This window comes from Helicoverpa zea, chromosome 2, assembly GCF_022581195.2.
Source record: "Helicoverpa zea isolate HzStark_Cry1AcR chromosome 2, ilHelZeax1.1, whole genome shotgun sequence".
In the NCBI taxonomy this organism is placed as follows: Eukaryota; Metazoa; Arthropoda; class Insecta; order Lepidoptera; family Noctuidae; genus Helicoverpa; species Helicoverpa zea.
In genome coordinates, this window is record NC_061453.1 from 12,828,339 (window position 1) to 12,900,427 (window position 72,089).

The 72,089-nt window shown below is 35.6% G+C and overlaps 1 protein-coding gene across 1 annotated transcript; it reads right to left on the reverse strand.

Annotated features, from left to right (window-relative positions):
* Window positions 1-30,836: 30,836 nt before the first annotated feature.
* Window positions 30,837-44,186, reverse strand: LOC124645183. Its single transcript, XM_047184956.1, has 5 exons — window positions 42,819-44,186; window positions 40,192-40,350; window positions 38,815-38,895; window positions 33,445-34,791; window positions 30,837-31,157 (listed from the first exon to the last, which is right to left on the reverse strand). The coding sequence occupies exons 1-5, from the start codon at window positions 44,134-44,136 to the stop codon at window positions 30,997-30,999; spliced, it is 3,066 nt and encodes a 1,021-aa protein (XP_047040912.1). The 5' UTR covers window positions 44,137-44,186; the 3' UTR covers window positions 30,837-30,996.
* Between the last annotated feature and the right edge of the window lie 27,903 nt (window positions 44,187-72,089).

The window sequence follows — 72,089 nt, forward strand, 5'->3', positions numbered from 1 at the left end:
CAGGATTGATTCTGTTATTGATAATAATATAATTATACATGTAGGCGAAGATGATGATGAAGACACCACCTCCTCAAGCAAATCGGAGTCTGATTAATATTCTGTTCGCACATTCAATTCAATGTACTTGTAACAAAGAATAAATAAAACAATTTTATTATATGAATATTACCTTTTTTTGGTTTCCACTTAAATAACTAAAATATAAAACAAATGATTCCGCCAATTTAAAACGAAAATAATCTTAAAATAATGCGGCGGTTCATTTTGAAGGAACGGTAACGAACTCAGTGTTATGTTGTGCCCATCACTAGTCGTGACTAACTGATAGGTGTCAGGAACGCATTCTCTGAACGGCCGAAGTATAATATACATATCTAGTTATAAGACTTCAGGGCACTATCAATATTAATGATAAAATTAAGAACCTTTCAATTTCCAGAATTCAATCAAATATATTCCGTTACTTATACGAACAGTTGAGCAATCTTCGATACGACTGAGGCGTAATAATGCTTCATTTAAAAATACATTTGCTTGAGTTAATAACGCCTGAGCAATATGTTGTAGCACAAAGGAGCATCATATTGCTAGAGTCACATTATTGAGAGCGCCTACCCGAAACCATGAATTTGAAACGAGCGAAAAAAGTGGACTACACTCGTTGCAAACATAATATTGTTAATTGCATTCGGTTAGACTAGAAGTTCACCCCAAGTTGGGGTCCCCAACATAGTTTGGGTAAAGGCTAGGCACATGGTTATAGTAATTTGCCAGCTTTACATATAAATTCAAATATGTTTAACTTTCTCATCACATCACTGTTATCTCCTCTCACCATTCGCTCGTCTGTACTCAATCGCTCAATTTGACGTTACCTAGGCAAAACTATTCAGGCAGATCAAATATTTACGCTGTCCAAACTCCGAGGTGACGAGTTGACGTAAAATAAAGAAACAAGGCGACAAATGGATGCTTCACGTGAAATAGTTTTCATGCATGAAGATTGAAGAGGTGACAGAATTGGTAGGTGGGTTGTAGCTCGTTGAAAGTACGTTTGGTAAATTGAATTCATATAATTGAGATAGATAGTGTGAAAGAATAAACAGTATTTTGTTGTATATGCTGTCTATTAGGCTATTCCTTTTTGATTGCTTTTGATTGATTTCTTTGATTATTTTAGGTAATGAGAAATCCGATGACCCCTCATATGGGTGTAGAGGGAGTATCAGGCTTTTACTGAATAAATCTCACCTGTGTTCCTTCTGGAGCCCGTTTTTTACCGAGGCCATGGTAGCTCTAGTTATAACAAACCCACGAGCTTTATTCTAACCTTTGCAACCTAAGATTACCCTCATAAGTTACATTTACAATTAGTTTTAATCTCCATAAAAATAGACGAGAACAATATCTCAAAGGATTAAACACGTTATAAGATTATCGCGTTGCCCGTTAATATATCTTTAACTAGACAGAATGGAAGCAAAGAAACAATATATATGCTCTGTGAGGTGAATAAAACATCAGTTACTGAGAAATATTACACATATAGCCAGATTAATGGTGGCGAGGTGACGGTCATATTGGGCCGGGAGCTAGGATCAAATATAATTGGATAATGTACTGTACCCCTAATAAGATAATGGGGCTTAATAATATGTCTTTTGTATACGCATGAATAGAAGTTGGTATTTTGGACAATATAAGCCTTCATTGTTTTGGGGAAGGTCGTTTGTAAGGGACCTACTTTTGGAAGTTATGGCCTCAAAATTGTCATGAGTAATGTGAGCCACGTGGAAACGCAAGATTGTTTTCGCTATTTGAACTAATTTGTTATATATTACAAATATAATAAAGCTGATTTTGTATATTTATATGTGTATATCTCTGGAAATGCTTTTACAATTTGAAAAAAAAAAACATTGTTTGGTAGTCCAATTATCAAGTGAGGTTATAGGCAAAAAAGTTCCAAACAGCCCACAGAAAATTCTTATCTCTAAATCGAACATTCTAGACCCACACTCCCAGTCTAAAACTTATGCAGTCTCAACACGTGGTGTGTAGCAACCTATTAAGAACAAGGCAAGCGATAGGAATTATTATCAAGTAAGTATTATTTTTTATCCACCTTGACAGACTGCGTGTGGGACGCCTTTGAGCTGTAAATAGAAAAATACTGAAGTGTCGTGAATTTCAATAGTATAGATATGGAAAGAAGGAAACACATTTTGTTTAGTAGATAATGTTAATGAATATATTATAAATCATATTACCATTGTTTTTTTTTTTAATTAAGGTTAATGTATTAGTTAGTATAATCAATAATGTTTGATAATTCCTTCTTCTTATGTTATTTACGTAGTCTAAATATCAAATGACTTAAGTATGATGATGATGATATGATGATGATGTCTTCCTAACCGATTATCGGCTACGGCGGCTGTTCTCATGTAAGGAGATTAGCCAACTGCGCAGGACATATTATAGTGCACGAGCATTTGCGCAGACACAAGTGCACTCCCTGTTCCTTCACTCTCATAGCCCGATGGGACGGCAATCTGACACGACCGGAGAGAGATCAGGCGCAGGACCGACATTTACGTGCTCTCAGATGCACGGGTGTAGTAATCACCAACTTCCAGGCTCCGGGCTGCTTTGTGAAAGTCTTCTGAAACCCACAAAGCGATGTCGGCCCGACTCGGGAATCGAACCCGAGACCTCGTGCTCAGCAGCCGCACTTGCGACAACTAGACCAACGAGGCAGTTAAAATGACTTAAGTAATGAATATGTAGTAAGCATCGTGTCACCCGCTGTATCAGCGGAAAATATTCAGTTGCAGACTGCACAAGATTTTCATCAATGTACACGGGTGAAGATGATAGCAATAGCTATCAAATGGTTAACTTTAGTTAATTTATATTGAAAATAATTCCAAAAAAACCTACAGAACCATAACAAAAATTATTGTCAACTATTATTTTGTATCCTCTCGGACCTCTATTATGGCGACATGGCATGGCAATATAGACCAACAGTCGCTAGTGATTTTTTACTTTCATTGCATCAGTATGTTCCTGCCATGTTGCAAGCATGGGATTTTTAAAGCACCCTCAATTTGTTATCTTACCATGGGGTATAGTAGTCATGGTGGAATAGTGGGTAAAGCACCAACGTGTTTCAGATTGCACGACAAACTGTAGGTCTCGGCTGTCATTGAACATCTTTGGCAGTCGTTACGGATAGTCAGAAGCCAGTAAGTGTGACAACCAGTCTTACCTAAGGGTATCGGGTTGCCCGGGTAACTGAGTTGAGGAGATCAGACAGGCAGTCTAGAAACCGACTGTGACATAGTTAAAAAAAAAAAAACTAGGGAGTTACCTATATTATTTTTGCTGTAGCCTATGTGAACGATTTAATGGTGCGTTATATTTTGCTCTATTGAAGCAGAATTTGTGAATGCTGTGTATGAATGATACATGGTATGCGGAAGTTTGTAAAATTTTTGGCTGGAAATGGATGAAAAAATGTTGAATGTTATAGTTTATAGAATGTGTTTTGAATGGTTTTAGAATGGATGCATGTGTTGGATTTGTCTATTTTCAATACGTACAAGATTGATACAGCCTGAAAAACTATTAAAATTTTTAAATCTGATCACAGATCCAAATATATATTATAAATCACATTACCATTGTTTTTTTTTATAAAAAATATATTCTGGAGTACTTTCCTCATTCAAAAGCATACAGATACTACGATGCCCAAAAACCCTTACAAAGTAAACATCCTTTAACAAATTAATCACAAACGTAGGTAAACTCTCGAATTAATAAAGAGCAAACCCACTCAGAGCTTGCAAGCAAAAACTTCGTCGAAACCGCACCCTATATCTGAAGTCAAACTGAAAACTCATCATAATCTCGACGTATTTAAGTCTGATATAAAAATTTCCTACAAAAGCGAAGTCGGTAAACTTTCACAATTAAGTCGTCGCGGTATCGTATCGTCGGAGTCTTGTAAGCGAATTTATTAAAACCCTGTTCGCGATATTCCGTTACAGCTTTCCAAACCTTTGCGAAGGGAATATTTGACTTTCAAAGACCTTCGTATCAGTAGGTATAGGAAGTTTAAAAGGGATGCTGAGATGAATTAAATGGGCGCCAAAGTAATTTTAACGTTTTTTGGTATTTCAAAAGTAAATAATAACCCCTAATGAGTTATTCTATATCTGGGTGAATATTTGTTTTGGAATGGTCTGATTTTGTTCTTTCGTTGGTCTAGCCTAAGATCGTGAGGTCAACGATGAAATACTCTTTATGAGACTGTTATGATATACCTAAACATTGCTTGGTCGATAATAATTGAAGTAAAAATAACGTCGAAATGTGTGCGGAAATGTATATCAAACTCCTTTTGATGGTACCTATGCTTCTAGAAAGTTCTATAGAATATCAGCAAGTTTAAAATAAACTGGTAAAATAAGTCTATTCATTCAAAACACACCGGTCTAAATATACCCCGTAGCAACAAGCTTGAAGTTTGTCATGTTATTTAGACATTTTACTCTAACTTTTGTTGATAATATAAAATGATAAAGGTACCTGTATGTAGGCTACAGGGTCCCTCAAGGCTCCATCTTTGTTCCTACCAAACTTCGGAGCCCAACAAAGCCTGTAATTAATTTCGCCTTTGAAAGTGTGCGTGCGACTCACAAACTTACCAAATAATATATTAATTTCTCGAATTTTACTTTACCTACGTAAGGAAATTTAATTTGGGAAAACACGTCGGTATTATCAGTCGCTAAGAATGTATGTTGCGTACGTGGGAGTTTGTATGGAATTTGCGATGTGTATCAAACAATTGTGCCTATATTTCTAAAACTCGTTTACTTCCTGTTTACGAATACTTATTAATTTCAAGTAATTTTCAGTTCATTATAAAATATATTTTTTTTGTATTTACCAAAGATCTTCTAGGGTTGACTTTAATTGATAAAACTGATAAGAAAAAATAAATAGGGAGAAGTACAAAACTACAAAAAAAAAATTTCAACAAAGAACACAAAACACCTATTAAAATCTTGCCGATATTTTTCCCTGGTCCTTAAGAAGAATCTAGTATTTTCAAAGAAAACCGAACTAATCTGAACACTTACAAAAATTAAGGATCAGTTATCCAAAAAAAATATTTCAGACTATTAACTAAAAGACCTCGATTCGTAGAAACGACAAGTCACAGTAGTCATTAGAATATTAATTTATGAAAAAAATAATCTTTTTTTTCAATTTCGGATGGTTTCGGAGGATAATACGCAATCAGCAAAACAATTAAAGCCGAAAAGGGTGGTACTTTTTTTTACCAACCCTTTTACCTGATCCCAGCTAATAAATCCGTTGAGGAAATACGTGGTACAAGTCATAAGAGTTTGGAGGTAAAATTCGTAAATTAGGTGTTAGGTTATACTATTTTAATTTAGATTTATTTCTATGTTTTCTTATTAAGCGTTTTTCAACGCTTAAAGTAATAACAACGGCTTTAAAAGTAACACTAGCTGACTTAAGAAAAAAAAAAAAACACTAATGGCAGTGTTTTGTTAATATTATTGTGATGATGAGCCCCCTGAACTCGATAAGAAAAAAATGTTTATAAGAATTTTAAAATAAGCTTCTGCATGTTTTTAAACGGTTTTATTTAGCTCACCCCTTTGTTTTTTTTTATTTATTTATTATTTATTCTTGGGTCTTTAGTAATTCTTTCACCCTCTTCCTGTCAACCGATTGATCTGAAATTTTGTATACACCTTTAATTCCGATGACAATACAATATAGTAATATCAATATCATTGTAAATCCAATATGGCCGCCGGCACAAAATGGCGGATTACATATTTTTCCACAACCCCCTCAATATTGGTATCAAATGAAAGGGCTACACAAGTAGAATACTGTCAGCAACCCCAGCGGGGCCCAACAGGGCCAAGGCCCGCCTGGGCTGCGGGATTGTTCGAAAGAGTTACCGTGGCCCTGGTACATAAAAGGCCTACGACGAAACATAACTGTTTTTAGTCAGTAGTCTGGCACTCCCTAACCGCTGCTGACCCAGGACGTTAAAAAAAATTGACTTTTTTTTTAATTAGATTGTAATAAATTATCAGGTAAGAGACCGTGTAATAATGATGCACTAAATGAATTAGATAGAATGAGGAATATTCGGTAGGCATTTTCATTAAATTCTAAAAACTAGAAAATAAAAAAATAGTTACTTATTTGTCAACCTACGTAGGTGGTCCCGGTCATATTAGACTAAAATAAAAACGTGGGGCCCCTCTGAAATCCTACCTATGGCAAAGCATATCTTTATACTTTGGTAGATCATGAGCTCGGCGTTCGCTGGTGAAGCCGCTACGGCTGATTATTGATTGTCAAAATCTCCAGTTACGATTATAGTAAGTCGATGCAATCCACACCTATTATACCTCTAGAAGAAAGTACTACAGCAATAGTTAATGGGCCCCACGTTTTTATTTTAGTCTAATATGACCGGGACCACCTACGTAGGTTGACAGGTAAGTAACTATTTTTTACTGTTTACCCTTACAAAATTTGAATCTAAAGCATTCAAATACACCCCACAAATAATTTTACATATTAATAATTTACAAACTCTAATCTATGCCACGACCATATCAGATACAAAGTTCAGAAGATCTTATCAACATTACATTGAATTTCTCTCCTTCCTAATATCATATTGTCACTACGATGTGTTAATAATATTATTACATGAGAACTTACAAATTACCTTTGACGGTTGTTTAATGAACTTTCCAAATTATGCAGATATTGAAATTGTTATCGAAACTTGTCGGAAGGAAACTGTTTGCTATGGTACAATAACATAGTTATAAGTTTGTTTAATTAAACTGTTTTATGTATAGTGGTTGTTATTTTGGCATATGTAATGTGCTGTCTTTAAACATAGAATTCATGATTACACTAAATAGTACCTATAAATCTAAAATTACTAAGGCACTAGCTAGACTTATGAGTGTCTAGATTTTCTAAGAGCTTAGATATTCTAGAGAGAAATGAAAATGTACTCTAAAAGTTAATTTTTTCAACCCGTACTCCCGGGTAAAAGAGCAATATAAATAAATCGGATGCCTTAGTATGCTTGAGTAATTATGCTCCTTGATGCAAAATGAATCAAGAATGCTTATTATGAGAAAAACGCATATTTTGATTTTGCATATCCATTCAGGTGAGAGTAAGAAATGTCCAAAACAACTAGTCACGAAGACAGTCCCGCTACAAAAATAAACTTGCACCACAAAAAAATGGAAGGAAACGCCGACAAAGCGATATAAATGTTTTATTGTACTTTTGTAACTGAATTGCATATCAGCCTCCGCGTTTTATTAATAACGAGCCCAGAATTGGGCATGTGGGCTTATTCGCCGCGGATTTTGTGTATATTGGTATTAATATCTGTGGAATAATTAAACGTGAGGTCTGTTTTTCAGTATTATTGTTTTCGATTTGGACGGCTAATTGAAGGCTATTGTGGAATGTAAATGTCAGTGTCAAACTAGTAGGTTGTCATGGTAACGGGTTTGTTTGTTTTGTGGTGTAAATAATGATGGCCTTACTACAAAAACTTTAACCCCTGTTTTACACTTGTCTAATAAAATTTTGGCTGCAAAATGAACCGTATGTCAACGTCATAATTTGACATTTTTTTAGACAAGGCATAAACTGACGTTTAAAAGTTTTTATGGTAACACGGCGAATGTTTAGGTGTATGTACCTGCCATATTTTTTGTGTAAAAGTTTAGTGAACATTATACAATCGTATTGGATTTATGTATCTCTTTTTTATTCATAGTAATTTTAATGGTTATTCTAATTTTCAATTCTGGCTGTAACTAATGACAAATCGTACTTTCTAAACCCATTAAACCATAGTTTCGTATTATTTTTGCACAGCTTACTCAGTAGCTATACAACCCACTTCTACTTTATCCCAACTTTACGAACGAACACGTCACTAAAATCTCAGGGTAGATCCTCACATCGTGGCTTTCCGCGGCTTTATCATGCAGCCGGCCTTAAGTGTAAGACGGCGTATATATAAATTTTGTTTATCGCTAATAGGAGTCTGTGGAGCGTCCGCAGAATATAAATATGTCCTCTCTATTGTCGGGTAAGCCCGTAAGAAGTGGGGGAAAGGCTTTGTGAATTTATGTTCGAGTTTTTTTTTTATTGTGAATTATGAGTGTGTTTTGATGTAGCTGAGTGGTTATGCAATGCTGGTCACTTGTGATGCCAATTAAAAGTGTCAGCGTACTGAAGAAGCTCGTGGCTAAGTTGGCCTCACGAGTCAGTCGACCATGGATAAGATTAAACGATACTTGGCGCAGTTAGTTCGTGGAAGTTTCGGAAGGCACGTGACATTCACGGGTCTCGCTGTTATTTGAGCATCTTTGGCAGTTGTCACGGGGAGCCAAAAGCCATAGGGCCTGACAACTAGTACTACCCAGAGGTTTTCTCTGGTAATTTGGAAGAGCAGTTCAGAAAGGCAGTCACCATGCTCAGCCGTGTCCAGTAAAACTGGAAACCGATGCCAACATAGCTGGCAAAAGGCTAGACAGATGACGACGTGGGTATCATTTCAGCGAGTCATCATGCCCCAATAGAGAAAAATGCACACTACTTTCACAACTTTCCTGTCCGTACGTCACACGACGAAAATGAGCAAATAATTTTGTGTCGTCTATTTGCAATCGTCACAATTGGTTTACATGACGCGTTCCCTCATTGATAATAATTTTATCGCCATTTCTGGTCCACATTTTAATGACGTCACAATTAAATTTCGACACAAATGTTATGTTCGACTGCATTGCGGTTGGGTTTCAAATACAATTCATGCTTTGTGAGTGTAATTGTACCGTTTTTGAATTAAATTTGCGAAATTGTTGCTGAATTTAATTTTACATGCTTATTTGTATTTCTGCCCGTAAGAAATTAAGAAGGCTAATTCTTTCTTATTTTGGGGAAATAAATCTATCTGTCTGTCACTTTCATGCCAAACCTACTGAACAGAAAATCATGGAACATTTAGTTTAGGGACTGAGATATTCTATATGCTACTTTTTAACCCGTTATGGGGAGTGGTTCTCTCGGGTTTTGGGTACGGGGTAAACCGTGGGGAATACAGCTGCGTCAATCATAAATATACTGTTGCATATACTTTTTTTTTAATTCATCATCAGCTTACAATATCCCAATGCTGGGTAAAGGCCCGTTACTATAGAAAATCTCCTTTAAAATCTTGTATCAAAGAACCAAAAATCAGACACCAAAAGTCTGCAGAACAATCAAACTATTTCCTGTCGACACAAAACACCAGGTAACACCATTAAAAGGGTTCATAACTAAACCTCACTTCAAAATTACTTTACAAAACTTAGTTTAAACTTAACGTGGTAAACGGATTCGTTCGGAGACGTTATTTAATTCTCTCGAAAAACTTTTAATGAGACCTTCATAGAAAGTTTTGGTCCTTTTTAGGGTTTCGTACCCAAAGGGGAAAACGGGATACTAAATAGATTTTACAGATGATGTATTTTTGGTGTCGCTATAACCAGACATACTGAAAATTAACATAACCTAAATTGAAATTAAATAAATGTTTTTGAGAGCTAACAAGAGTTTTTGGCCCTTCTATAGATAATAAAATAGATAGTTAGTATTTTTGTGCATGTGCAGGATGTGGTCTCCTATAAGTAGAGGAGTACACCAATAATATTACCGTTATTGTAATTAAAGCTGTACGTATGTCATGTTATGTGTACATCTTATGTTGTAGATCCTACATCACCTGCCTAGCTTTTTCCCGTATATGTTGGCGTCGGCTTCCAGTTCAACCCCATGCATCTGAGAACGAGTGTTTTACATAGAGCCACAGCTTAGTTGCCCGGGCAACCCAAAACGGGTTGGAGATAAATAAATAATGGTGCGGAATCCTTCGAGCGGTGCTCCGACTCACGCTTGGCCGGTTTTCTTGTAAGGCACACCTTTGGTCCGCGTTAGCATAAAGATGAAAGAGGTTTGATATAATCTGAGGGTATAGTCCATCGGAGAGATTGTCCATGAAATTATTTTAAATATTAATAAAAGTTAAGTGGTGAAAGAAAATGTCTTACAAGGCAAGGAAAATTGACTGAGTAATATTCTTGAATGGATTTTTCTAAGGCATTTTTCTTGCACATACACTAGGATGTTTTTTGTTACTTGAATTTACTCTTCATTGTTTAAAACACCTGCCTAAGTAAGTACATACGTAAAAAGACAAACTGGACAAACTTGAGTACAGTTCGCGCAGTCAACATGCAGCTAACTTTAGAAATGCAAAGTTATTTGATGTGATTGTAGCACCGGGAATAGGACCCGCGATTCACCAGCAATATACCTGCTTAATTAACTTACTGATCTTCTTCTTTCTCCTGCCCTGTTCCCAAATATTACTTGGGGTCGGCGCAATATGTCATTTTCTTCCATTTTCCCCTGTCACTCGTCATACTGACACTCACTCCCTTCCTATTCATATCATCTTTCAGGCAATCCATCCATCTTTTCTTAGGTCTTCCTCTTCCTCTCCATCCATCTACATTCATACTTAGCACACACTTTGTTGCATGCGTATCATCCCTCCTCATTACATGTCCATACCACGACAATCTTCTACTTCTCATCTTTTCTGTAACTGGCGCTACTTTCAGACTTCCTCTAATGTAATCATTCCTCACTTTATCCATTCTTGTAACACCACACATCCATCTCAGCATTCTCATTTCTGTTACATGCACTCTCTTCTCGTCCGTCTTTTTCAATGCCCAACACTCCGATCCATACAGGACGACAGGTCTAATGACGGATTTGTAAATTTTGCCCTTCAGTTTGAGGGGCATCCGCGGGTCACAAATAGCGCTAGTTACCTGTCGCCACTTCATCCATCCAGTATTGATCCGATGCGTAACGTCCCTGTTCACCTCACCGTCACTTTGGACGAGTGAACCAAGGTACCGGAAGTCGGAGCAAACTGGTAGGGGCATGCCGGCTAGGGTTATGGTCATGGGTCCCGAAATACCGCCAAAATCACAATGAAGGTATTCGGTTTTACTCCTGCTCACCTTTAAACCCACTGTCTCCAGTCTCAGCCGCCATGCCTCCAGTCTACTCTGGACCTCTGGCCCACTCTCCCCCACCAGAACAATGTCATCGGCGAAAAGCATACACCAGGGTGCCTCCTCCCGTATATCTGCCGTAAGCGCGTCCATTACAAGCAGGAAGAGATACGGGCTGAGGGCCGACCCCTGATGTAAGCCAACACCTACATTGAAGCTGGTGGTAGTGCCCGCTGCGGACCGGACTTCTGTACGGCATCTGCCGTACATGCTTAATTAACTTACTGATAATGATGAAAAAAAAAAAAAAAAAAAAAAAAAGATTCATTAATTTATTTTTTACCTGTAAAGGGACCTCGCCATTTTTAAAACGGCCTCGTTAAGAGATCTCATGAAAAAAATAAACATTAAAGGTATACTAAAATGTTTATAACTTAAAAGAGTACCTTAGGATTAGTTAATGACCTCTTAAATGTAACTTAAGACCTGACTTTTATGTAGAAAATACTTTTTTTTGTTGAAAAAGCATAAAGTTTTTAGGTGGACAGTTAGGATTGAATTTAAAGAAGTTGGCTGTCCTAAAACTGATAATATTCATTATAGACAACTGTAAAATCTATTGTGATTAAAGTAAGGTGCTAATAATCTTTACTTAATATTATAAATATGAACGTAACTCTGTCTGTCGCGCTTTCATGCCGTAGGTACTGAATACTGGTACGCGTATAATCGACAGCTTGAGAAAGTACATAGGTTTATTTTTACCCGGGTGCGGAAAGAAGCCCCTTAGGAGTATCGTAGAACCGTCACATTCTTGTTGTCAATTTCTCTACATTAAAATGTGTCAAACTTCCTCGTCCTTCGGCAGTGGATTAAAAAAGACATTTAGTTTTTCGAAATATCAAAAATGCTCATTAAAACTACAAATTAAAACGACAATTAAAATAAATGTTACCTTTCAAAACCAGATGATAGCAAAAATAATAACCAATGTAAAGGGACAATAATAATTAATTTTGCATTTGTCATTTGTAAGGATATTATCCATTTAATCAGTAAATAGTTGCTACCCGCGGTTTTACCCGCAACCCGGGGGAATAATTTTGCTTACCCGGACAACATCATTTAAAATGTCAATTCATCGCAATGTTGAAAGAATTTGTTAAAAAGTATATGTGCCTACATAACTATCTAGACTTTATGACCATAACAAACGAGTCTTTTTAACCAGATGATAGGCGAAAGCGTATCACCTGCTTCTCACAGGAAAAATGGCTGTAAAAATTCTTAGGGTCACAAAAATACTTAATACGAGACTAATCTACATCATAGTAGTGTTTACAAAAATAAAAAAACACCTAGAATTCCAATTTATATTTTGTTTACCGGTACCAGTTTACCAGTGTCTCTAAGGACTAAAAGAAACGGGTAACCTGATACATAATGTAACAAAATATTGGAAGGTTTTCATGATAAAATGATATACAGTCAATACTTACGCAAGGGAGAAATGAATTAAGGTTCAGTTGAAAAAACAAATTCGTAATCTAAACAGATAATAGGCATATTTGAAAACAGTTTAACATGATAACTAAGTGTAACTTGAAGAGTAGGTAATACATATTATTAGAGACTAGAGTAAAAGAAAATTGTATCTAAATAAAACGGCAGTTGATTCCTTTATATACATAGTTTTTGGATGCCTGAATGTTCCTGAAATTCTTCAGAATTCGAACAAAATCTTGGGATACAATTAATTTTGGTAATTAGTTTCGCTCTTATTTTATTTCGTTAATACACTGTTGTAACTTCTCCAAAGCGATATATTCATTGAATTAATATCCATCCATAGACACCCATTTTGCTAAACCGACGTTTAGATAAAAAGCCGACCAGAGTGCCTAGTGCGAGTTGAACAAAATTTTGCGAATGACTTCACTGTCGAGTTTAGCGAGTCAACTTCAAACGAACCGAATGCAATATTTAAGCGAGTGCGAGTTGCCATCTCGCAAATTACTCGCATCACGTTTCCTCACGGCGAATAGCGATGATCATTTTTGTTAGGTTGGTGTTCCGTTCGCTTGGTGGGATAAACCTACCAAAGGACATTGTTCAATTTTGGCCTAAGAACCGATGTGAATATAAATTATACTATAATTTTCATTTATTTTTATATTGCTTGAAACATATTTTAGTATTCCACGGACACTTCAAATAAATAAATTCCAAATAAAAAGTTGGGTCACAATTATTGATGCCTTATAAAATGTTTCCGTCAGCCAGTGCTGCCAGTTTCGGAAGTTTTCGCGATTTCGGTAAATACGGATCGAATTGAGAACCTCCTTTCCGAAGTCGGTTATTAAAATTAGTTGGTAACACTTTATTCATTTAAAAACCTAAACTGACTAGCTAGAAAAAAAACTAGTATTCTATTCTTTTTTAAGCGAAATCGCGAATTTCTAGCTTGGCATTCGAGTATTATAGTTTTCGTAATTGGCAACACTGGTGTACTTCAGTCAGTTTGATTGCTTTGCGACTATCGTTTCTTTTGTGATTTTCTATGCGTTTCATGGTTTTATTCTAACAATTTTGGCTTGATTACGGACTCCGATTAGATTGCGTACTTGGTAGACTCGGCTGTGTGTAAAGAACTGGATTTTCCTGGCATTTTCGGATATTGCTCTGTCTGTGATCGAATTTAGTTGTATTATAATTACAACAATGGATGAAGAATATAGTTTATATTGTGTAAATTGTGGATCTGCTGGAGGTTCTTTGGTATTAGAAAACGAAGATATACTTCGTTGCATACAACAATGGACTGTTCCCCGTATGGTAAGTGGTCTACGAAAGTTTTTTTCTAATTTTGATAAGAATGTTACTACCTACTTATGTTTTCATAAGCACACAATTTCTCGGTTTTCAAATCAATTGCCACAATTGCAAGTTACTTGACATTTACTAATGTTTTATTGTATTTATTTATTACAGGTTGAAGCTCATGACCTTATATGTACGACGTGTTGGTCTGAAGCAGTCGAGCATAATAAGATGCAATGCACTGTTGGACGCAATTGTGTACTTTGTAAGAAGCTCCTACCATCAGGCATTACTGTTGCAATTGTATCGTTGAGCGTAGAACAGTGGGCTGTTGTGCCCACATAATGACTATTATCTGGTACTTAAGCTGGGCGAGATACCAAAATTCAATTGAACCCCCTGCTCAGTTCTTAGATAATATATTATTGAGGAATATTGATGATTAAAAACCTTTAATTGAATATAAATATTGTTTTTATTGCACATCCTCGAAAACCTCTTTCATTGTTATTGGTAAACCTTACTTTAACTGTTAAATTATTTTGTGTGGTAATGACATTTTTAGTATGGTCTGTGCCTTCTTGGTAATAGACCGCGGGTTCGATTCCCGCCTTATGGCATGTAGATAGCTAGGTAACTGTCTAATATAAAAGTAGTAACAATCATTTAAATAAATAATTCTCTATCGTGATAATATCGATAGGTATTTTATGAATTGTGGTGAATGGAACTCTTCCATTTTGGATACTTATGCGTTTTATCACAAATCCAAAGTGGATTCACTATATATTTAGAAACGTAACGTTGAAAGCAAAAGCGTTTAGGTAGTTGTTTTTCATAAAAAATCTAAGCATTTATGAAAACTAGCCACACGCCCCGTCTTCGCACGGTGGCAATGTAAAACCTTGATGTAAACCTTCCTCTTGACCTACTCTATCTATTAAAAAAAATCGCACCCAAATCCATTGCGCAGTTTTAAAGATCTAAGCATTCATAGGGACAGACAGAAAATGCAACTTTATAAAATGATAATTGTCAAAGAATTATCTTAAACTTGATTAGGTAATATCTTTTTTCCTAGTATCTAGTAGAGTAGTCTTTTCCTAGATCTAGAAAAGAACATATAGAGCTGTACATAGTATTGTTGATATTTTGTATAGTGTAGTTTGATAATACTAGATACTCTGATATTTCACGCAAGCTTGGTTATTTTTTATTTATAACCTCAAAATATTAACTTTTTTCGTAATTATTTTAGTTTCCTGAAGTGTCCGTTCGTGAAAACTTATTTCATAGGATTCCATATAATTTTAAGAGTTTATAGAAGTCACTTTCCATTCGAACGGTTCTTAGGCAGAACATGTATGGAGCCGGAACAATGTCCTTTAGAAAGACGTCATTTTAGCATGTAATCGTATGGGACGACTGTCTTTCAAAATTTTTGGGGTTATTGTTTGGATGTTTTGTTTATGTTTGACGCGACGCCCGAAAAAAGTTTTTAGTTGTTTTAAATTAATTAATTTAAAATGAAGACAAGTTCTTGTCTAGCACCTGGAGTGCTAGGGAAGCTTATATATTTCTATGAGTCAGAACCTCAGTTACTTGTTCTAAATACACACTGCACATTTTTTGGGATACGTGCTTTGCTTCTCTAATTGGCCTTTGATAGGATCCAGTGGCAAAAAAGAATAAAGCGGTAAGCACCTGCAAATAAAAGAAGGAGAAAGTTTCTTCAATCATATACATACCTAGTTTTGTTTTGGAAATTGATATTGTAACTTACATGAATTGATAAATAGGTACCTTATGTTCCAAGGAAACACGTAGAGTGGATTTTAGATTTGTGCTTTGTCTGAGTTAACTGCACAAGAACTTAAAAATCTTCTTGGACAATCTATATCTATGTCTAAATTGCGTCTCCGTGAGGTGAACTAACGAATTAAAAAATGCGCAAGCCCTTGCCCCAATTCTGGCGCTTTTGTTGCGTTCATCTTGGGCCTTTGCGGCCGCAAACATCCTCCGAGCAAAGAAAAAGCGTCCTGCCATATTTTTGGTATTATTTTCACTAAATAAAAACTTAATTGTTGATATACGAATATCTCCTCACTTCACTTTCACCACAAAAATCTTCGTGAGAGCTTTTTGGTTAAATTCGATCGCGTTTGTATTTATTTACTATTCGATCTGTCAAAATCTGAATCTCGCACTCGCATCACGGCAGAAATAAACCAATCCCGTGCCTGTCACGTTCACTTGAGAGTCCGAGCGATTCGATTTCGAAAATTTGTAAACTGGCACTCGCTACTTTAGGTTCCAATTTTTGACACTAGGCGGAGCTGTTTTTGTTCCATACAAATCTTAGTATACGCGCTCTCATGTGAGTCCGTAAATAAATTCACGAAAACTCGCACTAAGCACTCAGTAACTAACATCATAAATATCGAATCACTCGTTCAAAATTCGAATTTCAGATACACGTTTTCAATTGCCATTCAGTACATTTATTATTCAGTTTCTAAATGCTCTGCTAATACTGGAACTGTAAAAGCGAAACACGACTTATCCGCCATTTTTGCCCACTTTAGGAGTGCCAAAAAGAATAAAATGAAACGTTGGCGTGAAGCAGGTTGGTTAAAGAAGTTTGAGTTCCACATTATTCGAGTCGCATCGACTTACATTGAAAAAAAAAAAAAAAATGATGTTCCTACGAGACACATAATTTCAGTTATTTATTAAAAACCTTTATTTTGTTTACCTACAACGACCCAATTTAAAATAGTTGAGTATCTGATCTGACAAGGAAGGTTGATGTTTAACGTTTTCTACACTTCATCATATTTTGTAGATCATTTTGTCACTCGACAGTACATTGCCTTAAAATAACAACAGGAGATTTAAAATTGTTGAGTAAATACCGCCTAAGATTTTAAAATCTGGCAATGCTGACTATGTTAAAATAGCTGTATTTTAGTACTTATTTTATAGTAATAAGCCTTCTAAATATTCTCTGTCCTACGACGTAACGGTGAAAGCATGTTCGATTCCGTGTTATCCATTCATGAATTGCTTAGCCTATCTAGTACTAATGGACTTGCAATTTTACCAGCACTGTCCTTTATGTGCTTTTGATGGCAAATCGAGTTTTTTGTATTGGCGGTAATGAGAGGAATTATGGAGAAATATTTTTATTTTCCAGCTGGGATTTTTTAAGACCCTTTTTCAAAAAAGGTTTTGTTATGTCTTAGTAGATGAATTAATTGACGCGGTACCCTATGTAAAAGTATTGGGTTGCCCAGGTAACTGGGTTGAGGAGATCAGATAGGCAGTCGCTCCTTGTAAAGTACTGGTACTCAGTTGCATCCGGTTAGATTGGAAGAAGACCCCAACATAGTTGGGAAAAGGCTCGGGAGATGATGACCCTGTGTAAAAGTATGGAGTCTCATATATTTTTTTAAGTTTTTAAACGACAGTTGTTTACGATTCTCTTATTTACACGTACTCATCACTAAATACTGTAGTACTGTAGAGTACATATTAAATTCTGCAGCCACATGTTACTGTAAAGCAGGGCATAAATATTTCACCATGCAATTTTCACGTAGCGTCCCTAAGCATATAATTTGTTAACACTGTTCCCACTTTATTTCCTCTATACCTGGTGCAAAATAAAACCTGCAAGCAAACATACCTCTTTGTTGTAAAAATACGTGATGCGGGCCCGGCCAATGAGCGGGGTTAGTCTAGAAACGTTAGGGGTCTCAAAGGCCCCCTAAAACTAAAATACTGGAGATACTAGATCCAAGCATGATGTTAGGTAAACGTATATAACCACAGAGTAAAGATATACAGTTCTGAAGCTACCTACAAACGTTCGTAAAAAATCTTTTATCGGCGTTATCGGTGCTGTCAATCTACAAAGTGTCGTGCATCGAGCCCATGCGTGTGTGAGTGACATTGTTACGAACGTTAGTACGTAGCTTCACAACTGTTTACAAGATAATATATTTAAACTGTGATATAACCATTGCTTCTAAAACTAGATGTAACTTATGTAAGAGTTAAGTTATTTTTGGAAGGTGGGATGTTCAAACGTGGGAGTCAAATCGATTCCGATTATAACTTTGCGCTTTTAAAATGCCATTAATGCGTTGGCGTTTATTAAAATTAGATAATTAGTACAGGCTTCCTATTATTAGAATTTCCGAGTATTATGTAGGTCTAATAATAAATAGAAAATTAGAGCGAAAGGCAACGTAAAATATAAATAAAATTCTAAAGGGGGATTATACTAATAGACGAAAAAATAGGTAGGTAACAAAAATACTTATATCGTTAGTTTCTCTAATATAATTAGGTGTAATAAAGATACGAAAAAATTGAGTATATTCCACGTATCAACATTTTTCACCCGACCCCATCCAGCCGGGTAACTAGTGGAAAATAAATAGTGCTCGTTCGCGCGGTAATTAGGTTAGACGGATAAATTGGCGCCCCGGGTGTTATGCCCGGCTAACGAACGGACAAGGGTATACGTATAACAGCTAATCAGTATGCCCAAGTACGGACTACTGACCTTGAATTCGATTTTGGACCGGCTTTTTGGCCGTTTTTGTACCGTTTTATTGTAACCCGGGTAATTGTCGTTTAGTGTTATTGGTTGCTTAATTATTCGGTTAGTTGTTACAGTCGGATTTTAGGCTTAATCTCGTTTTATTTCCGAGTTAATGTGCTTTTCTTAGGAATTATTTGCTCGTGATTGGTAATTGAATTTTGGTACTTTGGGTGATTGAATAAAGGAGCACAATACACAGCTATGCAAATCTGAACCTTCTACGCAACAAAATAAGACTGCCTTTTCTAACTTCATACCAATTAGTGTTTTATAGTGTCTATTCAATCCTTATACGTTATTTTGAATTATGATTCTTATACCAATGTGCATAGAATATAAATTGCATCACACTACGTTAGCTAACAGTCTGTTGAGAAAAATTAGGCGTAGTTGCAATGTTGCATCACATATTGAAATAGCTCTATGTATTAGCCATCAAGTCAGTACCTGTAGATGTGTGAACACAGCTAAAGTATACATATATGTCTGTTGTTCTTCCTTGTTTATGTTTTTCTATACTATAATAATATTATAAAGAGGAAAACTTTGTTTGTTTGTTTGTTTGTTTGTAATGAATAGGGTCAAAAACTACTGGACAGTTTTTAAAAATTCTTTCACCATTCGAAAGCTACATTGTCCACGAGTAACATAGGCTATATTTTATCCCGGTATGGGCAGTAGTTACCACGGGACACGGGTGAAACCGCGGGAAAACGGCTAGTTATTACATAAATGCAATGGTTTCCTTATGTATCGAGGTGTGATTCATCTATTTTTTTTTAATTATATGCAAACGTGACTCAGTATAATTCTTAGAAATACTTTCAATCTAGATCTAGCCTGTCTATTCAAGTTTGATGTAGTTTTAGGTATACTAAAAAACCGTACCAGGTACCAAACAAGCATTTGGAGAATGAATCATCATGATTTATATCACACTATTACCGACCAACTAAAAAAATACCAAAATACTATGAAAAACCCTAGGTTATTCTACTTTGTAACTTGTTCTTTTAAATCTTAAAGCATTGCTCATATTTTCCTTTTGTACCGGTTGAAGTCAAGGCAAGGAGCTTATTGATAACCCAAAACAAAAACACATAACATAAAAAAAAAACATCAGTATATTGTTTTTTTTAACTATGCCATACTCCTGGTTAGGTAGGTTTGCATACCATACTCGCCTTTATAAGTTAAAAGTGCATCACAGCAATAAAATCCTAGTTCAGAAACTTTGACTTCTGGTCTGCGACACATAGATAAACATACAGGCGTCTGCTATTAAATTAAATTTATTTTTAAATAGTACATAGTTTATAATAGTAGTTTTATTATTTTTTTCTATAGAGCATAAATCAGTCCATACCGATGGACATCCGCAACTCCGCATAGGTCCAGTTGAAAACCAGCGTCAGACACTAGCTGTCTGGCATAATGCTGAACTGGACCTATTTGACGCAACCTTTTGTTCTTTTATTTTGTTTTTTTTGTTGTTTCTATGTGTATGTATGGTTTGTGTCAATAAATAAGTTTTCTTTCTTTCTTTCTTTCTTTCTATTCGGTTTGTGGCCGTTCAAAGGAAAGTACGAAAGTAAGGAAAGAAAGAAAAAGTGCAAGAAAAAAAGACAGACAGAACGAACGAAGAAAGAAATAAAAAAATCTATTCTTTCAATTTATTTATAAGTTAAAAGTTAAAACTTCGACTCCCATAGCCTGCGACACAGATAAACATATAACCGTCTATCATTCGGTTTGTGGCCGCCAGCCAAAAAGTATCGTACAACGGTCGGTTGGGCTGCAGAACGCCCACTGTTTTTCTGTAAATTTACAATTTCACACACGGCGGGCCACGGTAGCTAATCTCCGTTGTATTTTGGATTAGATACCAGCTAGATTATTTTGTGGGCTGCTGTTATTTAATGCATAATGTTATGGTACATTTGTTTTGATGTATATGTTAAGTTAAGAGCTGATAATTTTGTTAGAAGATAATTCAGGAATGTGGACACACTAATTTTTGATAGTTGTTAAATAAAAAAGTAAATAAGAACGAGGCGAATGACATGTTTTTTGTAGCTCAGCTTAGCCAATGCCCTGTTTTTTTTTACATTTAAGTATGAGGAAAACGGTATAAACAGCATGAATTAACTTGGTCTTAAATTCGTTAAGAATCCTAGTGTATAGTGCACTATCAGTAGCCCAGGGTTTCACCGCAAATCTCGGAGAACCACTTACTCGATTGCGAGTAAAAAGTAACCTAGCTATTTCCTTTCTCAGGCTTACATGTACCTGTTGTAACTGTAGATATTTAAATCGATTCAATCGTTTTGGAAAGAAATCTCTACAGATAAGCGTACAGCGTTTCTTTCTATATTTTCATTCTAGTGCGGAAGTAGTTTCTTTGTGACGCAGATGAAACTTAGAGTAGCAGCTAGTAATATCATAAAGTAACCCTTCTTCGTAGTCGAGTAAAGCCGCCTTCTCGGCTACTAACCCTCACGGAAATTGAGCACAAATATTACACAACACATAATATGTACAATTAAAACCAATTTTACCATATTTTGGAAGCGTCGAACAATCGATATTGTATTGGCAGTTAGCGGTATAATAATGCGGTCGGTGATGTGAGCCGAGCGAGTTGCTCACGTGCGGTCGACGTTCACGTTGCGTTTTTATACCGGTTGTGTAATGTTTGTATGTGTTTGTGAGGGTAATGAACTTTGTAATACCTTTGATATGATATTTCACGACCTCGACGGCGCAATGGTCGCCTTGCCCGACTGCCAAACTTGAGGTCCCGGGTACGATTAACGGTTCGGTCAATATTTGTGTGATGAGCATGCTTGTTGGCCGTGGTCTGGGTGTTAAAATATGTAGGTATACAACGTTATTTTTTGTTTGTGCGAAACCTGAATATAGTTTGTTCAGAATCAGTAACTGAATCGATTCCAATAGTTTTTACACCATGTTATATTTTTTCCCAAAATTATCTAAAAAACTTTGAATGTTGGACACCACAAATAGGTATTTATTCTCGCACAACGGCGGTCACGGCGAGTTCATAGCGGGCGCGAGCGCACAGTGCTATCGCGTTGCGCGGCATGTGTGCGTTTTGTGGTGATTATGTATTTTTACGGACAGTCCCGTAACTTAACAAGCTTATAACTTTGTGATTTTTCATGATACGGTTTTGAAATTTCGTACATAGATTCTTTACATAAAAATACTAGATAGGTGTATCAGGTTTCGCATAAACAAAAAATAACGTTGTATATGTCGCTATATGTACTTTACCAGTTGTGTTAGCACCCACCCGGTCTAACCGACCGTGTGTGAAAAAGATGTCCCGACATTATGTTATAATTATGGTATATAATATGCCTATGGGTATGTTATCTAATGATATGTGAAATACACATATAAAGCGTTCTTCGAAGAGTTTGTTTGGTCGGTTGGAGTATCACATTGTCTAGTCATTGTTAGTTGCGTAAGTATTAGTTGTGATAAGGAATGGATTTTGGACTTGAAGTGGTGATTAGTTTTATCTATTGTCATATGCAATCAACGATGCATACATGACCATAACCAAGTCTGGGATAACTACATTAGAAAACGAAAAAAAACCTTATAAAGCTTAACTTCTAGTAGATATAGTCGTATTCGAAGTAAGTAGAACACCCACATCATCATCATTTCCCGAGCCTTTTTCCAACTATGTTGGCGTCGGCTTCCAGTGTCATCGGATTCAGCTGAGTACCAGTGCTTTACAAGGAGCGACTGCCTATCTGACCTCCTCAACCCAGTTATCCGGGGAACCCGATACTTCGATACGATACGATACTAAATAGAACACCCTATTCCTCAAAAACTGAAACGTGAGATATACCTTTAGCATTAAGGTTACAATTTAAAAAATCAAATATATAGACAGGTACTAACGTGTTAAATCAGTGTCAACAAATATTTGTTCACAAAAACTCTCAGACATTATAATCCAAAAGAAAAACATCATTCACGCTTAGCCCATTTCTCTGTAATCTCATCACTCCACTTGTAATCCTATCCGCTGCGTTACCCGGCTAAGCCTTTGAACCGGTGACACGGTGCATACCCGGATCACGAAGATTCAATTGATGGACTGACGGATTGATCCGGATCTGACGGTTTGTTATTATAAAAATGGATTTTGGAATAGTTTGCGCTTAGGAAATAGGTTTGACTTTTGATGGAAATAAATACATACCTATATAATTTTTCTAAATATAATAATCTTATGTTAAATTGCTGGGTTCTGGTTGTTATTTGAACATCTTTGACAGTCATTACTTGTAGTCAGAAGCGCAGAAGTCAGAAATTCTGACTGCCAATCTATCTAAAGTGTATCGGGCTACCCAGGTAACTGGATTGAGGAAGTCAGATGAGTTACTCCATATAAAAGTCTGGTACACAGTGGCATCTAGTTAGTTGGAAGCCGATCCCAACATAGTTGAGAAAGGCTAGGCATCTGCCTAGCCTTTCTCAGCTATGCTGCGGGCTGAAGGATGCTTCATCAGATGATGCAGCATCCTTCAGCCCGCAGCGTCTTATTCCCTTCAATACTTCCCTGTCTGACATCTAGCAACGATTATAAAATGCAAATTAAATTTTCTGACCAGGATAACACTCATATAGTAATGTCACGTACATGTAAGCAATTTCAAACTGAGTTAACAAAACACTAAATAATCTTGTAGCAACACGTCATATTCACAAAGTTTGGCAAAGTCAAACAAAATTAATGTTTTACAGACTTCAAGACTCAGTCCCAAGTTATTATGTCTGTTTACTAAGTAATTTAATTATTTAAGTCTTATGTAATAAGCTTAGTTTCGGGCCATGAGATTTTTTACTTATGTACCTATGTAACGATTTCACGCTAAGGCCTTGTATTACAGCGCATAGTCGCATACTGCAAACTTTTAGTGGGCCGATAGTGTGCGCACATAACAATGATCAAGAATTTCACCGCTATCTGTCCGACTGAAAACTTTGAATGATTCAAGGTTTTCTTACCAACCATTACCATAAAAAAACATATAAAAAAAAAAAATACCAACAATCCGACTAACTGTCGGCCGACTGCAGTGTGCTTTTGAGATATTCAGTAAAAAATTAATGAATAAAAAACCGGCCAAGTGCGAGTCGGACTCGTGCACGAAGGGTTCCGTAAATTACAGTTAAATCAACCTATCTCAAAAACTATAAGAGATACTTTGATCAAACCAAAAATCGTTGAAAGAGTTAATTAGCATGCATCACCTCTATTTTTTTTAGAATTTTATACCCCGTAGTTATAAAAATAGAGGGGGGGGACATACTTTTTACGACTTTGAGAGCTGATATCTCAAAAACCGTTCACTTTAAGAAAAATGTTTTTTAGAAAACTTTATATCATTTTAAAAGACCTTTCCATTGATACCCCACACGGGTATGTACATCGAAAAAAAAAATTTCATCCCTCAGTTACATGTATGGGGGGCCCCACCCCCAATTCTTTTTTTTACTATTTAGTGTCATATTTTTGTAGCGGTTCATACAACACATATTCCCATCAAATTTCATCACTGTAGTACTTATAGTTTCCGAGTAAATCGGCTGTGACAGACGGACAGACGGACAGACGGACAGACGGACAGACGGACAGACGGACATGACGAAACTATAAGGGTTCCGTTTTTGCCATTTTGGCTACGGAACCCTAAAAACTCCTTGTTTGGTAATAAAGAAGATAACCTTTATAACTGAGTTCTAAGCATGTTTTGCAAAATTTTATTTTCATTTAAGGCTACTTAAGTTTAAGTAGGTATCTAAATGGACTTTGTTCCCGAGATATAAACAAAAGATACACTATTGCACAATATTACCTAACGTGGATACTTATATATTTTTAGTACCTATTACCAGTTTATCAGTTTGTTGACCAATTACACAAGTTACAAAACCGTCTAGTCATTCAACGGTATGTTTGCACTAGTATGTAACGTGATATGACATTTATCACATTAAAAATAAGGTTTATTTTTGTTCATGTTTGAAGTATGAGTAATCAGTGAAATAAAAAAGCAGACTGTTTTGTCTCTACATTATCATCAAAGTAATGAAAGAATAATACTGGCAACACTGGTGGCCGGTTGTCAAAAATATATGTCTTAGATTTTATTTAAAATTAAATAGTTTTAGTGCTTTAATTATTGTAATTGACCTTAGATTCAGTAGATTTAGTGATAAGATATAAGGATAAATGTTTGTGAGTGATTTCGGTGCAAAATAACGATAGAAATCAATCGGAAAGATACTGGCTGTCATCCCAACGAACGGATTTTGAAAGTGTTCGAGACAAACATAAAACCCGGGGAGTATTTGTTTATTTATTATGTATTAGATACCCAGTCCCCTCACTTATCAATTTTGTATACCCTGCACATCGTTAAATGACCAAATCTTATACAAGCTGCTATCTAAATATGCCCCATAAGTTTAACTGTCTATACTAAACAAGATCAGCTGTTTTCTTGTGGTCATTGTAAGACTATATTTCATATCCAGTGAAAGTTTATTTTCAGAAATTTATTTCAAATAGAATTTATTACACACTACTACAATTAACAAACACATTCATTTTCAACAGATATTTAGAAAAAAAAAATATACCCTCAACAACTTTTTAATTTTTATTTTCTCTTTTCATAAAACATAATTAACTTGCTCACAATCCAGCAATACAGAGTACTCTTTTCCTTATAATTAGCTTCAGCATCTTTAACTCTGTATTAAGAATTAATTCATTAAACAATAATCCTCCAGTCTTTTGTTTCTAAACTTAACTTTACTTTTAACCTTTCTTCCTTCTTTCACTTAGCTATCTCTTCTCACATTCCAGGGTGCCTCAGGGTTAACTTTTCATCATGTTAACCCGTAGAGCTGCATTCTTTGAGGAAAAGTTGAGGGCTACACTGAAAGACTTGGAAACCAGCAAAGATCTGTGCAAACAGCTGTTACAAGAACGGGATGACAGCGAGGTAGAAGTTAAGGTCATTGTTGACAAGAACACTGAACTTAAGAACCAGTTAGCTGAATTACATATAGAACATATGGATATACTCGACCAAAATCAACATCTTAATCGACTAGTGTCAAACATGCAAGAGTGCAGCGACACACATGAACTGGCTTTAACCAGGATCTCTGAGCTGGAACATGAGCTAAGCAGAGCCCACAACACCATCACACAGTTGGAGTCTGCAAAGTCCAGTGAACGGTCTGCGAACACCTGCAGCCTGTACGATGAGCTTGTTGGTAGTGCATCCGGTTCTTGTAGTAATCAGCCAATGATAACAATTGACTTGACCAATGATACTTTAGCTCAGGAAAGTAAAACATTTACATCACACAATAAAATTAAAAAGTATTTAAAATTAAATAGAATAATAGGTAAAATTAGAAAATCATTAAAAAAACAAAAAGTGTATAAATCAAACAATTTCCTTAGGAAAAAGAACATTAGTTTAATAAGTGATTTAGAACTTTGTCAATCAGAATTAGACGTATGTAGGTCGTTTCATGACACTGAAATTCAGCGCTTACAGGAGGAACTTCATATTAAAGAAATTTGTCTTAGGGATATTTTCCACAAATATGAAGCTTCACAACAGGATTTGAGTAAGCGCATGCAAGAGGCCTGTGAGCTGGCAGACATAGTGAGGTGCAATGCAGAGAGGTATGAGTCATTGACAAATAACCTTTCCTGTAGTTGTACTTGCTCCCCGACACCTGAGCCCCAGTCAGTTACCCCGGCACCTCAGGTGACTCAAGTGGCTGTCACCCATGATTCTGATTCTATTACAGTTATAAATAAAAGTGTTACATACATTTTTTCTGACAAATTTGGTCAAGGATTAGGTAGTATATTTAATCAGTGTTCGCAACAATATGTAATTAATAATTGTTTACCTGGTGCCAGTTTTAGCCACTTAATAAATACTATTAAATTGACAAAGCTAATCCCCTATTCTACTATAATATTGCTTTATGGAGATAGCTTTAATGTTACAAAAAAAGATATTATAGATTGCATTAGTCTTGTTCTACATTTAAGTGAAATAAATAAATGTAAATTCATAATAGGTGCCTTACCTTACTCTTACAGTTTGACTGAGGAACAGAATAGGCACATTTTCAATCTAAATATGTTAATGTACAATAGGACTAACCGTCTTGACTCTATTTCAATTTTTGATGTTAATCAGTTTGATAATAGATTTCAATTAACTGAATATTCTATGTATTTGCCACCTAGCTGTAGACGACACATTGCTAATCTTTTAGCATATAATATACACATAGACACAGGTACTTGTCATGTACCTCCGGATATTGTTAGTAATACTACTAACATTCTTATTGATATGCCTACTAGTTTAAACTATTAGGCACGACAACAGGTGAGTCAAATGTTTTGAATCTTGTACATCAAAACATGCAGGGCTTATCTGGCAAGGAGTTAGAGTTAAGTTTGTTTTTGGAAGGTTTTAATGTTCATGTCTTATGTTTGACTGAACATTGGTTAAAAGAACCCGAAATATTGTTTTTAAATGATAGCAAATATACTGTACAAAGTGCGTTTGTAAGGAAGAATGCCATACGAGGTGGATCTTTAATATTAGTTTCTAACGAGTTAAAATGTAAACAACGACAGGATCTGGTTAATCTTTCTGTCGAGCGCACTATCGAGTTGTCTTGTGTAGAACTTGAGCGATATGTTATAATTTGCGTATACCGCCCCCCCACAGGTGATTTCAACATATTCGAGTCAGTTATAGAAGACTTGTTTAATAAATTGAAATCTAATAATAAACGTAAAATAATATGCGGAGATTTTAACGTAAATATATTAGAGGTAGATTCTCCATTAAGTATTAGACTCGTAAACCTATTTAAATCTTATAACTTAGTCAATTTGTTTTTTGAACCTACAAGAATCACGGCCACTTCTTCAACTTGCCTTGATAATATTTTTTGTGATTGTGCAGCCTCAAGTTGTATGCTTCTTAATAACCTGACGTCTGACCATTGCGGACAAAGTGCTTGTTTTCCCATGGTAATCCACAAAAAGCCATTTAAAATTGAATGCAGGCCTGTTACAGCTAGTCGATGTAGTAGATTTAAAAGTAATATAAACAAAAAACTTAAACCTTCTATTCTTGCAAATGAAGATCCTAATGTCATGTATGGATCACTCTTCGATGTTGTAGAAAAGGAATTCAATTCCACGTTTAAGACTAAAACCATGACTGTCAATGCTACCTCTGCCAACTTTAATAAATGGGCTACTGAAGGTATTTACAAAAGTCGAGCGAGGCTTTACGAGTTATACCTACGGTATGAAAATGTACAGGTTTGATACTCCGTTCTTAGATTATGTTAGAAAATATTCAAAATTATTTAAACAAATTTGTAATGTTGCTAAAGCAAAATATTTAAGTAATACAATAAAAAATTCTTCTAATAAAGTAAAGACTACTTGGAAAATTATTAATCAGGAAACTGGAAAATCGACAAATATTGAGAATAAATTAGAAATAGTCGCTGATAATAAACGTATTAGTAATGCGGCTGACGTAGCCATGGCATTTAATGAGTTCTTTGCTAGCATACCTTTAACTACGACTCGCTCCTTGAGTTCTTCTGCTACGGACGCTGAGAATCTCCTGCATAATAGTGTCCCAAAGTGTGACGCTATTTTTAGTTTTGAGCAAATAACGCCAATTGATGTTATTAACGTTTTTAATTCGCTGAACTTAAAAAACAGTGGTGACTATTGGGGCATTTCCATTAAACTATTAAAGAATATTATCGACATTGTTGCCCCCTATCTTGCTATCACATTTAATAAATGTATTGAAACCGGAGTTTTTCCCGACCTAATGAAACTAAGTAAAGTCATTCCTTTATTTAAATCAGGCGATAAGAAGGATGTAAATAATTTTAGACCCATATCCATCTTACCCGCTTTTAGTAAAATATTCGAAAAATTAGTACTCAAGCAGTTACAAAGATATTTCAATGTTAATAGCCTCCTTCATAGTGAACAATATGGCTTCACAAAAGGTCGTTCGACAACAGATGCTGGTGTAGCTCTTTTAAAACACATTTTTAATGCGTGGGAAAACTCTCAGAATGCCATTGGAGTATTCTGTGATCTCTCCAAAGCATTCGATTGTGTGCACCACGATACGCTTCTACGTAAATTACGTTATTACGGAGTCCAAAATGAAGCTCTTAGCGTAATAGAATCCTATTTAAAGAACAGAGTGCAATGCGTAGATGTCAATGGCGTCAAATCATCAGGTTTATCAGTCCAATTAGGTGTGCCACAGGGCTCAATATTAGGTCCGTTCTTATTCCTGGTATATATTAATGATCTACCATACCATCTGAAGAATATCTGTGACGTTGTACTGTTTGCAGATGACACTTCACTTATTTTTAAAGTCGACAGAAATAGGGATCAATTTGACGACGTAAACAGTGCACTTTCGTTGGTTACACACTGGTTTAGTACTAATAACTTGGTCTTAAATGCGAAGAAAACAAAATGCCTTAAATTTACTCTACCGAACGTGAAAAACCTAGGCCCGAATATTATATTAAGTAACGAGGTTCTAGAAACTGTCAAATCCACAGTATTTCTTGGTATATCAGTCGATAGCAGACTTCAGTGGGGCTCGCATATAGCTAGCCTCGCGGGAAGGCTTAGCTCAGCTGCGTACGCCGTCAGAAAAGTAAGACAATTCACTGACGTAGACACAGCTCGAGTAGTCTATTTTAGCTACTTTCACAGCGTTATGTCCTACGGTATTCTTCTGTGGGGCAAAGCTGCTGATATTCAAAACATATTTGTATTACAAAAACGAGCTGTTCGTGCGATATACCGGTTAGGTAGTAGACATTCGCTAAGAGAGCTTTTTAAAGAAATAGGCATTCTTACTGTGGCATCACAATTTATCTTTGCCAATATACTCTACATTAGGCAAAATATTCATTTGTACACCAAAAAAAGCGATGTTCACAGTATTAACACTAGAAACAAGCATAAACTGTGTGTACCCACTCACAGACTTCATAAGGTTCATGGATCATTTTTGGGGCTCGGTATCCGCTTTTACAATAAACTACCTCTAACTTTACTACAATTACCGTTTAATGCATTTAAATTACAAGTAAAGTCAATTCTTTCAAAGAAGGCTTATTATAGCATTAATGATTATTTAAATGATAGGAATAGTTGGTCGCTAAGTTGAACGCAAGGCAGCTCATTCTTGTTATCACTATAATTAAATTATTAACTTATTATAATTTTTTTACATTGTTTGACATTACTTCTGACATTAATTTGATTTTTAATTTTGCTTAGCATTGTTTCTTTATGGCTTGCTGGTACTGCAGTACTTCTTACATATTCTACTTTTCTTGAATAGCTGCAAGCACGTCATGCTCCCTTAGACGGTATGGCCAGCGGTAGCGTTGGGGGTCGGGTTGTCCCCTTCCCTCAAAAATGTGCGAAGGGGGCGATGGCTGATCCTCGCGTTATACTCGTGAACGGGTGCTGCTGGCGGTACCAGGTCGTGTTGGTGGCTATTGACACTATTCATAATAGTATGATTTTCTATTAGCTTTTTTTGGAGAAAATAATAATACTGTAGTCCTGGCAGGTACACCTTGTTTGTGTTGCTACAACATAATCATCTGCGCATGTGGGTGGGCACGCCGATTTTATGCTTATATTAAAAATACATTTCTATTTTATTATCAGGAGGCTTTAGATACACTTAACAGACTATAAGTAATGCTTGAGTACCTACTTAGTCTTTATGGGTGTAAATCTGTGTGCTAGCCTACTTGTGTTAAGTTTGTATTTTTTTTTCTTTCCTAATTTTATATAATGGTTATCATGTGATAATGATATTTTTATTTGACTTGTTTTGTATACATTCTGGTTCTTCAAACCTTACAGACAGACATGTGTTGCTGGGGAGTTTGTTGCGCCACTTCTTCTTCCCAGCAAAAACACATAGGAAGTGGTGAAGGGCGGGCGTTTTGGGGACTGTCTTTTGTTTTTGACGTTCGAAAAGTGCTGATTTATCAGCCTAATTTGAATAAACGATTTTGAGTTTGAGTTTGAAAATGATAGTCGATTCTTTTAATAACAACAACAAATATAAAAGTAAACAAAGGGGATTTTCTTGCGCGTACAAAAACTTCATGTTACGTAGCAGTTGTACGCAAAAGTGTACGCGACATTCAATTTTGTAAATTTGTAGTTATTGGGATTTATATGTCTCTTAACTTTAATTCATAACAAGCATCGGGGCTTCGTAGACCGAATGGACTTTTCTCGAATTCTGGTATGCAATTGTCCTGTTCGACTAAGGTAAAACGACGTAACAGCCAGGCGAGACCCGCTTTCACTTGGAGGCGAGCGAAGCGTACTCCTGGAACAAGATGGAAAAGTACTGTAGAACAAAAAAGTACCTCAGGTATCATTATCATCTATACTAATATTTAAAGCTGAAAAGTTTGTTTGCTTGAACCTGGGATAACTGGGGTGATTTGAGAAATTCTTGTAGTGTTAAATAGCCATATTATTATTATCGATGCCACTTTCTACGTGTGAGCGCGATATGGGTTGAGAGTTAAAACACTGGCCGAAGCTAGTTATAAAATAACCGTACAATGTTACATAAAGACATTGTATGTTATAGCGACGTAATTCAATAAGTCAGATGAAACCAGAATAATAATATTGTGTACAAACCACTGGGGTGCGATTCTCCTAATTTTACTTAAGCGACATACGATTCACGTTCGACTCGATTCGACTGAGATCCGATTCCGACTCGATTACAATTCAACCGTATGTGGCATTCCGCTATTTTTTCTTTGAAATAAACGTTTTTATCCTTTTCTGTCATTCAATAATGAATCATTTTGTCTGCAAATGATTTACGATTGCAAAATGATTAGACAGCAAACTACCGTATAGACCAAAATTACCAAAATAGCAGACCAATCGCACACCAATCAAATGTCAATCGAATACGATTGGTCTTTTATTAGTAGCAGAATGCCCGATATGATTAAACTGCTATTGCGATCATATTGCGATTAGATTTCTATTCGATTTTGACATTATTAACTTAGGAGAATCGGGCCCCAGCACTCAGGTAGGCTAGTCGTTGTTTTATCAACTACTACTTACCTACATAGTATATTATATAACTTTGTGGTAAACTATTGTCATAGATACTATTATTAAAACAACGCACCTGAGATAGGGATAAATAATAATAGGTAAAAATCATAGACATAATATTAGTAAACAGGACTGCGCATATAAACCCAAAAAACGAGCCGAGTGAAACAGTTAGTACGGAGGCTGTCTGTCCCTTTCTAATAGGGTGACTATGAGATTAAGCTATGTGAGACAAATCCGAATTTGCTAAGATTATTAAACACAGATTAGTATTGAAGTTTTAACTTACGCAGTTTGTGACCTTAAGATACTAATAAAGGCTTTTAATAATTAGCGGAAATTAGCAGTATAAAAGCAGGAAGATTCGAAGTGAAGACTGTTTTTTTTGTATTTCTACTTCATATATAGACTGCTGAGCCATTTATGTCGCCTTTCTTAATTTTTTGGGAAGCTATAACAATAGTACAACAGTTTTAAAATCCATCACCCATATTTTGACTCGTTACAAGAATTCATGGGCACCCTAGTTGTTTGGTTTACGAAAATGTTATTTTTAGCTAACCTGTGGAACGATATATTGCAACCACCATAGGATTCACTTTTGCAAGTAGAAACGCAACACTTTTTCACCATTTTAATAGTTTAAATTGATTTAATACAAAAAAATATAAACAAAATTTTAAATGCTGATTACGCGCCAAGAATGTTCAGGGTTACCGCTAGAAAATAAAAAAAAGCAAAATAAAAATTTATGTTGTTTATGTTTTAATAATAAATACGAATAAATTAATGCGATTGCTATTAATTTGTTGACTTACAATTGTTAAAATAAGATAAAAATATAAGTGATTCAATTGTTTTTGGGAAGACAAAACTTTTGATCACGACATTTTTTTATGCTGGCAAGGTGTTAGAAAGAGACAAACAGCCTCCGTTCGAACTATCCCTCTCGGCTCGGATTTGCCTCTGTGTATTATGCAACCAATTTAGTACCTTATTGCGTTAGAATAGAGTTCATTTTCGTAAATATATATTTTGAGCGTGCGCAATCTTGTTTAGTAATATTATATCTATGGTAAAAATAAACAGACAAACAATTAGTACTAGGTATAAAGTTTATCAAGAAAGGCCAAGATTAAAGAAAAATATTTGCTAACTAATGATCAAAATGATTAATGATAACCGAATTAGGCCGTCATTATCATTTACATTAAATAATGCATTATCAGATCACTCACTCATTTATCGGATGATGCAATTAGTAAGACTAAACAAAGGGAATGATAACTATTCATTTATGAATTTTTATGACTACTTACTATGAGACAATGATTGAATGAATGGGGTAGAATAAGTATTGAAGATTATGGTCGATTATTGAACAATTTTTTGGACCATAAAAACACTAGCACGCCCATTGCGTACTAGGTACCTTCTTTAGAATAACTGATCAAAGCTAAATAAGATTTATGCCTTCTCTAGAACCTTAAATGCATAAGTTACACATATATATTTACTATACTCACCAATACAAATGCGGTTTCCTTCACCAAAAGGTAAATAAGCATAATTCTTGATTTTGGATACGTTTTCTGGTAAAAATCTATCCGGATCAAATACATGTGGGTCATCGAAGTATTTTTCGTCTCTATGAAGACCGAACACTGGAATAATGATTGTGTTACCTTTTGCTATGGGTATACCAGACGGTAGAACTGTATCTTTAGTGCACAATCTTTGCATGACACCTACTGGAGGATACTTTCTCATTGCTTCATTTATAACCTGATCTAAATATTGTAACTTATCAATGTCATTATAAGTTAGTTCCCCAGCTCCACCTTCGAAAACTTTGTCAATTTCCTCATGTAGTTTTGCCAAGATTTTTGGATTGTTTGACAGCTCTAACAAAGAATAATGCATTGTGTTAGCAGAGGTGTCTGCACCAGCGACAAAAAAGAAGAATGCTTGAGCAGCCATCAATTCGTCGGTCGGCTCCAATTTATATCCAGTTGCGAAGTCCTGCATTATTCCATTCTTCTGTAGTTCCAAGCAAATCTCAATAAAATCATATCTTTTAGTAGTATCATGCCTCCTACTTTCTAAAACAGTTTTCACTGCACCCACAAAAAATTCTTCATGTTCACCAAAAAGTTTCAACTGCAAGAGTTTGTACAATCTAGGGAAAGTATTTGCAATAACAACTATTACATTTTGTATAAACGATGGTCGTAAAGCTCTAAATGCCAATTCAACGAATGGTGATTCCATGGTACTCTTTACTTGAGTATCTATACCGAATACAGCAGCACTGATCGATGCTGTGGTGTATCTGCTTATCAGATTGAATGGAACCTTTCTCAGATGAGCATTATGTTCAACCAATTCCACAAAATCTCGGGCACATCTCTCTATGATATAAAACATATTTTTGAGCTTAGCACTCGTAAAGACTGGGCTGAGTTTTTGCCTTATGAGTTTCCATCTGTGGAAATCATTCATGAATAACAAGTTATCTGCTAGTAAGTCATTTGCGTTGCTTATTATTCCTCGGCTGTGGAAACTTTGAAAGTCACCAGCTAACACTGCTTGAATATCATCGACGTTCTTTACAATTAGCGTTGGGATTGTCGCTGAAGTCGTTCCAATATGAGGAACATCATGTTCATCATACATTCTTTTGACAATTATTGGCAAAGATTCCTTACTAAATAAAAATTCTAATGACACATCACTTATCTGCAATATGTTCCATTTCTTCCAGTAGTTACTGTTCGTTACCTTAAAGTATAACACTATTGAGCACAATATTATAAATATCGTGAATAATATTGACAATAACATGATGAACGGGATGCGCACTACTAGAGTTCAATAGACTGACTGATTGATAATACGGCCGCTTCCTCTATTTAACCACACTTCACCCTAGTACATAAAGACTAAACTCGCTTGCTTTTGCGCACATTTTGAGCGGTTTCGGTTTATTTTTATTAATGACAGATAAGTGTAAGATATAGAATAGGTACTCATTAGGTATGTACTAATGATGACTCGTAATCTATAATTAATTCCAAGAAGAGTTACCTAAAAGCATTTTAAGCTTATGAGTTTGACAATAGGCCGTGAGGAATGTAGTTATAGTATTATTGTGATTACAGATATATATGACTACAGATGATTTGAATTGCAAAATGCAAAAACACGATCACACTGATCATAGTTTAGAGTTCTGTTTCCCAAAAGTTAGCTGAATGATTTGAAATCAGAACAGATTGAGTGCCGCTTCCTAAAATCCTCAACATTTTATACCTAATTAGTTAGCAATTTATTGCTTTAATTTGAATCAAATCATGTCATTAATTTCTCGTATTCGATTTTACGAAAACAGTTAACATGACAATTTTTTTAAACTAGATGAAGCCACCCTTATATACCCATAAAAGCTTATATAAAGCTTATATCTTTGAAATCGCAAAGAAATAGGCTAACATAAAAATATGTATTAGTCCAGTTTCAATTTGTAATGTATAATTAGTCCTAATTTGAAATCACGATGAGCTATTATTTTCCCAGTTTATAGTAAAAAATACGTCATAAAAAAACAAAAAAAAAAACGATTTCCAAAGTTTTTTCTTTACACTGCTGAATTAACATTAATTAAAGTAAAAAGAAAACAAACACCACTTGCCATATGTTTTATTTACACAAACACGTTTAACAAAAACGCATCGTCAGCCGCGAGCCGGCCGACTACTTTTCAAGTGTCTAGTATACGTCACAAGTGGGTTCCAGTTACTTCAAGTGCGTGTTTATGCATAGTTAATGTTCTTTCCCGTTCAATTCGTACAAGTAAGAGCAAGAAAGGTACAGCATTACGTCATAAAGCGATAAGATAAAGCGACGCACAGTGGATCCAAATTGAAAATTAGTGGACATAGGCAACAAAGTTCCAATATCGATTCGATATTTTTTTATGTGATTCTACATGATATTCCAGACAACTTTTACTCTTGTGAAATTTCTTCTAAAGTCGATCGTTTGTCTGAAAAAAAAATAAATTAGATTTTTTTGTATGGAGCGAATCACGTTTATTTTTTTTTCTTCAATTGTACGAATATGTTAGGTCTGTGGCGTGAGTATATGATACCTAGGGTCATTCTCTATCCAAGAAAAAATATATCAGCGCCGGCCATCTGCAGCCGCGCGAGTAATCATTCGGTAAAAAAATAATATTTTCTATGACATTTTTTGCCTTTTAAGATCAATTCAAAGTATATTTTTTGTCTCACTTGGCTGTTTTCACCTTATTTTTGGTTAAATATATAGTTTTAATGGCACATAGGTACTCACAAGTAGTAATTCTAGCAGAGGTTTTGTTATTATTGCATGTTATCGGTGGCACCTGCATTGTGATTGATGACTCATTTGTTTGTGCGCTCGTCTAAGCGCACAACTAATTAGTCATCGAAAAATGCTCGTCTCTGATTGGCTGTAATTTTTTTTACTACCTGCTACCTGTAAAATAAATATTATTTGTCAAATATAGGTGAAATAGTTTGATTTTTTATGGGCAAGACGTTGATAATCATTATCTACACAATCAAGCGTATGTAAAGTATAGTATAAGTTATCGTACGTATGATCGAAAGAACATTGTGAAATTATTAAAGCCCTGAAAGGGGCTGTTTATCATACCAGCCCTGATGGGCTTTTGTGGGAACAGTCCAGAGCCGGATCACTTTATTTCTTATTCCAGAAGTGGGTCCGGAAAATTTTCGGACTCTGCTATGAGGCATTCTTCTTCCTCCATAATCTCGCTATCACAGGGAGGCTCGGTAGTCTGTAACAACTGATTTGCTTCAGGCAACAACTCACCATGAACCTGTTTCGTTATTTTAGGCCTTATGTAGGATATGTGGGGATCAGAGCTTATTAGAAGTCCATGGGAGGATGTCTTCGTTTGTTGCTCTTCTGTCCGTTTTCCGAGTTTGTCTCTCTCTGACGTTTCTGAAGTCTTAAGTACTTCCATCTCGAGAGCGCAAGTGAGGTGTAAAGAGCTAAGCACTTATCTTCAGAGACGGTACTTAGGCTCTGCTTTTTGAATAGTCGCTCGTGTACTTGGGATAGCGTTTCCGGATTACTGGAAAGGTATTCGACTACTTTTGCCAGATTCGTTTTGCCGTTGTCTTTCAATTTTGTTAAGTACCAGTCCTACAACTCTTCCTCTGAATTTTCTTCTACTATGGAAGTAGAACGTCTTTTTTTTGCTTATTACATAAGTCTTCGAACGGTTTTCTGTAGAGTGTAGATGTTACCGCTTCCGTAGTACATACTGCAAGATTAGGAACATGGGAATTCACATCCACTGGCTCAGATAAGTCTACGTCCGAAAAGCCCAACTCACTTCTCAGGTCAACACTGTCAAAAACAGGCCAGTTGATATTTTTTTCCAACCAATTGCGATTATTTATACGATTCATAAAAGTTTTTTGACTTCTACTTGACTCTGTCCACTTTTTATTTAGACTTACACAAAAAAGCCGACAGAACTCCTTGATTAGGTTTTTGTCTTCTTCAGAAACTGTGGTATTCAAAACAGAAATTATACTTTCATATAGAAACATATAATTTTTCAGATCACCACCACTTGTTAATTTCACTAAAAGATCTAGGTTGGTACAAAATCCAGCCATAGTTCTAACGTAAATATTAAAACAAAAGTATTTCACCGTGTTCACAAATAAGCGACAAGAGCGAAACTAGAGGGACATAATAAATGTCTTTGTATTTATAGTCAGTGTTAATTACTCAAGTAGTGAACATATTAACATGACTAGCAGGTAGTAAAAAAATTACAGCCAATCAGAGACGAGCATTTTTCGATGACTAATTAGTTGTGCGCTTAGACGAGCGCACAAACAAATGAGTCATCAATCACAATGCAGGTGCCACCGATAACATGCAATAATAACAAAACCTCTGCTAGAATTACTAGTTGTGAGTACCTATGTGCCATTAAAACTATATATTTAACCAAAAATAAGGTGAAAACAGCCAAGTGAGACAGAAAATATACTTTGAATTGATCTTAAAAGGCAAAAAATGTCATAGAAAATATTATTTTTTTACCGAATGATTACTCGCGCGGCTGCAGATGGCCGGCGCTGATATATTTTTTCTTGGATAGAGAATGACCCTAGGTATCATATACTCACGCCACAGACCTAACATATTCGTACAATTGAAGAAAAAAAAATAAACGTGATTCGCTCCATACAAAAAAATCTAATTTATTTTTTTTCAGACAAACGATCGACTTTAGAAGAAATTTCACAAGAGTAAAAGTTGTCTGGAATATCATGTAGAATCACATAAAAAAATATCGAATCGATATTGGAACTTTGTTGCCTATGTCCACTAATTTTCAATTTGGATCCACTGTGCGACGGTTCGCAGAGGACTCCTGGAGTCCGCGCCACAGATGACCGTTTTTTGACAGAGAGCTCCTGGAGTCCGTTCAACAGACGAGGGGGTATTTTGGTAATATGTGATTATCGTTCCTATAATAATTTATTCTGTCAATAAACTAAATCAACAATATTTGGTGGCCAAAACACAGTTGAAGGTGATATGAAGTCCAATAGTATATTGACAATTGTGTAGACACTACGAATGTTTGGGTTCGGAAGTTATGAAATTAATTTTGATGAATTCTTATTAGAGTCCTTCTTCTTTGTTGTAGCTTCATATATTGTATTAGGTAAAATTAAAAGTCAAGCCATTCAGATGTTGGATGATATTTTTTTTGGTTTTGGTATGAAGTCGTCAAATGAGCCCTCCTGCTGTAGGTGCATCGTGAAGTGAGCGTCAGACTCTTACTAACTAAAACCCACCATGGTCCTCCTTAAGCTCTTTATATTCCAGGATCACGGTACCTCTTTCGAACAACCCTGCAGCTTGGTTGAGTAGCTCATCTGTTAAAACATAGTGTACCTATTTAAAACTCATCAATCTTCTAGGCGTAATATAATCAATGAAAAGTATGGCATGACAAACAATAAATCATCACGTATGCGCCTAAAATTGGTAGCGTGTGACTGAAATTAATACGCATTTTTTGTCATAGTAATAGTACCAATAATAATTATTATTATAACTGCCTTTTTCATTCCGATATTCAGCATGACTTGCGTAATCATAATCGTATGCCTATGAACTGTGTAGTATATTTCCATAGTTGACATGTCTATATGCAGAGGAGATAAAATTATTGCTCATTATTGATATGAAGCTTTTCACTGTCAGGAGTGTAGACAAAGGAAATAAAATAGAGTCATATCTGATTATAATGATATATTTTAAGCATTGTTGTTATGTCGTTATTAGTTATAAAGTATTAACTTTAACTGAAGCTAAAAATATTTGTGTGTCAATTGTACTAACATAGGTTTAAGTCTATTTGTTTTGTTACTAACACAGTGGATCTTTGATATCTTACTGAATAAATGAATTTGAATTTTGAATTGTTAAATTTTAAGTTTCTTGACTAACAGGTGGTGAACAACAGCCATACGTTTAAATCGACCAGAAGGTCAAGTAATGTTAGGAGCGGTCGGTATGTGGTTGGGTGGGTTCAGAAGGTAAATCAAAAATCAAATCAAATCGTTTAATTTGCAGAGAATATGGGTACAGTATAGGATGTTAAATTTATACATAGTTCCAACACATTCTAACTTACGGCATGCAAAAGAAAAATAAAAAGTTTTGACAGTAGGTTAGAGTGGATCCCGGCTGCCATTTGAACACCTTTGGCAGTCGTTTGGTAGATAGTCAGAAGCCAGAAAGACTGATAATCAGTCTTGTCAAGGGATATCGGATTGCTTGTATAACTGGGGAAGTCAGATACGCAGTCACTTCATGTCAAACATTGGTACCCTAGCTGCGACTTGTTAGACTGGAACTCTCCCACAATATAATTGGTAAAAGGTTAGGCAGATGAAAAAGCTTGTCAGTTGACCAATTACTAAATACATACATTACTGTCTCTCAATAAATATATAAAAATAAAATCATGTTTATCTACTATTTACTTCTTGAATAAAAAAATGGTAACAACAGGCATCGTGCTTTATATATTTTAAACTTAATAGAATCAATTTTAAGACTTTAATTACTCAGTTGTACTTGTACGCGTAGGAAGTGAACGCAACCATCCTGCGTACTTTATCATCAGAACACAAGTTTAGATACTGTTTTATTTATTTACACTTATATATCTCTTAACTTAAATTCATAATGAGCATCGGGACTTCGTAGCCCGAATGGACTTTTCTCGAAATCTGGTACGCAATTGTTTTGTTCGACTAAAGTAAAACGACGCAACAGCCAGGCGAGACCCGCTTTCACTTGGAGGCGAGCGAAGCGTGTACCTGGAACATAATAAATAATCATATTTTATTGCTTACTTAAACTCTGCATATTAACTACAAACCAAATTGCTAAAATATACCGATCAAACAAGCAATTTTAGTTGTTATGTCCAGTCTCTTAAGAGCCCTCCTAAACTGCAGACTTCACCAGCCAGTTTCACCGGCTACTGATAAAGTCTCTGACAGCTTACCAGGCACTTATCTGAGGCCGTATACAGAAAGAAAGCTGGAAACTTATAAGCGCTTACCGGCGCTTGTCAGCGCTGGTTCGTTCCACACAAAGAAAGAAGCAGGTTGAAGCGGGTTGAAGCATCGGACGATGATTTGGTATTGTTAGAAAATGTGTAGGTATTTAAAAATGCGAAAAAAAGCTTTACATCCCATCAATAGAGAAAGGAAACATTTCCGAGAGTACCATCATGTATTTGTAAATAAATTGAAAGATGACGAAAGACTTTATGAAATATACAAGAATGACTCAAGAAACATTTGATTTCATTTTGGATTTAGTGAAAAACCATTTGATGAAAAATTGGCATAAACAACCAATCCTTGCAGAAGAAAGACTTGTTGTCACCATTCGGTAAGTATAAAACAAATATCGCTCAAAGGTAAAGATATATTTAGATAGATTTATGGCACCGCCTAGCGCTGACCAGCACGTTTTGAAGCTTGTCGGTACTTGTCGGCGCCGCCGCCGGTAAGCGCTTATCGGCGCGCGTTCATATATTTTCCTGCGCGGGTAGCGCGTAGCGGATAGCGGGTTTCTAGTGCTTATAAGTTTTCAGTTTTTCCAGCTTTCTTTCTGTATACGGCTTGGCAGATAAACTACAACTTTTGGTTTCAAAAGTCTCTAATAGCAATATCTGAAATTAAAAGCAGCCTTTATCTGGCTGATAGCATTAACCGTTATAATCAAATCGTTTATTTTGCAAAGAATATGGTTGCAAAATAAGATGGTAACATTATACATAGGAGTTCTACCTTACGACATTCAATTATAAAAGAAAAATATACCGTCTTACCACAAAAACTTTTAAACGTCAGTTTATGCCTTGTCTATAAAAATGTCAAATTATGACGTTGACATATGGTTCATTTTGCAGCCAAAATTTTATTAGACAAGTGTAAAACAGGGTTTAAAGTTTTTGTAGTAAGGCCCTTAATGTTTTCGTACTATAACTAACTGACATTTTATCGGTAACCAGTGAAACCGGGCAGTCTGCCGACTTTAGTCTGCTGTATGTAGTTGGACCTACCGATCGCTGATCATTTCATCCATCCTCCGAGCCTTTTTCCCAATCATGTTGGGGTCGGCTTCCAGTCTAACCGGATTCAGCTGGGTACCAGTGCTTTACAAGAAGTCGCTATCGCTGATCGTTTAATAAATCCAATTTAACTTTTTAGTTGGTTATATACCGGTCTTATGCGATACTTGATCGTTGTTCATTGTTTTTTTATGAGCCCTATTTAAACAATCGGCCGACTAAAAGTTGCTAGTGCGCGCCTCTTGATCTCATACGGAAGTTATTTAATAAAATCGTTAACACAACAACGTCTAGAGCCACTTCGAACCTGAGAGTCAACTTTAATTACTACTGAACTATTCATACATGATAATCATAATTATCTTTGCAGTTACAAATTGCATTTACACGTTGTAATAAACGATACTAGTTTATAAGTGGTGAGGACGCTTCTGAATAACATTCGTGCATATAAGAGCAGAAATTGAGAATTTGTCTTTAGACTGATTCTGATGTTCCTCTGACAACTTGAGTACCTAAAAGAAGAGATTTAAAAACCTAAGAATACCCGCACACTGAAGACTAAACACAACAGACGGCCGACAGTTGACCCGATGGTTGCATTATTTGCTTAAAGAAAATCTGGATTCCAGTCAAAGTTTTCAGTCAGCCTGATACCGGCAAAACCCTTAATCTATGTACATGTTATGTGCGTAACTACCATTATTCTCATTTTAATTAATCAGCCCAAAAATATGTCGGTCGAAAGTTTGTAGTGTGTTTGTATTCTAAAACTTATGATGATGATATCCTCCGGCTGTTCTCATGTAAGGAGATTAGCCAACTGCGCAGACATATAATAGTGCACAATCATTTGCGCAGATACTATAAAACTTATAATAACAGTGCAAAGGTTAGTAGCTAACGATCATCAAAATCATTCAAAATTGCATTTTTCACCTCTAATCCGTTTATCCTAAAAGTAATAATGATAAATCATCAATAATATGTGATAAAATCATCAATAATGAATGATTAATCATCAATTTAATTGATAAATGTTAAATCCAAAAGAGATAAACAAATATTGATTGCTATCCATTCATGTAATTCTGCGATGTCACAGTCAAAGGTCACTTATCGTGGAGGAGAAGAAATGTAATTCTGATGTTATTGATCACTAACAATACTAATGACGTTTATGATGATTTGAATACTCACCGATACAAACGCGGTTTCCTTCACCAAAAGGTAAATAAAAATAATTCTTGATTTTGGACACGTTTTCCGCTGAAAATCTCTCCGGATCAAAAACATCTGGGTCAGGAAAGTATTGTTCGTCTTTTTGGATTCCATAAAGGGGCACAATGATAATTTCATCTTTCGATACAGGTAAACCAGATGGCAAAACTGTGTCCTTGGTACACATTCTTTGCATGAAACCTATTGGAGGGTACTTTCTCAGTGCTTCATTAACTACTTCGTCTAAATATTGTAATTTATCAATGTCATTATAACTTAATTCTTCAACTCCGCCTTCGAAAACTTTGTCAATTTCTTCATGTACTTTCCTTAGGATTTTTGGATTGTTTGATAGTTCCAGTAAAGTATAATTCATTGTATTAGCAGAGGTGTCTGTACCAGCTAGATAGAAAGCAAACGCCTGTGCAGCCATTAGTTCATCTGTTGGCTCCAACTCGTATCCAGTCGTAAAGTCTTGCATTACTCCATGTTTTTGTAACTCCAAACATATCTCAATAAAATCATGTCTCTTAGTCGTGTTATGCCTTCTACTGTCTAAAACTTTTTTAACCATACCAACAAAAAAATCTTCTTGTCCACCGAAGGTTTTGAGCTTCAAAAATTTGTGTACTTTAGGGAAAGTATTCGCAATTATAGTCACTATGATTGCGTATAGTGAGGGTTCTAATGCCTTGAATGCCATATCCACAAGGGGTGACTCCATGGAATTCTTCACTTGAGTATCTATACCAAATACTGCAGCACTAATAGACGCTGTAGTGTATCTGGTCAAAAGTTTGAACGGTTTCTTTCGCAGATGAACATTATCTTCAACCAGCTCTACAAAATCTCGGGCAGTTTTTTCTATGAGGTAAAACATGTTTTTGAGTTTCGCACTAGTGAAAATTGGAGTGAGTTTTTGTCGTATGAGTTTCCATTTTTTGAAGTCGTCCATTAATAACAAATTATCAGCTAACACGTCATTAGGGTTGGTTATTATTCCGCGGCTGTAGAAACTTTGGAAGTCACCAGCTAACACTGCTTGAATATCATCGAGGTTCTTTATAATGAGCGTTGGTATTGTCGCCGACGTCGTCCCAATATACGGTTCATCATGTTTATCGTAAATCGTTTTGATTAGTTCTGGCATTGATTGCTTGTTGAACAGAAAGGTGAATGTCAAATCTTTTATCTGGATTATGTTCTTCTTTTTCCAGTATTTGCTGTTTGTGAACTTGAAATGGAGCACTATTGAGCACAGTACTATTAATATCGTGAGTAATATTACGAACAACATTGTGAACGCGATGTGCACGGGTAAAGGTCAACTCGTCAACTGATTGATCCACATGATTGTAGTTGTATATAACGGTGATGTAATGATGCTCCGGTGTATTGTTTTGTTTTCAAGCGCACATTCTAGGTAAATTATTTAATTGAATGATTATTGTTAATGGTAACTGAAATGTTCGTAGGGGATTTAACTTAATTGTTGCCTATTAAAATGTTCAATTTTGACGATGATCTACGAACACGTTAGCTTATGGGTTTAAAATAAAAGATTAATAATAAGAACACTGGCTATAAGTGTGTATTTTGACCAAACTGTCAGTTCATGAGCACTGAGTCCAATTTCTCAATTGCCACTAGGTAAAATGAGTTTCATCCGGTCGCTGAAATAATAATCTTCAATCAAGGTGTTGTAAAAAAGCTAACAACAGCTGAGTTAGGTATTGTAAATTAGAGTTAATGACCATTTCAATAAGGTTGACAATTTTATTGTACCTAATATTTGCAAGTAACGTAATTGTTGAGGAAATTAGAACATAGGAACTAGCCTTGGTGTTTGCAGTTATATTGTGATAGAATTACACTAATTTTTTTTTTTCGAAGAAAGTAGTCCGCTAAAGTAATGCTGGAGTTATTAATATTATAATGAATGGTTTCCTGAAATCTCTTAAAGATTGTAATACAAAACAACTTGTTTTTCGTATTGTACCATACTCAAGATACGCGTTTAAGGCACTAGCTATTTTAACGCGGTTCCATTCGCGTGCCGTGGGAAGTACCGGGATAAAATAAACCCTATGTTACGTGGAAAAAGTGTAGCTTAAGAATAGTGAAATAATTTTTCAAATCGGTTCAGTAGTTTCGGAGACTTTAGGGTACAAACAACCAAACATAAATACATATTATATTAGTATAGACTAGTATAGATAATCACACTATTTTGATGAGTTCTCCTCATTTGACTTGATTTATAGATAAAAAGACAATATTTTAGTGTCCGTTATCTTTTACATATTATTGTCACATCACATCGATTTATAAATGAGAATGTTTTTTTTTTGTGCACAGAAGTGTGAATCACTGTTAAAACTTTTTCACGCAAAAACCAATGAAAGGATTTTGATGTAACTTTACAGTGATGTACCTATGCTTTATAAATCAGAATAGCACATATTTCTCGTTATGTCGTTTGTCCTGAATGCTGACAATTCTCGATAAATTACTTTCTTCTGGTGTGTCTTACGTCAACTTGTCCTATCTTGTCCTGTCTCGTGTCACGTGTGAGGGATCTATTTCAGGTATCCGAGTAACCATCTCTATGTATAGTGACTCTGTTTGTTACGTTCTCATAGTGAAACGGCTGAAGCGATTTAGATGGAATTTTGCATGGATATAGTTAGAACTTAGGAGAACCAGACCTCTGAGCAAATTAAAAAAAACAGCTTAATTTTCGTAAAATAGCTTAAGTTATTACATTTATTTTAAAGAAAGCTAATTACATAACTGGCTCGATATATCCATCTCACTAATTACTCATCATCATTAGACCATTGACGTACATAGTAATAGCATTTAATTGTATTAAAATTAACTTATTATCTTCTAGTATTTACTTATCAGTTTAACGGGGACGTTTTGTTATCGTTTGCCATCGAGATAAATATCGGTAAACAATGATTTTGCATTTTCATTGATTTCTGTTTGCATGTCAAATCATCATCCTCATCATCCTCCGAGCCTTTTCCCAATCATGTTGGGGTCGGCTTCCAGTCTAACCGGATTCAGCTGAGTACCAGTGCTTTACAAGGAGCGACTGCCTATCTGACCTCCTCAACCCAGTTGTTTGCATGTCAAATATCTAAAGTATATATTTATTTATTTAATACTTCTTGCACACAAAGTACAATGGTTGACTTAACGACTTACGGGTTTATACCAGTCAACCTTTGGACGACAAAGAAATTAAAAAAAATACATATACCTAGTTTTCCGTGTCTTCCCATCTAACGACATTTTGCAAAAAAACTTACTCCATGTTCATTTGGTCTAAAATGCTCCCTTTTACAAATATAATAGTTATTATTATCTTTCTGATCGTATCGTTTTAAAATATTATCAGTGTAACCAACAACCAATTAAGTTCTATTCCAAAAAAAACGTGAAAAGAGAAAATTCGCCAAAAAATATACGGAAACCAATTTGATTGGAGTATTAAAGTTCTTTTTGTTGAACAACTTACGTTGGCTTCGTTCCAGGCCGGCAAAGTTTCATGTTACATTTTTATCTCCATACAACTTTCATTTAATCTGTTTCAGCTTAAAACTTCAACGATCAATATAGTAACTTGTAAGTAGGTAGTATATTATGTATGATAGTACAAATATGCTTGGAGAAAATGGACTTCAGTGGAAGGTATCTTTTTCGTATACCAGACCAAATTTCGAAGACCCGATACATACATGTCTGTTAGTATGTCACCTCATCGGTTACGCTTTTGGTTTTATACCATTTCCCAAAAAGAGGATGTTCTCAATTCTTCAATTTCGTATATCTTCGGTGTTTATCAACCCTTTGAACAATTATTTTTAGTTAGTATTTTAACCGATTTAAAAAACTATGAGGTCCTAAATTCACATTAAAAAATATTTTCTGTAATGTTATTGCAATTTCTCCGAACCGTGTGGTTCAAAAGACACGTAAGTACGTACAGGACCAAAACAATACTCTAACCAGAATTAAAACCATTCACTAGTGACCACAAGATCTCTCAGATCTCAGAATGACTCGTGAAAGTAATATGTGTCGCAGTTGAAGAGGGTCGCGTATTTTTGCCGGCGGTTGATTTCATTACTGTCACTGAGTGTACACCTGTCTGGGTTACAAGATGCTTTGTCGTGCTTAGTGTGTGGCTCGAGATTTTCGGGGAAAACGGACTTAGTATGTAGTGTGTGCTAGGTAATACTTTTGTGGTCGAAAATAGCATTTGTATTGTCTTGTAAAGGTGATTCTTATAGCTTGAACATGACGGATACTGGCTTGAACTGGATTGAACAAGTCCACTCAAGTATGACGCTTTTTTCAAAAGGCCATTTCAGATACAGCTAATTTTAAAGTAATGAGTTTTTTAGGTGTTTCCTCTCAAGATACATAGAAAATAGCGGTCTCATTTAGTTTAAAATAGTTATCTTGACATGTAAAAGTGTTTTAATGAAAAATATGATATTATGAATAAGATGGAATGAATTGTTTAACCCCTTGTATGCCGGTGCGCAGATCCATGCGAGACACAATTGATTTTATACAGTTCTCTAATTTGCGGCATTCAAGAAGTTAAGTGACTACGCCACTTGAAGCAAGAACAATTAAACAAATTCGCAAAATTGTCTTTGAATTTAGTTACACGTTAAAAACGCAGATGTATGACCAACAAATAAAGATATTTCTAAGGAGTAATTCAAGTTGAAGTTTGCCAATATTCTTTGTTTGTCTAGCCGGGATGTTTGGGATCGTTTTTTGTAGCAGATACAGGTGACTGAGTAACTTAGTCTGAAATGTTCTATCTAGGTAATAAAACGTTGAGTGGTTTTGTTCCCTTTTAGTTTTTGTGGGATATAGTTTGATTGGCTTTTGTATGTGTTCAGTGTTCAGCGGTTAATAGTTTGAAGGCCGTGAAGTAAGGAGTTATTTTCATCCTCGGAGCCTTTTTCCCAACTATGTTGGCTTCCAGTCTAACCGGATTCAGATGAGTATTAACCAGTACTGAGTTCTGGATTCTGGATGGATATTATAAACATAGATTAAAATCTCGTTTGTTGTAGGTAGAATAAAAGACAATGGATAATTAATTCTCATGTGGATTCACAATGTTTTCATGATAAATGTCTTAATTAGGATAGAAATACCAGTCTTGATCAATATACTAAGTGCCTATATACCTAGTTATTAATAACCCCGTCAAAAAAAGGCCTCTAAAAATATATATTCCAATGTAATTGAATATTAAATCAAAAACAGAACATAAAATAAATATCATACAACATAAACCTTGTAATAGCATGCCCATATACAAGGTACTCACAAAAATGTCCGTATTGAATATGAAATGATAATTTCCTATTTTCTAGTCCTGTCCCGTTTCAGGTCAGGGGAATTAAATGTGTCAATATTCATACGGGGGAGATTTTTCTTTAGTAGAATTTTGCTTTGTGCTTGAGTATGAATTAGATAAGGTTATGTCAATATATTCTACCGTTCTTATTATAATATATAGGTGGTTAAATAACTCTCCATATACCTGCATAATGTCGGTTTGTGCGCGTTTTTACGCCTAAACTACTGAAGCGCTTAAAATATTATTTGCTACACAGATAGTCTAGAATTCTAGAGCTCAAGAAATGACATAGGTTGTTTTTATCTGGGTGCGGAAAGTGGAAAGGGAATCCCTTGGGAAGCAGGTGGAATCCCCGACATCAACTGGTAGACAATAAAATAAAATTACGTATGATAAGAATGAGTTTTATTTATCAGTTACATAAGAGTTCTGTAAATTATTTTATGCCATATCTTTTACTTGTCGTGGAAAATTTGTAACCAGTCATTTTCTGTGTAGCTTGTCTTATTAATACTCAATGGTACGTACAGAACCTCCGAAGCGTACATAAATATTTGTGCCCGGGCACAATGTATGTTTTTAGTTTGTTTTCTCATGTTTTGCAAGCTTTGAATAATTATTTATGAAGTCCTCTGTACGAATGGCCTTTTGTTTTATGAGTTCAAAAGAATATAAAGGGAAGATATTTTAAACTACTAGCTGGAATCTGAGATACTTGGTAGAATTTTGCAGTGTTTGAAATATGTAAACGCTTGAGTGTTTGTATATAGCAAAGTAGCTGCTAACATCATAGGGGAGTCATTCCTTTTTACTTTGAGCGAGTCTAACTACAACATTGAAGACTAATTCGGACGACAGTTAATTTGGATCGTAATCGGGATTTCAATCAAACTTTTTAGTTATACAAAGTTTGATATTGGGAGGATGCCTGATCGTTGATTTATCTTAGTACCGATTTATTACATTGCAGCCCCATAAGAAATATGTCACTTTTAGGAGCCAAATATTAAACCAATATTTATTGGATTTAGAAGTGTGGTGTAATTGTTCCCATAGGAAGCGCGTGAAACTGCTGATGGAAGCTAGTATCCACTAAATATTAATTAAAAACCAATATTGTTCATACAGTAAACATTTTATCGGCTTTTAGACGTATCGACAGACTGGTTAAATTCAATGAAATTTCGCCAACACTGTTGATGTTTAGCTTAAATTAAATTTTAGTTGCCATCCGTTTTATAGCTTTGAAGTTTTGTATAATTAGTTCGTGTATTAAATTTTCGTGGGTTATTAATTTATGCGCTGTCAATTGTTTTGTGTTAAAGTGACGGAAATTGGTTGGATTGATACATAATTGGATTTCAATATTTCAAAATAAATATGCTGACTGAATCCGTTTCTGCAATATATGTATATCGGGATTTTTATTTTCATAATTCTTATGTGGATTAGAAGATATTAGCAAGTTTTTAGTGTTCACGATATTGTTAGAGACAAACTTGTTTGTTTACTTGAAATTGAATATCTAAGTAGATTTCGTATGTTTCCAAAAAAATGCCGGTATCCAGATTGTAAAGGGTACAATTACTTTATTTACCAATAAAATATGCCATCATCAGCTTTTTATCGTCCCATAACTGGACACATGCCTTCAGACAGAGAGAAGGATTACCCAGATCCAAAAAAAATATATACACCAACAAGAAAAAACATAAATACCCAAAAACTGTCAACCTAAATAATAAACTAAAAAAACCTCTAAGTATCGCATACAAATTACAATAATTTAAACTGTACTGGCGCGGTACCAGGAAGACAGAAACTATCGGCACACTCCTGCTAAGTGTACACTTACACGGGCACAATTTATGTGTTACTTAGCAAACTGAATGGCCAAGTTTGAGGGGCTCGGAAACTGGCGGGTATGTAGGTAGTTTGTACAGGCTGTCTGGTAGGTCGTAGTAATGAGTGAAAATACTCTATTATGAGTGAACAGAACTTCATGTTATAATTTTGTTTCAATTACGATACAAGAATGGGTTACAGATAACAGTTGATAAATCCATATGAGAAACATCGAAAAGCCCTTACCAAATCAAGATTATACAAACACCAAAAGTATACTCAAGTTAAATTAATATGTTTCACACAAATTAATCCTTAGGTAATAATAAAACAGACAACTCCTAACAGACAGCTATCAAAAACGTCTTTATTTTGGTTTCACCATCGTTATAAATAGGTTTAAAAGAAGGCGTCAACCCGCTGTTCCGCAGCCCCTACCTAAGTGTTATCAGATGGAAAAATAACATGGGAACTTTTAGCGACCAGCCGTTTTAGTGCTTGCTTAGCGACCAACTTGCAACGCGCTTGAGTAGCCGAGATGTGATGGACTAGAGGTTACAGTAGGTACTTGACATACTACGGGCTGGGGGTTATAAGGCAATAGTGTTAATCAAGTTTCAGGCTTTATTTGATCGTCTGTGTTGCAGTATTTTAATTTTGAGCCGTTTAAGTGCAATGCGTGGTGACTTTCTTTTTATAAAACTGCCAAAATGAACTGATGAAAATGACTCCTTATCTAAATTAAAGTTTTAGTATCTATCTGGAATATTATTCTTTGTTGAAGTTGAAGTTTATATGAAGTAACAAGTTATTCCAGGACAGTTTTTTTTTTATTTAGCCTGTGTTGTCCCACTGCTAGGCAAAGGCCTCCCCCATAACCTTCCATCAGCTAGCTAGCTTCTAGCTTTCCAGGACAGTTAAAGAACAAAAATATGGTCATCCTCCGAGCCTTTTTCCCAATCATGTTGGGGTCGGCTTCCAGTCTAACCGGATTCAGCTGAGTACCAATGCTTTACAAGAAGCGACTGCCTATCTGACCTCCTCAACCCAGTTACCCGGGCAACCCGATACCCCTTGGTTAGACTGGTGTCAGACTTATTGGCTTCTGACTACCCGTAACGACTGCCAAGGATGTTCAATGACAGCCGGGACCTACAGTTTAACGTGCCATCCGAAACACGGTCAATGGTGTCTAAGATATACTTAGAAAGTACATACAGACTTAGAAAAGTTGCATTGGTACTTGCCTGACCTGGGATCGAACCCGCGCCCTCATACTTGAGAGATTGGTCCTTTACCCACTAGGCCACCACGACTTTTAAAGAACAAAAATATGGTATTGCTATATTATCTAATCGGCCCTTACGAATGACACAAAAACAAGTCATGAATATAGTCAAGCCACTTGAGTAAGTACTAGGCAATGATAGACTAAAAGAGCTACTAAGTAATGACAAAGTTCTTAGGACGGAGCTAGAATCACCCATTATCCTAAGAGCGCTAAAAATGATTACCTCATGTGTGAAGTACAGACTTAGATGTCCTACCTTGATGGGAAGTGCTAAGCGATGCAGTACAAGGGATGTGAGATTGAAAATCTTCAATAAGTGTGAAAAATAAGTCTAAAAAAAGGTTAGAAAAGCAAACCATGTATAGGCCAAAATGACCTATATCCATTTTGGTTAAAATGTATTATTTCCCGATGTATTTTTGTATTTTGAGAATATTCAAGAACTATCGAAGAATATTCGGATCTATCTCAAGAACTTCTCAACAAAATGGATCGTCTTCTCAATAACTGCATACGCTTTATTTTCGGCCTTCGTAAATATGATCACGTTTCCTCTTTTCGTTCTCAGCTTAAATGGTTGCCTATTCGTTATAGAAGATCCCTTAGATCTCTCTGTATGCTCTTCTCTATTCTCAACGATCCCTGTGCTCCTGATTATCTTCTAAATTATTTTAAGTTATTGGGCAGTTCTCATAGCCGTAACCTGCGTTCCTCTGAGAATTTGTTGCTCGAAATTCCATGTCACCGCACCGGATTTATGGCTAATTCTTTTGCTGTATCAGCAATTAAACTCTGGAACGCTCTTCCCCTTGACATAAAAAAGGCACCCAGTAAGTATTCCTTCAAGCGTAAAGTTCGCCATCATTATTTAAACTCTTTACCTAATTGAGTCGTCGTCACTCTTATCGATTTGATATTTTATTTTTATGTATATATATATATATATATATATATTATTATTATGTATTAAGTATTTATGTATTGTAATATGTTTTTATTCATATCTATTCATGACTTTCTCTTTTTTTTTTTTTGTACTACCTATTTATTTTCTCCCTTTAACCTGATGGTTGACTGGTAGAGAATGCCTTGCGGCATTAAGTCCGCCAATGTACCTATTTTGTACATAAAGTATAAATAAATAAATAAATAAATAAATATTGCAAATTGGACTAATGATCTCTTCGCTGAAAGTGGAACTTAAGATAGTGGCGAAGACTCCTATTACTGGAAATCGACAAGAAATGATTCGTTTTGCTCATGGATGGTAATTTTTTGACCAGACAATAATGCGAAAATTTACTATGATCAACTACCTACACAAATAAGTTCAACCACCCACCATTTTCCCCCACCTTTACCTCAACAATAATTTGGGCACATCACAGGCCTTAAGCTTCAAACAGTTAATATTTTCTCATTCACCACTGAGGTGGGACAAGACTTAGCTAAGAGACGTAGCTTTGTTTGTCTTCCCTTTGATGTGCACAGTGCGTGCGATTTGCAGCTCCGACATAATTAGATGTGTCTTTGAGAACAAACCTTTTTGTTCTACTAATGGTTATTGGGATGCTTGAAGAAATTGTTGGAAAGGCATTTTGTGTTTTGTTCTTGTGTGCCTCTTTGAGGATTTTGTGGTAAGAAGTCAAATAGGCATGTTTGGTATGTCGAATGCGGTCATTTTGTATTTGAATAACATCTAGTGCTTAGTACAGAAGTGATTAGGCTCCATAAGTATATTACGGCAATTTTGCTCCTTAAATTAAGTTATAGCCTAAAAATACTTGAGCAGAGTAGGAAGCTTTCAAGGTGTAAGTAGAAATAGAGCAATACATAGCTGTACCGAAAAATACTTTCTTCTCTCACTCTTTATTTTAATTATATTAAAGCCTATTTCATCAGTTTGATGTACATAAAATGCGCTAAAATCCAAATACTGTGTTCCTAGCTTCAGGATTCCCAATATCCTAAGTGCTATCACATCGTAAATCTCTTGAACAAACAATCTAAATTTCCAGCAGATATCTGTAGATCATACGGTTATTTCCTTTTAGCTGTACCAGTGGGGATGCTGACTTTATGCGCGAAAAACAAAGCTGTTAAATTTTTAACTTGATTGATTCCCACAAATGCTGTTGTATCACCTTTTATGGGAAATCCACCTCTGTGCTTTCTGGAGCCCTTTGAGTATCAGGGTCACGGGAATTCTTTCGAACAAACTCACAGCCTTTGGGTACAAAAACATGAATCATATCAACCAATCATAGTCTACTGTGGACTTCGTCTAAATAGTATAATTCCTCATCTTATCCACCACTTCCCTTGGACCTTGGTTCGTCATGTATAAACTTGCTCTTCATTGGAACGCGTCTGTTCTATCTTTCAATGTAGGCGTAATTTAATCTCTTATACACAATCTGTATTTTATGTGCCTCACACAAAAGGCTTATGTATCACACGGTATCATTTGACAAACTTCTTAACAACTTACTCTTCAGAAATTCTGTAGAGAACAATTTCGCAAATAAATTCCAGCCTGTGATTACCTCTTGGCAACATATGCGTACTTTCACCAATTCCGTTAATTCCGGGCCCTAACAATTGAAGAGGAGTGTTGAATATATTCCGCGTATCTCTTTGTTTTGTATTGAAAAGTGTTTCAATGAAAATTTTGGGCGTTCAAAGCTCCCAAAGCCTTATGAGCTTGGCAAATGAGATTGCGTTGCCTTGAGGGGCTTGAAGATAGATCGTTTGATTAAAGCAGCCGTCTGATGTTTGTGCTATCATTAATTAGGTACTATGTTACGTATTTCAGATTGAGGAAATGCGCCTTTTGGTGAAATTGTGTGGGCTTTTGAATTTGCGAGCGTTGGAGCGTGTGTAGGTGAGTCGCGTAATTCAATGAGCGAAGATTGATATGTTTATTTTCTTGTAAGATTCAATTGGTTGCCTGAATATTTATGTTGATCGTCTAAGTTTTACTGTAAGTAAAAAAAACTTCACTATATTACCATACTTTCAAAAATTGTAAAGCATACCATGAATCTGAAGCAGAAAAAAATAGATATCATCTTATATCAATATAGGTACAAATCATAAACTTTTGACACGTGTGAAACTAAAACAAAACACTGAACAATATCAAACGTAAACCGTTATAAAACCGTCGAACAGTTTTACAGGAACCTCCCAAAATACGGTAACACTCGATATCAAAACAGACCTGAAAATTCGTAAAACCAAAAAGCTAAATAAAAAACATATCGATCATTGTTATTTGTGGAACGAATTAAACGCGAACCGAGCGATCCTTTGATTTCCAATCGAGCTCACACAAACAAAAATCGTCGAATCTCTAATTGCCTCAAAGCGGGTTATTTTATTTATTTAAACACGCTCAGGCTGCTTGCGTACTGATGGTCCTCTTTCCAGCTCAGCACAATCTTATCAATGCGTACCTCTTTACCCTTATCACAACTGCTCAAAGGTCATTTTGCCATGTCCTAGTGTTGCGAATAACTTAGCACACGTCTCCGAATAGATTTATATTCAATTTAACTTTTCGCTGTTAGGTTTCCATTGGTTACGATAAATAAGCCGGTGATAGGTCGGTGCGTAGAATGGATGTAAAAGGTGTTAGTTTGCCTCTGTGGATGTGTAAATTGTGTATGTTTGGTACTTTAGAGCTTAGACACTACAAACTTGTAGTCGGCTGATATGTATGGTCTCTTAAATTAGTATGGAGATGGATGAAACGTATATTACAACGATCAGATATTTTACCAAATATACTTTTACCAAAATTAATTTAATCAGTTGAGTACAGCTGACGTGAACGCGCGACAAATAGACAGAGTTACTTTCGCATTTGTAATAATGTGGTGTGCTTATCTATTCAAACTCGAAAATGTGTTTGGATCACTTAGGTCCGATTTAAACTTTTTTATTTTATTTACATAGATATTTACAATACATATCTATAATATAAAAATGAATCGCAAAATGTGTTGGTAAGCGCATAACTCAACAACGCCTGGACCAATTTGGCTAATTCTTTTTTTGTTGTGTTTGTTATTGTCAGGAGAAGGTTCTTATGAAAAAAATAGGGTAAAGTAGAGAAGTCAGTTGACGGGCGCGAAGCCGCGGGCAAAAGCTAGTTATAAATAAATATCAAAAACTATCCTAATAAAACAAACAACTAAAAAGCGTCAAAAAATTCGTCCCCATCGCTGTCAACTCGAAAATGGAATTTAACCTTAGTAATTTAAAGACTAAAGGTATGATTCCGATCGACGCTGCACGCAGCAGTGTTGCCGCAGCAGTGTTGCCGCAGCAGTGCTGCGCAGCAGTGCTGCCTGTCGCGCTGATTCCGAGCAACGCGGCAGTGTCGCTCTGTTCGTGGTGATTCGTTGTTGTGTATTCGTTAGTTTACTTAGAGTTGACAAGATGTCAATTGATGACCAACTTTTATTTATACTGTTGCAAGAGGAAGTGAAATGCAAGAGGAACGCAATTCGCGATTCAGCAAAAACAACGCCCCTTATACTCTTAAGCTAATTGGACGATGTTTACGTAAAGCTAATTAATACATTATCATTAGGAGACAGATTTTATACGCTTTTAATTGGAGAGGAGGGGGTAATGATGGAGAACTTCAAAGTTAGGGAGGAAATATTTCTCGTTTGTTTATGGGAGTTAAAAGTGTGCTCCAGTTTGTTCTTTAGTAATGTTTTTCTTTCATTATTTAAGGCCAATTTTCCAGAGGGTGTAAGTATACCCACTTAGTTGAACCTGCAATGATTAGGTCCTCTAATTCTCAAGGGAGACAAAAACGTTACTCTTCTTGGCAGTCGGGTAATAATCCGATGATGATGATGACTCAACCCGCAAAAAACAAAAGAAAGTCGATGCCAGTTTCAAATAAGGAAACCGCGCTATTAAAGCGAGACGAACTTGAGCCTTATTTACTAAGCTAAGGAGACGCCCAAAACATACTCCTTCTGCCTTCATATAGCCTATTGTTATTAAAGGCGTACCTAAAGACCTATTAAAAGTTCGTTAAAACGCCAACTCCTTAATTGCTATGAAACCAAAATTCTTATCTCGTTGGATCTTTGTAAAAAAGTTTTTTCAGATAATGGCCTGAATGGCTTTGTAAAAGGTTCGAGACAGCCGTGATAAGACGAAGAGTTGTCGGTATCTTTTGATCAGTTTAACACAAGTTTTTGGAAGTTATTGACGGATGGGTATGAAGATAAAGTGTGGGACTGCGCTTTTTGGTTTTTGATAATTTCGAAAATATTTTACAAAAAATTGTAGAGCTGAGTTCCAATATAGATGCATGGAGGTTCAAAGTAGCACGAACTTTTATAGTGGACCCAAAAAGAAAAAGAAAAAATGACCCAAACAGCAAAGAAAAGTTCACACATTTCTTGCGTCAAGATAAAACATCCCTCTACCTTAGAGTCAGTCCAAATATTTCTACGCGACCTAGAATATATTCTGCCTAACTTAGACCGACACAAAGTGAGCCTACAGACCACCTCATTGTGGCCTCGTGTGTCGGGAGACCACGGAAGAAGGAAAAATAGCGGAGTTGCCATAAGGCAAGTAGGTCAGGCGCCTTCTTGTAGGTCAAGTTACATATAGTAGGCGTGATCAGTTACTAGAACTAACGTGACGTCGGGGTTCCTTGTCAAAACAAAGCGAAAAGTTGGGTCTTGATTGATTAGTGATTTTATTTTTTGAAAATGATGGTTGGGGTCCATAGAAGACGTGTCAAAGCAGAGCTAATAACGTTCCTTGTTCGCTCACATGCATTTTGGCGCGCTACTTAGGAGATTTTGACGTTATGGCATCTCCGCTAGTCATTTTGTTCTCCATGAGAATTACGGAGTCTGATATAAACTAGGAAAGATCACAACGGTATATTACTCGAGGCTGGCTAAAAATACGCACGCGAAAATTTTCCAAGGGACATAAATATGATGGAGTTTCAAGGTGAAAGGAAATAAATCTGATATGATATAATACCGCCTTAAGCCTGTTTTCGCTAAGGGAGTTTGTGAGATTTTGTCTATGGCGTATATTATTTTTGCCTCTCGTCTGTCACCTCTTGTTATGGCTAGTTATAAATTTTGCACGGGTCCAAAGCCAAAAAATACGGCGCAAAAAGTATTCAATTGTTTATGATTTTCACTTTTTACTACCTCTAGTAGACAAAGCTTTTAATAACTGTGTCTGCTAGCGACAGTATGACTAATATTTTATGGTAAAGCGATAAATTCAATTTAAAACAAAACAATTTTAGTAAAATTAAATTCTTGAAAATCAAATATATAATAACTTGAAAACCGCTAAAAATCTTATCTTCCTTAAGCATGAAGAATCTAAATTTTTCGGGTTGATGACACCTTTGACCACTCTGAACAGCACGTCGTCGATTGTATAAAATTCGAACAACAACTCGCATTTCACTTCGCTATTCACTCTCACTTCGCATTCGATTCAGAACGACCTTCATTTTGCATTCTGTAAACATCACCTAATCACTTGCGAAGTGAAGTGAGCTCGACATCGACCAATGCTGTGCTAGTGACTTCCCCACTCGACAAAATGTCAACCGAGATGAATCAGTTTTTAATTTTATCAGTTTTTGACACAGAATTTTAGCTAAAATAATATGATGTTTTAATTATAATTTCTTATTGTAAGGAATTTGAGGCAGCTTTTAAGTATAAAATAAACAGAAATCTCTAAATTCGTGCTGTGAATATAATCTATGCTTACCCTACGAAAAATACTGACAGCGCCAATTTAGTTCAACTCGCAAACACGCTCGCAAGAGTAGCGCTAGTGTAGATTCGAATTATCAACCGAGTTTTAGAATGCCAATCACGAAACTCACGGCGGATTCAGATTCGAAGTTTAGAGTGAAGTCTTATAGAATCGCACTGCAGTACCTAGTACTAAGAAAAACTATTTGTTGGGCGTTAAAAAAATGATTACGAAACCACGTGTAATCCAGCACCTTTTCATTAATCCAACCCGGAAAATCAAAGCCACACAACTGGTAACAACTAAAACAAAATTGCTCGTCGAATCAAATAATAGACGGTAATTCTTTATATCCTTCTTTATAATAGCATTTAACTAACTGGAGACGCCATTGTTATGCCTTCTCATCTGCTAAAGGTACTAAAGCACCGTTTGTACTCACATGTACACCAGCACATCAAGTCAATTGTTAATAGATTTTCAACTTTATCTCTAAAGTATAAGGTTCAAAGTTGATTGGGATTTCATGCATTGGAGTAGCTGAATGAATTGGCATCTTTACGAACATTATGTACGTTAAATTTATATGCTTGTGTGTGTCAATATTATCGTATGTGTATACCCACAATATGCTATCGCCATGTGTAAATTGGCCGACTTTTTTACATCGACATTTTTTCTCATGGCGGTTCCAGTTAGTTAAACGCTCTAACCCTTTTCACAATAGCCCACTACTAAGCTAGTTATTTCCAGTTTTCAGCTCGTGACCGGCCCAGTAACGGACGATATCCTGATGTTTCCTAGCTAGTGATCAGTCAAGATGCCAAGACCGAGCCTCTGGGAGTTAGCGTGGTACTTGGAATAAGTTCAAATGAATGAAGACGTTTTGTTGGTTTGTTGTAGGAAAACTAGTTTTGGTGATCGATGGTTGCTCGGTTCTTGCGGGTTTCTGTTGTTTTTTTGTAAAGGTTAAAGCCGGCAATACACAGAGAACTGCAGAGTTCTATAGACGCACATACACGAACCGTTCCAGCATGCAGCAGTTGCAACTGATTCGGGCGGTCGACAGCTTAAAGCTGTCGCCCCTGACTGCTTCAAGCGGTCCGTGAATTGCCGGCCTAAATATTTTTATATAGTAGTTTGGTTTCAGTATGCACATAAATGAATGTACAATACATATATCACTTGATTTATAAATAGTTCCCTCTTCAATAATTGGGTTATGTAACACAAATGTTTGTTTCAACCTATTTGTACCTGTCGTTCATGAGATTAGCACATTCAGCTTCATAATATAAGGATAGATAAGGCATCTAAGTACCGTGTGTGTTAGTCTGTACATGATAAACTAGATCAAAAATTGCAGCACGGGTTTTCGTGCGGTTTTTACCAACACATTGAGTGCGTAATGTAAAAGTTTTAGGTAAAAATTGTATATACATAGTATTAAAAAATGTAACAGCTTGCTATATACATATATTGACATATAAAAATGGTTCGGGTCTGAAGATATTTTCGATATTTTTGGACGATTCAAGAAGAGTACCAAAGTTCTTATAAGTTGTCTTAAGCTTTTAGATAGACCCTAGAGGACCTAAGCCTTAGCTTAAGACCACTTTGTGAAGTAAAGTTTAGCATTTGGTGACAGTCCAAAAGTATAGACATTTAAATTACTTATTCTGTACCTAAATCTTCACTAATAATTAACTTAAGCTTTTTTATGCCTAAGTTAGTCTTTGTTTCTGTATGTTGTGCTTTCACGCCAAAACTACAGATAAAACAAAAATTGTTAAGTCTGAGAAAAGACTTGCTTGCTTTTTATAAGGGTGCATGATATAGTTACATCGGGATGAGGGTAGAATTGCGGAATACAGCTCGTATGTAAATAAATAAACATTAATGGTCTCTGCACACAGCGGGCGCGGCGCGGCGGGACGGGACGGCGACGCGACATAATGTACTAGATCGTCGCGTCGCGTCGCGTCGAGCGGGACGGCTCTGTGTGGCGGCCTCCGTAATATCTAGTACATTACAACTGCTCAGTGCCGCGTCGCCGTCCCGTCCCGCCGCGCTGCGCCCGCTGTGTGCAGAGACTTTAAAATAGCAAAATATGATATCGGTACCTAATATCGCGTTCAAGTACCAAGTACCTATAATTTCTAACTAACTCACAACTCTTGTGGTTATCAAAACCCTAACAAAGGTAGGTAGTACGATTATTTCCAATTAAGAGTAAGCGCACACTGCAAACTTTTAGTCGGCCGATAATTTGTTCGGGCTCATAAATCAGTATGAAGATGAATGGCCGATGATGAAATAAGCTGAAGAGTTTGTTTGTTTGATCGCGCTAATCTCAGAAACTACTGGTCCGATTTGACAAAATCTTTCAGTGTTATATAGCGCATTTATCGAGGAAGGCTATACCTAGGTTTCTTTTTATTCGGGTTCGTGCAGAGGTAGGCAGAAGCTAGTATCAGATATTTAGCCGATATCGAAATCAAGAATTTCTTAAAAAAAAATGCCAACCTTCAGAGCTCAACTGTTGGCTAACTATTTACCCTGCAAAGTGCGGGTACCTACCTTAAAACTATAGGTTGTTTTTGTACCCAAGATTATAGTTTACTAATTATTTGTAATATTTGATCAATTTGAAGGGAAACTTGCTACACGAGGCTGAGATTTACTGCCTCTTTACACGTGTATGGTAACAGTATGGATAATATATTCGAAGGAATATATATTTTTATTTTATTACTATCTTCCGCCTGTGGCTTTACCCGCTTCCTGAAGGGAATAATTCCCGGGTTTCTGCCAAAGTTCATGAGCATCGGTTCAGGTTTTTGCACGTGAGGAAGAAGGGAACAGCGAACACAGTGGCGATGCAAAGGATAATCAGATTTAATACGAAATAGTTTATAAAACAAATAAATAAATACAAAAATGTGCAATACTGAAACAATACAAACCTTTAAGTCTTCGGTGTCAGCAATTTACATAATTGTTACGATAATGGAATGATGTGTGAGCAACATTTAAATTGAGTGTCATTTCACGATTCTGAGGTTAAAAATGTTGTTAAATTGAACTCCACACAGTAAACAAACAAATAATGAAAACAGAGTTCCTAGTAGTTCACGACGCAATTACGATAGTACAACATTCTAGATTCTGGAATATTCTTTTCAATTTCTACTGTTACCACAAGAACAACTCTAGAGTTGTCGTGAAGCTACACTGGGTCGTTTGCTTGTTATAATATAATCGCATTATTTTATACTACAAAAAAAGTGAAATTGTTTGTTTGTCTTTGTTGGTAAACAGTGGAATTGAATGAGATAATATTTTGATAGTATCGAGGTCAAGTTTTTCACAAGGCATGGCTGAAATGCACGCAGGTATAATACAATGTTAAAGATTTTGTACCATGATGACACACTAATCTCAAGACAGACTGTAAGGTTACTTTTAACCATGTCCACGTAGTAGTTCCCAACCGCCCAGAGCTGTCGACGGAAGCTAGTATTTTATAAAACTGCGTTGAAATAAAAATAAATTATGCAATTTTCTTTACACCTTCTTTCCGCGGTGTGGCGAAGTGCAATCTAATTATGTGAAGCAACTCGCCGCTTGCGGGCACAATCTATAGAGGTTGTTTTCTTGTGGATACGGCGGTTTCAGGAGTAAGGTTGGTAATTGAAACTGGGGGTAGAAGGACTGAGAGGATTTTATTTGTGAAAATTGCATGAACACTGCTAATATTTTTTTTTTATAAATAAGATCGACGTGTTGTTTTTTTGGTCTGACAAAAGATCTTTTTCTGATCATAGTCTGTGTATTTGTCAGGTATTTGTGAGGCAAACTTCAACAGAAGTTACACTATATTTACCACCAGAATTTAATCTTAAACGCATATTCGAGAGAGTTAGTTACTCATCTGTTTAGCCTGGAAAACATTTACAATGATAATGATAACATAGTAAAGACGTAGATAGAGGGTAATATAGGTACAGTATAAATAAGGTAGATGTATTATTTACCACATCCAAGAACTTTTCTCACATCCTAGGTGATTTCCAACGTCGAGTCGCAATAGGAATAAAAAAAGTTGTTTTTTTATTACAACGACGCTTGTTGGTTCAATTTTGAAATTCAATTTAGATTTAACTTAAAGCTAAAATGTCTTTGAAAGCACTCTAGCGGTGTTGTGCTTAATGAACTATGTAATATTGCGTTTTTCTATTACTATTAGATGCTTTTTGATAAAGGAACTTATAGTCACGATATGGGACTACGCTTGGATATAATGGAACAGAAAAAAAATAGTCAGTTGTACATGATAACTCTATTATTTTTGGCCAGTGATCAGAATGTTTACAAAATATGTGATGTTTAAAATAGTGTGATATTTTTTGTTCAATTAGCAACATTAATGTGTCTGTATTAGAATCTACATTCAATGCAAGATAAATATTCAGATTTTTCTTTGTTGAAACTACAATCTCCCGGATAGTGAAATATTTTTTCAAATAGGTCCAGTAGGCGTTGAGATAGCTTTATAACATTAGTATAGATTTCAATTTCACGATCACGCCTACGTCAAAGTACAAAGGGCGACTAACATTAAGGAACAACTACTTTTTTTTAATAAACAGAAACGCCATAGAGAATGTCAGAATAGATTTAATATCCCAGAGTTTTAGGCCAGAAATCCTTCCTCAATTTATGGAAAGCGTTTGTAAAACCAGTAATTCTTTTCATTTTGTTAAAAGTATTCTGTCATCTTGGTGTTATGAGCTTAGTGGGCGAAATTTAATAAATTTTCCATGGTAGACGCTGAAAATAAATGACATTCAATGGTAATAATGAGGCTGTATATTGAAAAATGAAGAGAGTAATTAATTATATTGAGTTTCTTCTTTTTTAATGGAATGAGGTTTTCATGACTTTTGGAGCATGCCACGGCCTTTTTATCTATTATGGTGTCGTTGTTTAAATACTTGCAAATTCCCCTAGTTTCACGAGCCACTTCTAGTTACCAGATAAAATAATCATTACCTATACTTAGCCTATAACACTCAGAAGTTAGCTCTGTATTGGAAATGAGGATCAAGAAATTACTCTCTACAGCGTCATAAACATAGCTCTTAACGACTTTGCTACTAAAAATAACTTGTAAAAAAACTATGACATTCAAGTAATAAATCTTTAAAAATAAAAACGCCTCTTACCCTCCTGAAACCGGGCGAAACTACAGCATAACATTCTACTCATAAGAAATTACACTTTTCTACCAAGTTACACAAATATTTCAAACTCAACACGAGACTTTTGTAACAATAAATAACGATTTTAATCTTCAGCGAAAATGTTCAAGTTTCAAGCACTGTGTTTAAACTAGCTGAACAAATTATATTTTCAGTAAGTTTGCTCCGAGCATTTTTCTCAATGTTTAGGGTAAAATAAGATTTACCTGTGTGCATTTTTGTGGCGACAGTTTTGGCCTCGTTAACCCACTGTGCGGGGGTTTTGTGAAAACCTTTGCGTTGAGCTTACAAAGTTAGTTAGTTAGATTTTTGTGTGAAATTATATTTTGAACATGAAAATTTTAAAGTGAAAATTATGTTTTTAATGGTGATGCTACTAGAGTTCAAGCTTAGTGTATTTTTTTTTATTGCAATGTGTTAATTGAGATTACTGTGTAATGGCGTTTTGATTCTTTGGGTTAACTTTTAAAATCATTGAACTAATCTCAAGATTTGAATATTATTTTGGTATACATTACCTATGTTTTTTTACAAATATGTTACAGAACGTCAAGGTCAATTCGTATCGAAAAATGTCACGCAGTATTAAAAAAACCGGTCAAGTGCGAGTCGGACTCGCGCACGAAGGGTTCCGTACCAGAGCAAAAATGAGCAAAAAGTCTTTGTTGTATGGGAGTCCCCCAAAATATTTATTTTATTCTAGTGCTATTTTATTCTAGCCGCTACAACAACAAATACTTCAGTAACAGAAATAGATCACCTGTGAAAATGTCAACTCTCTAACTATGACGCTTTATGAGATACAGCTTGGTGACAGACGGACGGACGGGCAGAGGAGCGAGAACAATAGGATCTCGTTTTACCCTTTGGGTACGGTACCCTAAAAAGAACATACATCTTTACAGATACATACAAAATTGCATCACAAACTCCCAAAATCTATCCTTCAAAACTCAAAACCCACACTAATACCTCCTCACTTAAACCAAGAAATTCCCCCGACCAAACCCAGGTCTCCAGCCCTAGTTAACTGTAGAAGAACGTGACTAAACATAACTAGACGACTTAACTAAGTGAGCACTAACAGCTGTCAAGTTGAAACGTGTTCCTACCCAGTGTTGTGTGCTTATAGGCAGCCTTGATTGCTGGTAATATTACCTATAGATAATAATATCTTATAGAGGAAAGTGTGGCTAATCTAGGATTTAGGATTTTTTGGGCATATTTTTCAATATATATTTTGTGGGTGTACTTAAGCAGGGACATTTGCGGCTTGACAGACCAGCCTATTAGAATGGGCTTGGTATATAATTGCTCTTCCATATTGTCGGATTTTTCGCGTGTAAAACTGAACGTGTACGCACGACACATTCCGAGTGCAAAAGTCTGGAATGTAACTCTTGCGGTTTTAAATATTATTTTTCTCATCGTTAGTTGTCAATTGTTTGTTACTGTACCATGGAGGAAAGAAAGATTAGAGCCCTGTATGAAATGAGCGATGTTGTTCGAAAAAACTGAACGGAGCGGACTGACGTTTAACCCTAATCTATCAATTCAGTTTTATTGTGAAGAAATTTTGGATATACGGATTTGTCGATTTTCGATATTGTAAAAGTTTAACAAAATCTTGTAGTTTCTGCATTTAAGAGTAATAAACATTTATACTTATATGAAAATTTATGTTGATTATGCAAGAGTGTAGTGCTAATGTGATTTTTAATCCACCCCTATGTATGTAAAACGTGTTACGACGTAAATCTGAAGTATTACTTGTGTGCTTAACTCACTAAGTAGCTTGAGATGTTTGCCTACTTAAATATTTGCATAATTATCGGAAGTATTGGAGGGATAATTTTAGAAGTAGGTCGTTTATCGGGGGGTTTCATTTAGAGTACATATCAAGTAGGTGTTATCCGAGTTTCCACTGTGTATTCCGCGTCTCGGGGGAAATACTAGCTTCAATTTGTTCAAATATAATTTGTAGCTTTCCTTTTGTAGAATAATTTCGTCTTATACCTCGTTATTCTTTCAAGAAAATATAATAGGTACCTATATTATACACCGTTTAGCTCATTTTCGTCAAATTATACACCAACATTATCAGAATACGAAGATTTTAAATAAACATACGTAAAATACGAAAATTTATGATACAGGTAAATGATGAATGAAATTAAATGAAAATAATTCCCTGTATATAACGTACTCTTTATTATTAGAAATAAGCTTTTCAGCCCCGCAGTTCCACCTGATCCCGAAAAAACGAGACTACTTCCACCACACATGGATAAGAGTAGTCTATTCTTTCTTAAGCTCCAGAAAATCAGTATGTGTACCTTTAAGTCCATTTAGTACTTTGCGCTTGAAAAAGCATCAGACAGGCAGCTCTACAGAGTCAATTTCACATTTATAACATTAGTAAGAATAGTGTAAGGGACAAACTCAATCTCAAACTCAAACTATATACTTAGAGTTTTACCAAAACAAATAAAGTGTAGTACAACAAAATTACAACGACCAGGATCCAATGTAATTGAACGGACAAATAGGCTGTGTCCAGACTCCTGTGTCCAGACTCATCTATCATGGCGATCGTGTAATGTACGATGCTCATTAATAAGGCCAATCGGCTGTGTTTTCCGCCCTCACTAGACTTGTCACTGGGCCCGACGTGTGACAGCCGAATGGCCAATGTTTGGCCCGGTGGATTGGGCAAATAATTGCCCCGGTTTTTGGTGGCCAAGTTAGGGACTAGAAATTAGGCCTTGTTAGGTGCTTGATTAAAGTATTGGCAGTTTCTTTAGATAGGTTGATTAATACTTTCTAGATTTTTCGCTGAAAACAAAGTCGTTTGTCGTCGGTGAAATTAATCACTTGCCTGGTACACATCTCTTACATATTCTTAATTATTTATTAAAATAACAACACACTAAAAGTGCCATTGACAAAAATGTTCAAACAAATAAACTTCAGGCGGTATATTCTTGCACGATTAGCTGTAAATTAAAAATTAAAACAAAAAATATTTCTAAAACACTCTACCTCTAATCTCTGCGACCCAGGCTCAAACACCCAAAGCCCAGACAAATAAATCGTTTATCTATTAAAGAATAGGTACTTAAATCCAGCACAACATGAGAATAATGAGCCTATTGTGTTGAGGCGTTTATAATTAGTGCCAAATTATATATTAAAACCACATTTGGCACAGTGGCAGTGGATTAAAAGGTGATAAAACCGCAGTGTGTAACGAAAGCCTGCCAACCGATGTTGCTCGAATTTACCGATAAATGATACTATTTGTGGTGGATGGTTCATTTGTTTTTTTAATTATGTTCTTTTTGTTCGGAGTATTACCTATAAGGTTTTATGTAGTCTTTGTATTTAATTTAGATAGATGGAACCTAACTAACTCTACACAGTTTTATTTTTTTCTGAATTACAAACAAATTACCGGCGACTTCAACGGAGAAAAGTAGCCATACATCGATGAAGACGATAGTATGTGCAAAGAAAATAGTAATTATTTAGTCCTTTTAATAATTGCGAATTATTAAAGCCATTTAATTGATTTCTTCTTATTTTGGACGATTACTAAGTAAAATATATTTACTTAATATGAATAAGATTAAGTTAATATTTCATTAATTTGCCTACAAGTGCTCAATTCGCTATCTCAACAGTATAATGTAACCTTATCTCTAACATACCCGTATCTCTAACATCCAACTTCAAACGCAAACCAGGCAAGTCAATACGTTTATATTTCACAAACGCACGTTACCGCGTTACAAGCGATTATGAAGGAATTATAACACGTGTAAGACGTAAACCAGCTTTCTGTGTGTAATGTGTGTTAATAAGAATGTCTGTTGAATTTGTTAGCAGAGAAGGAGTAGAAGGCGGTTAAAAATTGATGATTATTATGATGGTTTATTAGACGTACATTCAAATACCAAGCTCTAAGGTTTGTGATAGAATTTAACAGAGAGAATATTTTAGCGAAAAGAACACTGATTTCTAAAAAAGCAAGTACCTATTTTGGAGTTTATTTTCGTAACTATGCCTAATAAAGTCGAGGTCAAAAACAAAGTTGTGTTGCAAGATTATGAGTCATAATTTCGGAAAATCTGCTTAATACCGTTTTATTTGTAGATATATATTCATCTATGTTATTAAAATCTAAGTATAATTGATGAAGTTAGGGTACTCGGTGGCTCATTCTAAAATAAACAATCCAAGCTTAGTTTTCCTAAAAATATCGTTCTTTAAGCACAAATTATCTGAAAGCATAGACAATTAGTAAACGTGTATAATTGTTAGAGACGACACGTGTCACGGCTGTAAGTTGCACAGCCGTAAGACCTACTCAACTTAGTCTAACGCTCAAACACTTTGTTGTGTGGTACAAGTTTCAAGAGATTGGCCTTTCAAAATATCGAAGGGTGAAAAGCGATTTGTTTTAAGTGAATTTTTGGCTGATATCGACTTTGACTGTAGTTTGTAGTTCATGCATACTCGACAAGATATGCTTAAGTGAATTTTAATTTATATTAATTTTATATATTACTAGTGGCAGAATATAATATACCTCAAACCAAAATATAGCCTACCTAAGCCTAGGTATGCCTAAAATACTGTTTTTTTTATTTAGTTATAGAAATAAAAATAAAAGTCGTTTTGGTGAAGTTTAGTGAAGAATAATGTAACAATATTCTGAAAGTAAAACAAAAAGAAATAATTAATACCTAACAATATTTCCTTTTAATTATTTACCTACGTGCATTTATTTATACGTATCTTGCGGCAGACAATTTCGTCTATCCTTGGGGTTATGAAACGTCTCACCTGTCTATTGCGAGTTGAGTTGCAGATTCGTAAGACAAACTTAAACTTAGGTTAAATACCTGTGGTGCGAGTAACGAGACAAAAGCGATGTATTTAATTAACTATCTAATGGAATTTGTAAATTGTGTTCAAAAAGCTATTGACACATAAGTATAGTTAAATATCATGCATCTAATATGCACAATTAATTAGTGGTAAGTTACATTTTTCAATACATTTTGTTTCAATACGATTTTACAAACAATTAGGTACTCATGGCTAACCACACTGCATAACAGGGCGCGAGTGTGAGCAAATATTGTTGCAAACCATGTCAGACGTCTTGCTGACTTTTTTGCAGTAACCTCATTATAGTTCTAAGCCTTTGGCCTATCGATAATTACACAAAGTTCAATTACCAATTATCGTAACCCATAAAATATTTTAAAGCAATCGCTGAAATGTGACCACTTGGACCACAACCAAACAAAGGCACAGGTACACACAAACTGTCACAAAACGGAATCTGCATCTCCGTACTCATTACTACATAACATAATGAGATTTGTACACTGTAGCACGACCTTTATGAAATATTCCCCTCATATATACTTCAAAAAACGACTCTAATTGCACCCACAAAAGGTTCACAATCGTTTGTGAACTTCAAAGTCAGGCTCATTGAACATAAGCTGTTTTAGCTAATTGTTCGCGGAGACAGCAGAAAGGTTTAGTGCTGTATGAAATTTTATTACCCGTGCGTGTAAATTAAGCCTTATGGAAGGTATTATTTGTATGGTAACTAAGAGGAATTGAACAGGTAAGTTTGAGTTTTGACGGCACAAGTTTCTTTAAATTACGCTATTTATGTAACCTTTAAATGTTCGTCCGAATCAGTATGTATCTTGAACGTCCTTATCCTCATTTTATGACAGCATAATTTTTTCTACACTTTTCTATTTTCTGGTGTCTCATAAATAACAACTTTCATATTCGTCTTTAACACACTCCATTCATCTTTCTTTATAATTGAGACATAATTTTCTCTCCCAATTTATTTCAAAAGTGCTTGTTTCTTATTGGCCAGCAGGGATGACTCGCGATAAAATCTAACACACCAAATCTTCCTTAACTTCTTACAATACTTTAGTACTTGCATCATTCACAATACAAATGACTTCCATAATGACTTCACCATTATCTACTACTACTATGAGAACTGCCAACACGATATACCGTGTCAAGAAAATGAGATCTTGATAATAGTAAATGCTTCGCTCATACTTGCATATTGCACTGTAACAGTGTGAAACTAGCTTTATTGCAGCAATGCATGCGGATGTTTTGTGTTCGACTACTTACCTGTTTTTTTGTGATTTTACCTGTAGGATAGATATGTTTTTGTTTCGATAGTTTAAATGTTTCATTAGTGAATCCTTGCTATATTATTCATGCCTTGTATGCGAAAGTACCTCTGTCTATCTGTCGAGCTTTCAGGACAAAAATACTAAATCGATTTAAATGCAATTTTGTACAAAGATAGCCTGTAAGAGGACATTGGGGTTAGGGGAAGTAGTTTTCTCGGGAGCTGGTGGAACTGCGGGGAACAGCTAGCGTAGGTAGTATATTTTTTATTTATTCCACAGAAGTTACTTAGATATACCTAAAGGTATGATCATATGATATATGTTCATACACCAAACTACTATCAAAAAACAGAAACTACCATCATACTACTCTAGAATTCAAATTGAATTTCTTTTCATCTTCATACCCTTTATAGTACAAAATGTTTCAGTTTTTCAGCGCAGCGTCATTTCATCCGGCGTCCGTTAATTGGACAGTAACTGTAACGAGCCCGCGATAGTTAGAACTAACTATTTCAAAGTCTGAAATAAACATTAGTTAAGTTGCAGCCACAGGGCTTTGGGTTAATTCGAAATAAACTGTTTATGCCAGTTTTGGTTTGGAATTCCTGTTGATAATTAGGTAAGTGATAATTTTGTTGTTCTAACTGATATTGCAGTGTGTATAGTTTCTTACGCTTTTATGTTGGGATATCGGAGATACTCCGTGAGTGTAGCTCTACTAAAGTCCAAAAAGTACTACTTGAAAGTATCCTAAAGTCGAATATATTAACCACATAAGGTATTTAGTAGCTTTTGCGTGATAGAGAAACAAGGATCCATAATCTAAGTTCAGACTAAATGCTAAAGAACATACATAAGAAACACACACAGAAAAGTAATTAGAATGTATGATCTATGTGTAGAAAAACACGCTAGACTAATTAAAAATATACCAAAAATAGTTCCTAACATCGAATCACCCAATAATAAATAATAAATAAATAAATAATGTCGGGACACCTTTTCACACACGGTCGGTTAGCCCCACGCTAAGTTATTAATTAACTTGTGTTATGGGTGCTAACACAACTGATAAACTACATATAGCTACATATATATGTTACCGTAAGATTACAAACATCGTTAGATTACAATCTATCTCGAGAGATTGCAAACTGTCGAATTATTGTGAACCGTAACATCTGATTGCAATTTAACGCATTATTTTTCGCTATATTATAATCTATCGATGAGAAATTGTCAAATTGTCAACTGTCCGAAAGCTCTCTCTGATTGGTCAGTCTTTTTGTAAGATCGACCAATCACGACCAGCCGTTCTGTTCCCATGGAGTTCCCGTAGAGTTAGGAATGAAATAGAGGTGTCAGTTAAATAAAATAAATGCTCTTCAAAAATTCTTCAAGTATTAAATTTATATAAAAATAACTCTTATAAAAATACAGTTAGGTATTTTGTCTTCAAATACAAACTAATATTTAAAAATAAAATAAAAGGGGTGCTAATTAAACAGGCTTCTTTTTAATATCATTATTCGCCCCCAAAAATGTATGTTGCCTTCTAAATTACTAAGTCAGCCACAATTAATAAAGCGTCGAGCATCTAAATAATACTATCTTAGCCACGAGTTATCTTCCACTCTAAATACAACTCAGCATGGTGGTTATTTTTTTGCATCTAAATTTGTAGCATGCATTCTAACAGTAAACTTTTTAAATACTGTTAAATGACATCATAAAAATATTTATTTACCTTCTAATTTTTTTACTCGTACCTACTGAGTTTTTTGTTTAAAATATAACACATCCCATATTAATTGACCCAGCATGGAAGTAAGCATGCAACATGCAGCAAGCATAACTTCTGTCACGGCTCCGGCGCTGCGGGGCTCCGGCGGTCCCATGCGAGCTTATCGTCGCAGATGGTTTTCACGCTCACCACCGCAGCTTCGGCTTGCTGGCCGGCTCCGCCGGCCAGCCTCAGCCGCGGCGGCGAGCGCTGAAACTACCTGCGCCTCAGCTCGCAGGCCGCCTCGCCCCTCCGCGCCTACGCGGTTTTGAATTGCACTCTAGGGGTAGGGCAGACAAGACTACGTGGAGTCGGTTTTGCAGCGATTCGTTTTCGTCACTAACTTCAATTTTTAATACAATTTTTAATTGTGTGTAATTTGAGTCTTAAAAATTAAGTACAATTTTTGATTTTATAAAAAATTAAACCGTCACTTATTTTTGCACGTCAAAGAGCTGTGACACCGGGAGTAGCAAAGAACATTGTCTTTTTTGACGTTCTACCAATCAGCGCGCAAGATGCATTCCGTTCTACGCCAGTTGACAATTTGACCGCTCTACATCGCTCTCGATCTTACAAAAAGACTGACCAATCAGGGAGAGCTTTCGGACAGTTGACAATTTGTCAATTTCTCATCGATAGATTATAATATAGCGAAAAAGAATGCGTTAAATTGCAATCAGATGTTACGG

Excerpts from the sequence above, each read along its gene's own strand:
- LOC124645183 (XM_047184956.1), bottom strand. The coding sequence starts at position 44,136 with ATGTTGTTCGTAATATTACTCACGATATTAATAGTACTGTGCTCAATA. Across the intron at positions 40,351-42,818 it reads AGGAAACCGCGTTTGTATCG|GTACACGCTTCGCTCGCCTC; the intron begins GTGAGTATTCAA and ends ATTATGTTCCAG. Across the intron at positions 38,896-40,191 it reads ATTTAAGTTAAGAGATATAT|ATGAGCTACTCAACCAAGCT; the intron begins AAGTGTAAATAA and ends ATGTTTTAACAG.